A 60948-nucleotide genomic window follows, 5' to 3' on the forward strand; every position below is an offset into this window, starting at 1 on the left:
CAATCGATGCATCACACTTTGTTATTGTTCTTATCTATGATGGATATTATATGCTTTTATTGATACATCTGCCCTTTTAACTCCATCAGGTGCATCACAGTGACTTCAGTGAGAGAGTACTACCCAATTTTCAGGACCACCCTTATACCTCTCTCATTTCGTTTTCTGTTTATCCCATTTACACTTGCATGTTCACTGTGCACTGATTATCCCATTTTGTTATCTGATAAGTTTATCCAAGTGCCAATTTTCAGGACCACAGTTCATCCCAAGTTTGGGGGGGCCATGCCACCCACTTCGGATACTTCAGTCCCGATCATTCTTGCTTAGTTGCACTGGTATACTCTTTCCTTTGTTCTCTTTACACATTGAGGACATTGTGAAATTAAGTTTGGGGGGAATGGTACTCTATAGTGATAGTTTTAAATTCAAACTTTTAGCATGACTCGTGTATTTGAGGGATATTTCTATGATTGGTCCATATCTAGCCATGATTTTGATCTTTTGAGGACTATATTACTTAAAATTTAAAAATTGCTTGACTTGTGAGTCCAATACTCCTAGTATGCCTTATGAATGCCATTCAGGAGTAAACTTTTTGAAAGATTGATATCTTGCTTGCACTTGTGGTCCACATCATCTTGATTTTGTGATTGTTTTGAGATTCATTCTAGTCTTCTACACTAGCAAAGGCGCACACTAGCATTCATTTGTGGGGTACATGCTTTGTTAATTATTGAATTGGTTATATCCCAATTGAGCTAGTAGTGCATTGAAAGCTTTCATTCTTGATAAAAGTGGATAACAACCCATTTTCACTAAGTAACCGGGATTCTAGCCTCATCAAGCACTGAACTTCTCACGCCGAAAGGTGGAGGGCCCAAACTCTAGATTAATAATTGAATTTGCTTACAAAAAAAAAAAAAAAAGAGCAATAAAAAGTGAGGACTTCTCCCAAATGGTGAGAAGTGGGAAATAATTAGATGGTTGTTGTCTTGAATTGTAGCCTAGTTGATTTGAGCTTGTAAGTCCGTAGGGGTGTTTGAATGCCTAATACCCTAAAGCCGTCTGGTTTGGGAGTCATTGACCTAATGCTCGACCTCATAAATCGCTAGAAAGCTTAATAAATCAACACATTGCACTATACTTCCATCTTTGATCCTATTAAAAAAAAAAAAAAAATTGAGTGAAAAGAATAAGCGCACTTAGAACAATAAAGCTTTAATAAAAGGTCCACTTTTTGTCTTGATGATCGGTACTAGATTTGTATGCTAGTTTGAGGGTAAGGATGGGATTTATTCTTTAGTTGGTTTAGATAGTAACACATTGATGCCTGTCCACTCAAAAGAATTCTAGAATTGTTTTGATTTGCATGATCACTTTCTTGATGTGTAGAGGACCATACTTACTTGCTTGATATTGAAATTTTGAGAGATTGCTTAGAAAGGGTTGAAAAATTGCATACTTGAGGTAGTTTTCTCCCAATGCTTGTTTGCAATATTGGCACCTCTTTTGAAAAGAATGAGCTTAATGTTTGTGGGTACCATTTCTGGAAACCCTCACGAGACTTCACTCGTCTACTAGGGGTAACCTAGGGGTTTAAAAGGCTTGTTGTATATGTTAAATGCAATCGTGTTCCCTACGAAAGTGGCGCTATCCATTTATTGCTTTCTAGTTATAGTTGTATAGTTGTTCATTTCATTCATTTACTTTCTAGTTCATTGCTAGGGACTAGCAATATTTAAGTTTGGGGGTGTGATGAGCACTGAAAAGTGCGTATTTAAACCCCTAAAGCTTAGGCATTCTAGTACCTTTATCTGTCTTACTTTTCCGTTTTAGATTGATTTCATATTATTTCCATTTTCAGGCACTTATCCCAAAAATAAGCTAACTCAGCCAAATAAGAGCTTAATTGAAGCAATTCTGGGATTGAACAAAGAAAGGAGCAAAGCGGAGAAAGAAAGAAGCAAAATGAAGCAAAGCAGCAAGTTTGATCGATCCAAGTCCAAGGTTCGATCGATCGAACATTGATCGATCTCAGCACTTCAAGATAGATCCAAGCCTTGACCCAAAGCACTTAAGTCCAAAAGTTTTATCAATCCAACATCATTCTTCGATCGATCGAACACCTTTATTCTTATCCAAATGATTGATCATATCCACGGCTGTACTACCCACCAACCACTTTTGTCCTTTTCCCATAAATATCTCGGATTTGTCTTTTTCTAAAAAGCTCAGCCAGTTGGATCGATCCAGCCTAAGTTCGATCGATCTCACTTACTTTCGATCGATCTCACTTCTTTTCGATCGATCGAACTTCCTCCAGTGCGAAAAAGTTAAAATTCCATCCTATTGAAAGTTGTCCTTTATCCAATCATTAGGGAATATTGTGTGCACGGCCCTAGCTCATTTTGGGTCTCATTTTGACCTACCTATATAAGGATAAGGATTGCTTTTTCAAAGGAGAGCCAACATTATTTTTGATATCATCTCTTGGAGAGGAAGTTTAGAGGAGGAGGAGGTTAGAGACACCATTAGAGATCTTCATCAACAAGGAGCAAACCTCTACCATGGAGTTAGCCCTTGAGGGTTGGAGCATCCTCACCATGAGTGGCTAGACATCCTCTTTGGGCTAGAGTTAGCCCCAAGCATGCTTTCTATATCTTAATCTTGTGTATTATTGAGGGATTAGTGTTGTAATTGATGTTTTAACACTTTGATATATGTAGATCTTGTTTATTCAATGATTTATGTGGTTTAATGCTTCCAATTGGTCATTTCATTCTATCCATATGTCTATGTATGCTAGAATAGATGTTCATGTGCTTATTTCTAGATTTTGTGTTGTTGATAGATGTCTATGTGTATTGATGCCATAAATTTAGAGGTTGTCAAAACATAGTACTTAAAGGAATATTCTTTTGATTCTCTAGATGGTTCATGCTCATATCTTGATGGATTGTGTCTCCTTCTTTGCTAAATTAGTTTAATTTCAATGGCTTAATTATAGTTTAGTGATAGTATAATATTAGATGGGAAGACAATCCATGCAAGTTGTTTGATGCTCCATACTTTTGAATGCAAGTAACATTTGTCTCTAATCTTGTGTTATATTTGGATTGTGAGCCTAATGAAAAGGACCAATGATTTGTTAGATATGTTGTGCTTTTCACATGCTATTTAGACAATATATACTTAATTGCTAGATATATTGTGTTTTTCATATGTTGGTTAGACAATGTATACTTAATTAGTCATCCTTGTTTGTTGAATCAACCAAATACACACATACCACTATTGCAACACCCTAATTGCCCTCATTAATCACTTGTCAATAATATAGAAATGCATTGCTTGGTGGTGATCTCTAAACCCCAAGACTATTTTCTCTCTCTCTTACTTAATCTCCATTGCATTCAATTACTTAGTTTAATTTTGTTGCTCTTTAATCAACCTACCAACCAATTGTTTGATCACTCGACCTACTAACCCTAATAGCGATTCCACAATCAACTCCGACTCCAATCCCTTGGGACAATCCCTACTCGCCCTAGCTATATTTATAGTGAAAGGTAGTAGTGGCTTTTACAAATGTAAAACTTGACCCTCGCCTAAATTGCATATTCTCAAACGTATGGTAGGACGACGGCCATCAGAGATCAACACGACGTCCTGTTATATAGAGAGAGAAAGTGGCGATGGTGGCTGAGGGTGGTGGGTAGTGGTCGAGGGTGGTAGGTGGTGTTGGTGTATTTAGAGGTGTATATGCATAGAGAATGATGAAATGGGGAATTCTAAAAAAGGTAGGGGTAATTTTGTCTTAATTGTATAAATATTTATCAAATATGAAAGTACCATGTATAAATTGTACTAGCATTTATCTTATTTTAAGTTTGTTTTTCATATTTATCAAATTTTAAATTGTGTTCTCAATACTTATCATTTATTAAATTATTCCATCTCTAAAATGGTTCAAAACCAATGACTTGGTATGTTCAGTACCTACTATAGAGGAGTGATAAAGTAGAGTCATTATAGTGAGTACCCATCCACAGTCTCTTTTTTCATTTATTAAAAAAAAAAAAAAAAAAAAAATTATTCTTAGACCGAATTTTCTAACCTATTTGTTAGGTTTAAGAGTTTCTATCCATTTGATGTAATGAATGTGACCCACCTTTAAATTTACTCTGTTAAAAAATAGCTAGCTCAAAACTGCTTGTTTTTTTGGCTTGGTATGTATTTAAACTTAAGGATTTACTTCTTACGTGGTGGTGTCATCCATACGATTGAATAACGGAAAACAGCGAACAAAAGAGCCAAACGTAGAGGAGCTAAGTCTAAAAAACTATTTGGGGCTCATACATTGTAGTGAAGATCCAAACTTTCTTTGAAAAAGCCCAACGATTTAACAGAACATCTCATAGTGCCACAAGTACTCCATATTTGGCTTTGTAAGAAGATGAGTAACATTGGAAAAACAATTTTCTTTTTTAAAAAAAAGACAAACGGTCACACATTACATGTGACACAATTGAAGTTAGAGCAAAGTACAAATTAACTCTAAAGCCGTGACACAATACCAATCATAACTTAATAATGGATAGCTACAACATTGACCACGATGTAAGAACTCCACATGCCAAACGAAAAATGCCAGACCCACCAACGATGGACACCTCATGGTAGATATGCTTTAATGGGTTGTGGCCCATAACAGCGAGACTACTACCATTGAATTCTCCATCTACGAAGACAAAGTTCATAACCATGAGGTAGCCCATTTCAATTTGAGATGTTGAACCATAAAGGCCCTGGCATCGGCCCACGAGCTTGGAAGATATTTCGGGACCGACCGTTAATGGGTCATCCATCACAACAACCAAGCCGAAGAAGTTAGGTGATGTATAGGTTATGTTGGATTGGGCCACCGGCATGAAGGTTTGGCTCTTGCCAAGGTTCTCATGGAAGTAGAAACAAAGCTTGGCCACCTTTTCCTTTACATGGCTGAGCTTTTCGAACCACTCTTCCACTACTTTTGGCCCTTCAACAACGCCGCGAACCACCGGCGTGGCAATAACCATTGAGCAAAGCAGTAGAATCATGGGTAGCTTCTCCATTTCACTCCCCCTCTTTCTCTCACTTACTTTCTTTTTCTCTCTCTATAGACTATATGTTATGTTAGTACAAAGGTAGACTATATAGATGTAGACTATACCATATATAGATGGTTAAAATGCTTGAGTGGTTGGTGTACTTGGAAGTCATGAAAAAAGATGCTGAAAAAACAGACATGAGATAAATAGAATTTATATATATTCCAATTTTGAATTTGAATTGACACGTGATCGCTCCTCATGTAGCATAATGCTATTATGTTGACGCTAAAATCGGCTGGCTAGAGCCGATCTCAAATTGATGGAAAACGGGCGTGCCAGAACCAAATATATGGTTCAAGTGTGATTTGTCAACTTGCAGTCTCTTTTGGAAGGTTGACTTTCAGGCGATTATAGGAGGAAGAGAACAAGTATACTCCTTAATGTGTTCTAATTGCCTTAGTTAAAAGGACTTTATAGTGAATAATTTCTAGTAAATAAAGAGAGAATAGAAAGGGGAGAGAAATAGATATAGAAAGTGATAGGGAGAAGAGATAGAGAGACAGAGATGTAGGGAGAAAAATAAAATGAGATTGAAATAGATAGAGAGAGATAGAGATAGCAAGGATGCTATTTGGGGAAAGTGCTTGAGAAAGCAAACAAATAAATATAATGATTCTGAGGGTGCTGGACCTCTAGTATAGCATGCCTCTTTCTTTATTTATAGGAAAATACGTAAACCAACTTCCTAAATACAAGCACTTTAATTACATCAAAACTCTATCAAACAACTAAGTAATTATTCAAATCAAACTAATCATAACTGAATACTAATTCTTAACTAAATTTAAATACAGGATAAATATATAACTCTTATCTACTGTATTTAAAATTCAAAATAATCTTCCATCCGATCTGTGGTCCCCTTGCATATAGCTTTGCCTTTGTGTAAAACCTGCCACATCATTACTCCTTTGCCTATAACCCATATTTATGTAACTAAATAAATACTCCCTTAATATTTGCTACTTCTAGTCATCCAAACCAACCATATATGTTACATTTCCAATCATTATCCATGTAAAACTCAATCTTCCTTTAACTGCATCAATGCTATCCCAATCACAACGCAAGTCTGTCGCTTATCCCAAATTCATTACTGCCTACCTTTAACCCAATGCTTTTACGGCCCAGAATCCTCTCAGCCCAAAATTCTACTATGTCACTGTTCATCAAGCCCAATTGGAGCCTAAACCCAATTACCAAAATGGGTGTCAACAATACCCCCCAATTTTGGTAGCCGTTTTGGTTCGGCTTCCAAAATTTGATATACACCCATTGCAGAAACCGAGGGTCAATATAACCCAAACTAATTTGACTTAGTGGAGATTTTCTTTTCCTCCTTTAGTTAAAAATAGTTGGTTTATATTTTTTAAGGTACCTTCCATTTATTGGTCTCTCATGAATTTCACCATCTACATCCTTTAGCTTGTAAGCTCCTCCATGCAACACTTGGTGTACCACAAATGATCCTTTCCAAGTAAGTGACCATTTTCCATAAACTTTATCTACCTTTCCAGGTGGAAAAATTGTTTGCCATACCATGTCACGCTCTGCAAATGACTTGAACTTCACCCTTTTGTTGTAAGCCTTCATTACCTTTGCTTTATGGACCATAAGGTGGTCTAAAGCAAGTTTTTGGACTACATCTAAATCTTCCAACTCGGCAAGCATAACTTCATTGTAATCAGCAGCTATAAGATTGTGTTGTAAAGCCACCCTTGCCGATTTCACATTTAACTCCATCAGCAACACAGCATCATAGCCAAATGTTAGCCGATAAGGAGTTGTCCCAATACTTATCCGTTTCGAATTTCTATAAGCCCACAAAGATTCTGAAAGGGTTTCATGCCAACGCCTCGGCTTGTCTTTTATCATTTTCTCAATAATTTCAATAACCACTTTATTTGAAGCCTCTACTTGGCCATTCCCTTGAGCATAATAGGGTATGGAAGTTACCATTTTTACTTGCATATCAATGCCGAGTTGTAATACTTCATTTGCTCGAAACACAAACCCATTATCGGCAATAATTGTTTCTGGTAAGCCAAATCGGTGAAAGATATGTCACTCCAGAAACTGTATCACTGTGTTATGAGTTACCGATACGTATTCCCCAGCTTCTACCCATTTGGTAAAGTAATCGGTAGTTAAAATAATCCAATGATGACCCTTTGATGAAGGAGGATTAATCTTACCGATTAGATCCATGGCCTAACCTCTGAAAGGCCATGGTTTAACTAATAATTACACTTCTATTGCTGGAACCCACTGCATTGGGCCATACTTTTGACAGTCTATTCAACCCTTTGCATAAGTCATACAATCTTTTCTCATTCCTGGCCAATAATATCCATATCGGCGTATCAACCACCTCATTTTTATGCCTGCTTGGTGAGCTCCACATATCCCTTCTTGTACCTCAGCCATAATCTTGAAACCCTCAAACTTACTAATACACTGAAATTACAAACCATCATCAACCGATCTTCTATAAAGATCTCCATCCATAAGCACATAATCGACTACACTTCTTTTTATTCTTCGATCGGCTTCTGGAGTTAGATGTTGCAAGAACAAGATGTAAGGGATTCGCCAATCATCATCATCCAACTCGGCAACATCAGTGGCAAAGACTTCTTCCATAACTTGATTTCTTATTTTAGCTGACGGAAGAGATCAGCGTGTAATTTTCATTACCTTTTCCTTTATACCACTCGGCACCCTAACTCCTGAAGCAGTCTGTACTAAATCATTAGCCATTTTATTCAGGTCCTCAGTATGTATTCCAAAGTCACATTGTGAAATTGGTTGACCAATTGGGTTACCAATGAATGAAATGGTCTCAATTGCCAATTCAAACATCTAAAGTCTTCTAAGATTTGATTAATCACCAAACTTGAATCTCCCACAATGTGGACATCTCTGACTGCCATTTCTAGTAGGATTTCCAAGCCGATAATTAATGATTCATACTCGGCTTGATTATTTGAACACCTGAAATCCAAAAAGAAGGCAAACGAAGTTTGATTCCCTGTTGGGGATATTATGACTATACCAGCTCCCGAGCCTTCACTAGTACTCGACCCATCGAACATTAAAGTCCATGAAGTTATGAATATAGATGCCGAGTCAAGCTCATCAAATACTTGTGACTCAATTTCAGGCGAGGGATGATCGGCAAGAGAATCTGCCAATACTCTTCCCTTAATTGCCTTTTGTGGAACATATGCAAAGTTGAACTCCATTAGTGCCAAAGCCCACTTGCCAATCTGGCCTGTGATTAATGGCCTTGATAGCATATACTTTATAAGATCAGTTTGACAAATAATATAAACTAAAACAGGCAACATATAGACTCTTAATTTCATTGCTGCAAAATACAAAGCCAAACATAATTTCTCAATCAGTGTATTTCTACACTCGACTGGAGTTAAAACTCGGCTGAGATAATATATTGCTTGTTCACTTCCTACTTCATTCTCTTATGCTAACATAGCTCCAATGGATTCTTCAGCAGCCAATAAATATAACTTCATCGGCCATTTCTTCCTTGGTGGCATCATGACAGGAGGATTCAACAAGTATTTCTTAATCTGGTCAAATGCCCTTTGATGTGTATCATCCATTTGAATTCTTCTATCGGCTTTAATTTGAGTAGCGGGGAAAACACATGTAATATCCCAGCTATATTGGCAATAAATCTCCTAAGATAGTTCACTTGCCCAAGTAACCTCTGCAACTGCTTCTTGCTTCTCAGTGCACTGACATCAATAATTGCCTTAGTTTTATTCCTATCGATCTCTATACCCCTTTAATGAACCAAGAAACCCAAAAAGTTTCCTGCCGATACTCCAAAGGCACACTTTATTGGGTTCATTTTTAGCTTATGAGCCCTCATCCTCTCAAAGGATGCTTTGAGATGAACCAAGTGCTCCTTTTTTGTTGCTGATTTTACCACTACATCATCAATATACACCTCCATAAACTTGCCAAGCATATCATGAAAAATAGAATTCATGGCCCGCTGATATGTGACACCAGCATTTTTCAACCCAAAAGGCATTACCACCCATTCAAAAGTTCCAATCGATCCGGGACACCTAAAAGCTGTCTTTGGAATATCCTCCTCGGCTATATAAATTTGATTATAGCCTGAGTGTCCATCCATAAAAGACATAATTTGGTGCTTTGTAGCCGCATCAATCAGTTGATCGGCTATCGGCATTGGATACTCATCTTTTGGAGTTGCCAGGTTTATGTTTCGGAAATCAACACATATACATAATTTTCCATTCTTCTTGATAATAGGGACTACATTTGATAATGGTTCAACATACCTTATAGTTCGAATGAAGCCAGCATCCAACAATCGTTCGATTTCCCCTTTGACTTTATCTATAACCTCTTGAGACATTCAACGAGGTGGCTGTTTATATGGCTTGTAACAATCTTTAATGGGCAGCCGATGTTCTACCAGATCTCTAGATAAACCCGGCATTTCCTCATATTTCCAAGCAAAACAATCACTGTATTGCTTCAACATGCCAATAACCTCGGCTTGTAATTCTGGTTCTAACAGTGCACTGATATAAGTTGGTCTAGGCTCTGCATCAGTGCCTAAATTCACCTCCTTTAATGGATCCTGAGTTTCTGCTTTAAGATCATCGAGCTTAGCTGGTGCCAATTCCAAGTCTTCCAACTGAATTGCATCCAACTTTTCATTATTGAACCGATTGACCTCAGTAAGATTAACCGATGGTCCTGGCTCTATTATTGCTTCTTTTTCTAGCCGTTTTTTGGCTATGTATGCTTGTAGCCTAATGCAAGCGGCCCTAAAGACCTGCTGCCGAGCAGCTTCCCTTTCAAATTTTGCTTCCATCAACAACTTCTTCAATTATAGCAAGCCGAGGAAATTCTCCTGCTGTAACTCGCCGATTTCACTATCGGCAAGACTTTTTCTCATGTTGCCGAGGTTAGTCTTCCATCGGCTCCTATTCCCATAAATCGAATAGGAACACATTCTTCGTCATACAAAACAACATCTGCCGAGTACACTTTTGCCACAAATGGCTTATCATCAGCATTCACTATTTTCACCTTATCTCCATCCCAAAAATCAACATCTGGTGTAACAATGATAAGATGCACATATTTGGATGAATCCAGTCATGGCCTAATAACAAATTATAGGAAGCCATGGATTCAATAATAAAGAATGCCGCAAAAGATGTCCTACCCCCACTTCTACTTCTAAGGGAAGGATCCCTTTAGTGTTAGTAGAGCCTCCGTTGAAACCATAAATTGCTACATCAGTAGGAATAACATCTTCCATACTCTTGCCGAGTTTCTTCAATGTGTTTGTTGGAATAACATTCAGAACTGAGCCATTGTCTACCAAGACTCGATTAATAGGTTGACCTTCTACCCATACCTTAACATATAAAGGCCTGAGCTGTTGAGTCATTGCTAACAAAGGTTTCTCAAAAACCACTTTCTCTGCCAATTCTGAAGAAAGAATTGATAAATTCCGAATTGGCTGAATTTCCTTCTCATTCTTCTCAGTATTTGCATTTGATACTGATGGAGCCTGGAACATTGCTGGTAATACAAATGCCATGTTACGTGAAATCTCATCTGGGAAACTGCCAAATTGAATTTTGAACTCATTGTTGCGTTTGGGCCACGTTGGCTGATGCTCCTCATTTGGTTCATCTTTATCTGGAATGCCGATTTCCTTGGCCAACACTACTTTGCTTCTTTCCTCAGCTTCCCTTTTTTCCTCAGCCCTTCTCCTTTGTTCCCTACTTTTCTGAGATCGAGTTAGGCCCCATTCTGATATTGTTGAACTTTAGGGAATTTCGGATGATTATCTTGAGTCCATCTATCTTCAGTTGAGTCTGTCCTTGGTTTCACAGTTCACACTCTATATGAATCGACTCCTTTCTGTACCCAAATTTCTAACTGAACCAGCGACTGCCTCTTAAAACTGGGATGCCAATTTTGGGGATGAAATCAGCTAGATATATATACTTGCCGAGTTTGCTTTCCCGCCTTCAAATGACTGCTGCTAGGACCACCTTGCCGAGGCTCTTCCCCAGGCTTCAATTAGAAAATAAGCCTCTCAAAAATTCCTTTCTTCTTTGGTTGAACCTCCATTGGCACATCTTCCTTTGGTTTTTGCCCTTTGCAATTTTGGCAACAGCCATGGTCAATCAAGGCTAATTGAGCCTCCCTTAATTGCTTCTACAATTCTGCCATCTTTTTAGGTATCGCAGTTGATGAAAGGAACTCACCACATATCTTTTCAGCCTCCTGCCGATTCTCTCACTTGGCTAAGCTTATCACATTTGTAGATGTGATTATTGGAAATGGATTAGTATCCACCTTCATGGTCTCTGAAGTTTTCTCTTGGAATTTTAAAGTACCTTCATCAATAGCTTTCTGTAATACACCTTGTAGAACAGTACAATCATTAGTAGCATGGTTCCAAGAGTTATGATACTTACAATACTCTTTTCTTTTCAAGTCACTTGCCGATGGAATCTTATGCCCTTTAGGCAAAGATATCATTTTATCGGCCATCAAGTGATCCAAGATTTGAACTATTTTCGACAAGTCAAAATAATAACTTTTCCCGGTATCATCAGGACCTTTCCTTGCTACCGATGTTGATGTTGATGATGCATTGCCCCCCGTGGTCGGTTTAGGTTTAACTAATGCCTCACAAACATATGGCTTTTTAATATTGACTTCTACAACATCAACTCCTAATTTATCTCCAACTTCTACCGAGAATACCTCATAATTAGGGTCCTTGTACCAAGTACCCTTAGAAGAATTCTTCCTCTCTTTCTCTTCTATTAGAATCTCCTCATACCGAGAAGCCCTGTCTCCTAAGTCGAAGAGATCTTGAAACTCAACCCCATCAAACCTCTTGCGATGTTCAATGTCTAGTCCATTCAATGCCAACTTGATGTATTCTGGTTCTGGCAAACTTACTCGCATTTGAGTTTAGCCTTTCTGAACCTGGCAACAAAAGTCTCAACCGATTTGCTCGGTACGTAAGATAATCGAGATATGTCTACTAGCGTAGCTTCTGTCTCTGTTCGGTAGAATTGGGTATCGAATGCCTCCTCCATCTCATCCCAAGTCTGAATAAAATTGGCCAGTAAGTTGCTTTACCATTCAAACGCCGCCCCGGCAAGAAAGTTAGAGAATAACCTCATCCTTAACCAAGGGTTAGGACCTGTTTCTCCATATTGTGTGGTGAACCTTGCAATATGTTGCACCGTAGAGAAATTCTCTTCGCCACTATACATAGAAAAATTGGGATACCAATAATTTCTAAGCAACTCATGAGCATCGACATGATCAGGATAAGGCTTTCTGTATACCAGTCGAGCACGTCTATGACCTTGTGCTACTTCAACCTGTATTAAAGCCAAAATCTGAGCCCTATCAATCCCTGCATTTCTTCCTGGAGGGTCATTTGGGTACCGCGGAATGAATGGATTAACCCACTCCCTTTGATGATCGACATTTACTTGCCCTCCAGTAGCCGCTGGAGGTATCAATGGATTAGCCCTACCTTGGTTTAGGTTGCCTACTACTTCTTGCTGATCTCTCGCTGGTGGAATCGGCTGCACATGTGGACGCTGCACATTCTGATTATACTGATCATTCATTGGTGGCCGGTAGACCGGCACAGTATTCACTGCTGGCGGATCTGATAAGATTGGTAGATTCCCCATTGGCATGCCGAGTGTATGATTCGGCATTGCCGATAGTAATACCAAGTCCTGCACTTGGCGGTATGATGCTTGTTTGAGGCCCTTGGGAAATATGAATCAATGATGCCGTCATACGCTGAAATATAGACTTATTAATATGAGATGCTTCGGCTTGATCATGTCAATTTTGATTAGCCAATATACTGGTTTCAAGCCTCTGATTTATCTTCTCCATTTGAGCGTACATCATCTGATTTAATTCCCCAGTCATTGACCTCATCTCATATATCTGAGAAACCAAAATTTGATTTGATTCCCCCACCTGCGACCTTACTTCATCGATCTGTGCTTGCTGGGCATCAATTTTTTGCATAATCGATTCCAGTACCCGACCCAAAGGAAGATTGGATGGAATAGATGAGTCAGCATCATCACCAATGCCGAGTTGTTGGTTTTCTTCATCAATATTGTCACCTGTAGTCACTCCTTTCAAATTTCTTAGCTTTGGAGGCATATTTACTATAATTACTCACCTGATGGGTCCCACCGGGCGTGCTAAGAATGTTGACGCTAAAATTGGCTGGCTAGAGATGATCTCAAATTCATGGAAAATGGGCGTGCCATAAATAAATATATGGTTCAAGTGTGATTTGTCAACTTGTAGTCTCTTTTGGAAGGTTAACTTTCAGGCGATTATAGGAGGAAAAGAACAAGTATACTCCTTAATGAGTTCTAATTGCCTTAGTTAAAAGGACTTCACAGTGAATAATTTATAGTAAATAAAGAGAGAATAGAAAGGGGAGAGAAATATATATATAAAGTGATAGGGAAAAGAGATAAAGAGACGGAGATATAGGGAGAGAAATAAAACGAGACTGAAATAGATAGAGAGAGATAGAGATAGCAAGGATGCTATTTGGGGAAAGTGCTTGAGAAAGCAAACAAATAAATATAATGATTCTAAGGGTGCTGGACCTCTAGTACAGCATGCCTCTTTGTTTATTTATAGGAAAATATGTAAACCGACTTCCTAAATACAAGCACCCTAATTACATCAAAACTCTATCAAACAACTAAATAATTATTCAAATCAAACTAATCATAACTGAATACTAATTCTTAACTAAATTCAAATACAGGATAAATATATAACTCTTATCTACTATATTTAAAATTCAAAATAATCTTCCATCCGATCTGTGGTCCCCTTGCATATAGCTTTGCCTTTGTGTAAAATCTACCACATCATTACTCCTTTGCGTGTTACCCATATTTATGTAACTAAATAAATACTCCCTTAATATTTGCTACTTCCCGTCATCCAAACCAACCATATCTGTTGCATTTCCAATCATTATCCGTGCAAAACTCAATCTTCCTTTAACTGCATCAATGCTATCCCAATCACAACCCAAGTCCGTTGCTTATCCCAAATTCATTACTGCCTATCTTCAACCCAATGCTTTTACGGCCCAGAATCCTCTCGGCCCACACTTCTACTATGTCACTGTTCATCAAGTCCAATTGGAGCCTAAACCCAATTACCAAAATGGGTGTCAACATATTGTCTACGCCCGTATTGGGGGACAGACATTTGTCTTCGTTTGACGGATTAAATTATATGTTGATACTGCCGTTTTATGGTTTTTTATGGTTTGAGCTCAGTGAAACAGCATGTGCACTTGTATTGAACTTATGTTGTATTACTATGCCCTCTCTGCAGGCTGCAGCTGAGTTTAACAAAGTTATGATTGTCGCATGCACATCATGCTTGGTAGCCAGTTTTTTTCTCTGAGCATGAGAAAGTTGGCACCATCCACTTCATTACTCATTATCTAGCCATTTTGAAAAGAACTTCACTAAAAAAGTGGCAACTGAATAATAACACAGAGAAGGAGGTGATGATACACATGATGAAAAATGCATCCATAATAAGAAACAATTAATTAACCTTTGCTAAGAAAAAAAAAATAAAAAATGAATTAATTATTTTTCAATTTCGCCCTAGGAGAAAGAATAATACTTAATTATCCACTCAGCGGTGAGAGGGCTGAAATCCATATCGGCTTAGTGTTGTTGTTGTGGTCTAAATAAGAAATGCAGATACGTTTATAATTTCAAAATTAGCAAAGTAATAAATAACTAAAACTTAGAGTAATTGAATTTATTCCAAAAAAAAGTTATTTTCCTCATTTATTTATGATTGGACCACATCAACCGTCACTTATTATTTTTCATCAAGCCTTTTTCGTTCTCAGGATTAATCCACAGGACTCGTGCAAAGCGATCCTCCATACAGATCTGGTAAGGCTAAGACTATGTCTATGCCGTGGTCCCAAAAAATTGCTACCACTTAAAAGAAATTGAGAACTAAAATTTCATTAGACTACATACTAAATCTTTTCTAGGCAAACCCTTGCGTTTTATTTTCTCTTTCATTCCATTACCCTATCAAGGAAAGATCTTCTACACCTGCTAAGGCAAAAGAAGGATCAATTTTTATAAAAAAAAAAATGAATAAAAATAAAAATAGGATCAGCCCTTTTATAGGGACCGTAAATTACAAATCAACGTGAAACCCATCATTGGTTTATCTTATCATACACTTAATTTTAATTACATCCGCGTAATAAAAAAAAAATGATACTCGTCAAGAATTATTTATTTATTTATTTATTTTGAGAAAGGAAACTGGAAAGTAAGAATCTTAAAACTTAAAAGAGTACTGATGTTGAAGGGAGGCACAAATAAAAACCAAATCTCATTGAAACTAAATAAGGCCCCTCCAAAGCTATTTGGGGCTGATACATTGTCGGGAAAACCCACATTTCTTTAGAAAAAAACCCAACATATTAAACAACATACCACAAATTCCCACAAGTACTCCATATTTGGCTTTGCAAAAATGTGAGTAACATAAAAAATAAAAAAAAATTAAAAATAAAAAAAACTCAATTGACATTTAGAGCAAAGTACAAACTCTAGACCCATGACATAATAATGGATGGCTACAACATTGACCTCGGCAGTAGCATTACCGGCGGTAACATTTTTTTTTTTTTTGATCTCACCGGCAGTAACATTGAAGTAGTAAATTTTCAATGTAACAACTCCGCGGGCCAATCGGAAAATGCCGGAGCCACCAACGATGGACATCTCACGGTAGTGATGCGATGTCGGGTTGTGGCCCATAACAGCGAGAGTGCTACCGTTGTATTTTCCATGTGTGAAGACAAAGTTCACGGCCATGACGAGGCCCACTTCTACATGAGATGCTGAACCCTAAAGCCCCTGGGTTCAGCCCACGAGCTCGGAAGATAGTTCAGGCCCAACCGTTAACGGGTCAGCCATCATATTAACCAAGCCGAAGAAGGTGGGTGATGTAAATGATGTAAATGTTCTATTGGCTTGGGCCACCATCTCAGTGGTTGGGCTCTTCCCATTTGACAAGTCGTGGAAGTAGAAACGAAGCTTGGTCACTTTTTCCATTGCATGGCTGAGCGTCGAACCACTTTTCTATTGCTTTCGGCCCCTCTCCAACGCCGCGAACCACCGGTGTGGCTATGGGTATTGTGCAAAACAATAGAATCAAGACTAGCTTCTCCATCTCTCTCGTTCACTTTCTTTTTTTCTCTCTCTATATGTTGCAAGGGTGGACTAGAGACACCTATATATATATATATATAGGAAGGCTATACAATAAATAAATGGTTAAAATACTTGAATGGTTGGTACTTGGCAAAAAGTCATGAGAAAGATAAAATGATGATGATATTGATATCAAGACCTTAAACTCATGCACACTTTTTTTTCCCCCCCACAGTTGCTTAATCCAAATGATCCCTAATCAGGCTATTGGGTCTCAGCTTGAGACTTCTGGCAATGGGTTGAATTTGGTCCATTTGATTCCTAAATAATGGATTGGGGGTTGCTTCAGTCACACCCAGGTGGGTTGAAATTTTCAAACCCAAATAGAACCAAATTAAAGTTAGAGAAATAATAAATATCATAACGTGTAATATAATTAATAGGTGAATGGTTTAATGGTATCACATTTTTATTTCTTAAAGAAAGGTTAGAGGTTCAAATCTCAATGGAGGTATATGTGTGTGAATACCAACTAACAAAAAAAAAATATAACGATTGACACAAATAATAATTTTATTGATAAAATATATGTTGGAAGTGGCCTAACTAGTTACACACACAACACTATACTATTTTAAAGAGAACAAAAATGGAGGAAAAATACTTTTTATTTCACTTGATTGAAAATGAGTAATATACATGGGTTTATATAGGCTTCAAAACATATATGTAAATGAAAATTAACACCCCATTAACATAACATTTAGTAGGCAAAACTCCCACTAACATGACCATTACTAGTTGTAACTCTCATGCCCCCCACTAACTCCAATAAAAAATCAAATAAATATAAAATTAAATGTCAAATAAAAAAGCACCCATGACCTTTAAAGACATTTTAAAAATATAATCAAGTTTAATTTCTAACACCCCTCCTTAAACTTGATTTTTTTCAACTCTAAGCAAACTCCTTAACTTGTGAAAATCTACAAACTTGAGGGGCTTGGTGAAAATATCCGCAACTTGATCTTGTGACTTGATGAACTTAAGCTCCACCTGCTTCTTGGTTATGCATTCTCTAATGAAATGAAATCTTGTATCAATATGCTTGCTTCGTTCATGAAACACCAGATTCTTGGCCAAAGTAATTGCTGATTTGTTGTCCACAAAAATCTCCGTTGACTCTTCTTGTAGCATATGTAATTTCTTCAACAAATTCATCAACCAAATTGCTTGACAAACACATGAAGTGGCCGCAATATATTCCGCTTAACAAGTTGAGAGGGTGACAATGTGTTGCTTCTTTGAACACCATGTAAAAGCAATATTTCTCATGAAAAAATAATAGCCCAAAGTACTTTTTCTATCATCCAAATCTCCGGCCCAATCGCTATCACAATAACTGTAGTGACCCGAGTTTTATTCAACCCGGTGCATCAGTAATGAACTGAAGATTGACCCATTAACAGATCCATATGCGGAAGCAAGAAATAAAACAATGGTCTCCCAAGGCATAATACACCTCTAAGACCCTAAGATAACCTTCCATGAGGTCACGGAATCTAAAGGAATAAAGTGTGTAGGCAAGAGATAGGAAAAATAACAATTAAGCCCGGACAAAATAGTCATTTCTGAAAATATAGATTCGAGTACAACCGAGCACACCGCTGGAAAGAGAATGAAAAAATAATTAATATGGATTCAAGAATCGCATGATTCGGAATCCAAACGAAGAAGAAACGATAAGATGAAGAAAAATGAGCAAAACCCGTCAATCAATGGCAAAATGGTCGATTTGTAACTAAGAAGAGAAATTTGACTCCAAGAAAGTCAAACAAGGTCCATATAACCTAAAATAATCATTTCACAACATTCTAAGAGGTTCTAAGAACTTTGGACACGAATTCCACAAAACGCCCTTTCCCGTTACGAACCAAATCCTAACACTACTTCACTAAAATTTGAATAAATCCCACTATGATTTGAATCTGAGAATGGCATTGATACCATTGGAAAGCTGACTCAAATCCATGAATTTAGGCTTAAGAATCACCTCATTTGGATTAGAAATGAAGGAGATATGACCGTTTAAAGTCGGAACATCAGTGCTGAAACAAAACTGAAGACGCTGGTGAATGAAAGCAATTTCGGTCGACCGAACTAGGCAAAAACTTTCATGAAAACATAATTTTGAAGGGAGGTTACTTCGGTTAACCGAAATTAGCGATCAGTCTACCAAAATAAGCCCAAACAGTACATTTGGCTACTAGAATGAGTTTTAAACTGTGCAATTGAAATCCAAAAGGCTTCAGTCGACCGAAATACCATTTCTGTCGGCCGAAATGACTCGAGAGAATGCATAAAACACCTGTTATACACCAAAGGCTGAAAAGAGTACTTAAGTCTCATTTGAATCCCCCATGGCATGATCAATTTACATTATATGCTATTATGTGATGATGTGAACATACACGCAAGTGTAATATGGCATTTTAAACATGTTACAATGGCTTACGGCCTCATTATATTTCATTTACAAAATTTGACACGCCAAATCTCTAAAGTTGAAAAAGTTACATTTTTAAACAAAATGTGGTGCCAAATAAGTATAAGTGCAAATATAAACATGCTTGGCCCTTGGCCTCATGTCATACATATCAAATATATTACAAAAGGTGTACTTATGTACCCAATACATATTTAAAACAAAGATACAAGTTTTGTCATAAGAAGTTACAAATCACCCAAGGCAAATGATGAGCATCACGGACCAAGCCTTCGTACCTGAAATAAATCTCTAATAACTTCGGGGCGAGTAACGTAAAGCTACTCGTAGGAGATGAGCATGCATAGACCTAGCATTTTACGAATTTATCACCTTAAGGTGAAACATGTCAAAGGGGCTCATGCCACCTAACGTCTATGTCAGAGTGAGACTCAGGAAGCATCCTAAAATACTCATGCAATTTAAAGTGAACAACGGCATACAAGTATACATGCTCAAGTATACTAAACAATGTTAAAACATATTATACGGCATACAAGTATACATGCTCAAGTATACTAAACAATGTTAAGACATATTATACGGCATACAAGCATACATTTTCAAGTATACTGAACCATATTAAGATAGTCATGCAATGTCTAAGCATATTTACACAAGTATACATTTTATATGGAAATCTTGTAAATCAAGTATACAACATAAGTATTCAATATCTACAGAGTACTCAAAAGTCAAGTATACGAACACAAGTATATTAAGCTAAAAGAGATACGCCTAAAATAAGTATACATAACACAAGCATACTAAATAAAATTTAAACTCACAGAGCAAGTATACAAGTTCAAGTATACTAAATAGGATTCAAATATCTAAAGCAAGCATCAATTCTCAAGCTATAAGTAATCCATGATTAGCAACTTGAAATTAAATGTGAAATCAAATAATGAAAAGACTAGGACATGTGGTCGCTAGACTAAGCAAGTATTTTTAGGTAATTACGACCTGCAAGGTACCAACTAGTGCGCACTTATGACTTAGAGGACACTTGTCCACATACTAGAGCCAAACCCTAGCTATCACATAAATTATGTCCTCACAAGTTTTCCAAAATCAATAAGTTCAAAACTTATACAAAATCAAATGCAAGTTACCACATTCCATGCGCAAGTAAGGTTGAGTCCACACAAACCATGTCCTAGAATCCAAGTCTAAATAGCATATGACATGTCATGTCCTCAATATGCCATTTATACACAAAGTAAGAATATTTTACAACAATTGAACCACATTACCCTCCTAAGCCACAAGTACTAAATAAGCTTCAATTTAGCAACAAGTTTTGAAGGTAAACAATTGTAATATTCTAACAAGTTATATACCTATACAAGATATATTTAAACAAGATATTCAAGACAATGATATCACATATCATGCTAAGTCCAATTCCTTGATTTAAACATAGAAATAATTTCAAAGACATAGTTAAATCCATGAAACAAGTAGATAGAATTTAATTAACTAAAAATAATTAAATTCTCTACATTTCAAATCAATCCCAAATAATCTCAAATTAATATATGTTAAAGGACATAACATAGTCTTCACATATATCACATCACATATCGAATCAAGGGATTTAAAATACTTGAAATAAAATTAATTAAACTCATTAATTAATTTTTCTCTAGATTTCCAAATAACTCTAAATGTCCTCAATTTTACATAGGTTGAAAAACATACCAATGCCTACTTTACTATCACATTACAAGTTGATTTCATGCTTGATACAACTATGTGAATTAATCTTTCACAAAAGATAAATATTAAATAAAAGTTGCAATTCTCATCCAAATGCCCCCAATTTTTTTTTTTCCTGAATGAAGGATTTTATAAAAATATAAACAATATGATACATGAAGAAATGAGGGCATACCCTCATCAAAAAATAGTGGAAAAATTGTACTCCCTACAAGGGAAAAACATAACAAACTTCGAAAAGAAAAATAAATAAAGTTAAAGAATGGCCTAAAGGCATACCCCCATGACATCTAAAACCTCAAACAAAATACTCTTTGCTAGCTCTTTGGACTCGTTGAATTTATTATTATGTAACCTGTCATTCCTTTCCTCCAAATGAAATAAAGTGTAGCAGTGAACAAAATTCTTGCCATCTTATTTTTTCCCTTTCCTTGGAATTTTTGTTTAAACATCAAAGCAAGCTCATTGACTTCATAGCATCTTTGCAATTTCCAGTTACAAACATATGATAGAGTAAACCACACTTTCCATGTGAACTCACAGCTGCAAAACAGGTGATCAAGAGTTTCTTCACAGCACAAACACAAATAACATCTTGAAGCTAGAGAGAAACCTTTCTTCTTCATATAGGACTAAGTGAGTACAGCATTCTGCATTACCAGAACTGAGTTAATTGACCATCTCGGTCTTCCTCCATTCCAGCACAACTTATACCAACTAACCACCTGAAATTTAGTTCTACAGGCCTCCCAAGCCGATTTAAAACTGAAATTATCTTTCCATTTCAAAGTATCTTCCCCACCATGTATTTTCTAATTGCATAACTTCCTGATTTGTATTCAGCATTCTCTCATCATCCCATTGGTTATTAACAATGAACTCACTTAAGCAACTCATCTTATTGCTGTTGAGATATCTCAAAAGCCTGTGACTAAATGAATCACCCAAGAACTGACCTTCATACCAAGGGTCTATAAATACCTCAATGTTCTGCCCATTCCTGATTTTATACTTGCAATTCCCTTTCATAATACCTCGTATTACAATTATGCTCTTCCAGATAGAAGAACTTGTAACCTTAGGAACCATATTCCAAAAGGAGGCCTGTTTCAAGTAACATCTCTCAAACCAAGCCACCCAAATTCTGTCCTTTGACAGTAAGAAATCGCAGGCCAAATTACATTTAGAAGCTAAATCAATATCCACAATTCTTCTCAGCCCAAGCCCCTCTTTTTCTTTAGGCGCAGCAAGTTTCTTCCAACATAGCCTATGCATCTTCTTTTTATCTTCCACATACCCCCAAATAAAATTCCTCATTCTTCTTTCAGTAAGATTAACAACCATAGATGGAAGAGTATATACAGAAGTCCAATAATAAACCATAGGAATGAGACAGCTCTGCTAAGTTATACTCTCCCAGCCACAGATATATGCATACCATTCCATCTAGAAGTGATAGCAATGACTTTATCAATCAGACTAAGACAGTCCCTTCTTCTCAATATCCTATCAGAAATAGGAAGCCCCAATTAAGTAAAAGGAAAGCTTCCAACTTTGCATCCCAGAGCTCTAACCATTGTTGTTCTTCTTTTAACTGAACTGGTGAAGTACAATTCGGATTTGTCTTTGTTAACAGCTAAACCTGACATTTTTTCAAACAAATTCAGAACTCTTTTAAGAGTAAGAGCTATTGCCATATTAACTCTGACAAGCACAAGAAGATCATCAGCAAAAAACTAATGAGTGATAGGAAGACCAACTCTAGTTACAACTTTAGAAGGGAAAATGGTATCATTCTTAACCTCAACATCAATCATTCCTGAAAAATACTTTGTAACAAGTGTGAAAAGGAAAGGAAATAAAGGGAAACCTTGTCTTAATCCTCTCTCTGGCCTGAAGAAACCACAAGGAGATCCATTTACCATAATGGAGAACCAAACAGAAGATAAACAGACTTGGATCTAGTTAACCCAAATGTTTCCAAAACCAAACAGCTTCATAATATTAATTAAAAAAAGACCATTGTACTGTATCATACGCTTTCCTCAAATCAATTTTCCAAGCTAAAGTAGGCTTTGCTCTCTTTGTACCAAATCCTCTTAGGAGTTCATGAGCAATAATTATATTATCTTGAATTTTTCTACCTTGTATAAAAGTAGTTTGCTCTTTCTCCACAAGATTTCCTAACACCTTGGCAAGTCTATTGGCTAAGATCTTTGCAATGACTTTATAAAAGACATTACAAAGTGATATTGGCCTGTAATCACCAACCTTTAAAGCATCTTTCTTCTTTTGAATCAGAGTAATGAATGTATTGTTTGTCCCTCTGCCTAACTCTAGATTTGAGAAAAACTTCAAAATTGCATTAGTAAAATCTTCTCCAATGATGCTCCAAAATTGTTGATAAAATCTAGTAGTGAAGCCATCTGGACCCGGGGCTCTATCAAGCCCCATAGAGAAAACTGTGTTTCTAATTTCCTCTCTAATAACAACATCTTCCAACATAGCATTCTCTTCAATGCTTAATGTATTTCTGATGAATTTTGCCTCTGGAATAATAGTAATAGGATGCTCATTAGCATAAGCCTTTTGAAAATGATCAACAAACCTAGATCTGATTGTAGCTGGATCAGTGATAAAACCCTTTTCCTCTTAAATAGCTGTAACGTTGTTACCTGTCCTGTGTTGTTTTATCTTCTGGAAAAAAAATTTGGAGCATCTATCTTGGTCCTTCACCCACTTGAGTCTTGATTTTTAAGCAAGAGTAATTGATTCATTAGAGATGGCAGCTTTTAAGGACATTCTACCTTCATCTTCTTGCTGAATAAGCCATTCATTTATTGGATTATCCTTCAACTGCTGCTGCAAATCAATAAGTTTCTTTCTATAAGAAATTACTTTTTCATAAACAGAGCCAAACTTATCCTTATTCCAATTTCTAACTGCTTGTTTTGTAAGTTTCAGCTTGTATAATAACCTTTTGATAGGATCTCCACTTGTCTTCATCTTCCACACATCAGCAATCAAGTCTTTAACAGCAAGTTGAGTATTCCAGACAGAAAGGAATCTAAAAGGTTTGGGACCATCAGCAATCTGTAAAGGGAAGTCCATCTGCAAACCCCAATGATCTGAAGTTAATGGAGGAGTTAACACAATATGGGAGTTTGGAAAAACCTGCTCCTAATCCACATTCATCAAACACCTATCCAATTTAGCATATATTCTCCTATTGGAAAATCTCTTATTACACCAGGTATATAAACCATTAGAAGTTGGCAGATCTGACAAGCATAAATTATCAATTGTCTTATTAAAATCAGAAAAAACTTTAGGTGGAAGTCTTCTGCCTCCTTCCTTTTCATCATTCATTCTTATCACATTCCAATCACCCATCAACAACCATGGTCCAGTGATTAAAGGAACACTCTCCTCAAGATCCCTCCACAGACTTTCCCTCTCAGAAGCTGTGTTTTTGGCATACACAAAAGTTACAAAGAATTTTGTATTTGAACCTCTAACTTCAACCTGCAGCAAAATCATCTGATCTCTAACCACCAGAACTGAAACCCCAATTCTCAATGGATCCCATCCACACCAAATTCTACCACTTACATCTGCAGAATAATTATTCGCCCAAGTCCAGTTATTTCTAATTCTATCTGATAATCTATGGAACTTATTACTTTTAACTCTAGTTTCCACCAATCCACACAAAATAATCGAGGAGCTACTCAACTAGGTCTTAACTTCTTTCTGCATAACATACCTGTTGAGCCCTCTGACATTCCACATTCCTATCCTTGTTTGGAGGGTTTTACCACACTTGAATCTATTTCTACCTCCTTCTTCTTAGCCTTCTTCTTCTGTTTCTTTGAGGAGTTACTTCCCTCTGTTGAGACATGTCCTCCCCCCACATCATCTTGTTTCTTAGTAACCTTTGCGGATTCATCCTTGTTTTGGATCATTGGGTCATCTTCAAAAACAGTTATAATTTCCTTAGACGCAACAGCCTACTCTTCGTTCTTTTCAGGCTCCTTTTCACTCATCTGATTAATAACTACAATTTGCTCCCCAATCTCATCTATATTAGTAATTTCATCAAGTACCTTAAATGGATTAGGAGAAGAAACTTGGATTGTTGAAACTGGTGTCACTGTCTTTGCTTTCCCTTTTGATTTTCTTTGTATTGTAAAACCCTCTATATCTTCCTGTTCGTTAGGAATTATAGCATCATCCTCCCTTATTTCTAAAGCCCTCAACGTAACACCACTGCTTTGTTTTGGCTCTACTTCTTTTTCTTTATCTGATCTTTTCATAAACCACTTCTCCTTAGGTTTCGTCTAGTTCTTCTTGTTCAGCGGGCACATATTATTAGTGTATTCCATCTTCTTGCATAATCCATAAGTTTGTGGCTTCTATTCATATTCCACTGTCACTCGGCAAGGTAAACCATGCAGCTTTGTTTTGATAACTTTTGGAAATTCCCCATCCACCTCCATCTTTGCCAAAACTCGAACATACAAACCTCTTTCTCTACAAAGGGCAATATCATCCATATATAAAGGCTGTGCAATGTTTGAAATAACCTTTGAGATCGAAGTCCCACTGCATGCATGGATAGGTAGATCATATACCTTCATCCATATTGGGACTATAGCAAGAATATCACGTTCTAATAGGATGCTCTTATGCCATTTTTTAACAATAATAGCTCTCCCTTGAAATGTATGAAATCATGATATTACAGTCAATAGATCTTCCTCTGATGGAAAATGTACCTAGAAAAATCCATCCTTCATAGATACCACCACTGCATCCTTATGCCACCATTTTTGAACCAATGATTTGAAATACGGGAAGTATGGTTTACTCCCCAATACATAACATACCACAGAGTTTTTCCAGAATTTTAATTCTTCAGCTATGTCTTCATCTTTGATAACCACACATTCCTTATTCTTGCTTTCACTATAATAAGTTAATGGTGTAAAACCAGTAGACGTAGAATTGAGGAGTAGTGAACTCCATAGAGGGCGCTGTAAAGTGGAAGTAATAGTAAGTGAGACACTACCTACGGTAGAAAAGGGTTGCCCCTCCTCCATCGTGGAGACCATCTTCCCCGGAAACCCTAGGAAACCCTAGTATTGCCAATATTGCCCTATCTAGAGAGAAAAGTGCAAAAAGTTAACTTATACAAATGCTCCCAATTTAATATATGTTGATATACATACCAAGGCCTAATTTACTAGCATGCCACAACTTAATTCTAAGGTACACACCTTTATGAGAATTAAATCCTAAACATAGAAAATAATTAAATTAAATTCTAAACTTAAATAAAGGCATGCTTACTAGTTGTATATGCTTATATAACAATCAATACAACATTAACATAAACCTAAGACACCCCCTACCTCCATTTGAGATGAAATCTCAAATTCCTACCGAAGGAAAAATGCTCCGAATCCGACGATACTCCTAGGTTATGTCGGGGACAACGAGAGGAATATTAAACACCAAGGAGGTACCATGAAAATCCAAACTTGAACTTGAAATTTGAAATTAAAAATGGTCAGAAATGGGTTCTAATAAGGGAGAAAGATACGCGTCGTCAAGACGAACATAAAACACTAAAGTACTATGGCATTTACCACGAGGGAAGAGGCCGGAAAAAGAAGAAGGGTGGCAACCCCTTGGCTGCCATGGCTACCGGCCAAGAGGGGAGAGAAAGAGAAAAATCTGACTTTTTGTCTTGACACCTCCTATTTATAGAAAAACCCTAAAAGTGCCCCCGAAAGAGCCTTGTTGGGTCCAGAAAAGTGGAATTTGAGTAAATTCGCTCAAACGGCAAGACTTTATGAACGAAAAAGAACTAAAATGAGTAAAGATGAACAACGGAAGAAATGGCATCACAAATCAAGTCCTGTGCAGGAAGATATGCCCCAAACAAATTCGGCGGCAACAAGGGTTAGAAACCCTGAAACTATAGAAAAACAACAAGAAGGAAATTCTAAGAGTACGAGACTTGACAAAAAGTGAAAATGAGTCCTGTATGAGGATTCAGGCTCAAAATAAGGTATTTTGTAATAACTTTCATTAATTGCACAATGGCCCCTCAAAAAATTAAAAACTGCACGACTGGCCAGAATGAAAATATCTTCCAAAAATATTTTCTTAAAAACCCCTGAAATAAAATATCTTCAACAGATATTTATCAAAATGCCCCAAGAAAAGAAAAAGTTTATGAAGAACTATGCATTCATGCCCCTATGGATACCGGGAGCAACCAATGTACTTTTTTGCAAAAGTAAAGATATGTATTTTATAGAAACCACTTAGAATGAAGATACATGAAGTCAAAAACCAACTCTGAACGCAAAGAGTGAGGTTATGCCAACAAAGTGACAAACGGGAAAAAGACAAAATTGGGAAAAAGACGAAAAGTGAATAGAGTCAAAAAACGAAAAATGTGGAAATGACTCGGTCCTCAAAGGAAGTTGTCAATCCAAAGGAAAAAGTCTCAGAAACCATTTCTGAGCACTCGAGATGACACTAAGTGACGAGAAACAGAACTCAGAAAAGAAATTTCAACGAAAAAAATTCATCCGTAAAATTCGGAGAAAAAAGGAAAGGAAGGAAATGACCGTGTCATTACAATAACCCACAAGTGTAACAACCCGGTCATTTGCCTTCCTTTCCTTTTTCCTGAAATTTTAGGAATGAATTTTTTTCGTTTAATTTTCTTTTCTGAGCTCTGTTTCGTGTCGCTTAGTGTCATCTCGAGTGCTCAGAATTGGTTTCTGAGACTCTTTCATGTGAATTGACAACTTCCTTTGAGGACCGAGTCATTTTCGCATTTTTCGTTTTTGGACACTATACGTTATTTCGTCCTTTTTCCTATTCTGTCTTTTCCCCATTTGTCACATTGTTGGCACAACCTCACTTCTCATGCTCGGAGTTGGTTTTTGACTTCACGTGCCTTCATCTTGAGTTGTTTCCTCGAAATACGCATCTTTACTTTTGCAAGAAAGTACTCTAGTTGCTCCAGGTGTCCATAGGGGCACGAATGCAAAGTTCTTTCAAATTATTTTCTTTTCTTGGGGTGTTTTTCATAAATATCTTTGAATATATTTTATTTCAGGGGTTTTTAAGAAAATATTTTACGAAGATATTTTTATTTTAGGCCATAAGTGCAGTTTTCACTTTTTGGAGGGGCCATTGTGCAATTAATGAAATTTATTGCAAAATATCTTGTTTTGAGCCTGAATCCTCGTACAGGATTCATTTTCATATTTCCTCGAGTTGTGTACTCTTGGAATTTCCTCCTGGTCGATATTTTCCAGTTTCAGGGTTTTTGGCCCCGATTTGCGCCAAACTTGTTTTGGGCATTACTTTCTGATCGGGACTCAGTTTGTGACGTTGTTTCTTCCGTTGTTCATATTTTATCATTTTGAATCTTTTTTATTCACAAAGTTTTGCCATTTGAGTTCGTCTGCTCAAATTTAACTTTTTTGGACCCGGCAGGGCCCGTACGGGGCACTTTTTGAGATTTCTATAAAAGGGGGGTGAGATATTTCATTTTTCATCTTCGCCCCTCTTCATGCACGACCTAGAGCTCCCATGGCAGCCCAAGGGGTGCTGCTATCTTCTCTCTCCTTTTTTGGTTCACTTTTCCTTGATGGAAAATCTTCGGCCTTAACGTTTGTTGTTTCCCTCGCCGTGCTCTACCTTTCCCCCTTATTAGAATTCAGTTTTGACCATTTCTTGAGTTTGGTTTTAAGGTCAAGTTATGATTTTGATGGGGCTTTGATGGGGGTTATGTTCACGGCGTTGTCCCCAACAAAACCTAGGTAGTTTCGTCAGATTCGGAGCCGTTCCATTTTGATGGCTTTTGAGATTTTCATCTCAAATTGAGGTAGGGGATGTTCTAGGTTTAAATTCTTGTTATATAGCATGCTTGTGATGCTTATACTACTTGTTTGCATGATTAAATATAAAATCTAGAGATTTTATTATTTATTTTTCTTGTACGGGATCAAATTTTCCTGGTTACTCATGACTTGGTTTAAATATGTAGCATGATTTTATATTGCCCCTTGATATACTCGTTGTCGTGTATTAAAAATGGAACATTTGAATAAGTATTAAAGATTTTATTTAATATTTATCTTAGGTGAAAGATTAATTCACATAGCGTTAACTAACTTGAAATCAATATGTGTTAGCATATTAAATTAAGCCTTAGCATGCTCTTCAACATAGTTGAATTTGAAAGTAATTGGAGGTGTTTTGAAAATTGGTAATTATTAATTAATTTGATTAATTAATTTGCCCTAAGTGCACTATTCACTCTATTTAAATTCCGACTTGATATTCTTGATTCACATGCCATATAGCTTCACATATATTTGATTTAGAATATTCGGTTAGGTTTTGAAACCTTTGTTTTTAATTAAATTCCATGTTTAACATTTAATCCTCAAGGTGATATACAACTTGGAATTGTATTGTGGCATGCTAGAAAATTAATCTTAGGTTTAGTTATTCACATATATTAAATTGGGTTTAATTGTATGAGAATTGCAACTTTTAATTTATATTTAACTTTAGTGAAAGTTTAATTCGCATGGTCGTAAATTGCATGAAATAAGCTTGTAATGTGATATTACATTAATCCTTGTCATGTTCTCTAAGATATGTTAAATTGAGAGCATTTGGTTAAGTTTGAAAATCTAGAGATTTTAATTAAAAGAATTAATTAAAATCTATTTTGTGGTCCCATTAGCTTAATTAAGATTTTAACTTGATATTTGTATTGGCCATGATTTGTTTACTAGTATATATTAATTGTGAACCATTTGAAGTTGCTTTAGAATCTTGGTAATTAAATTAGCATGATTTAATTAGAGTTCTACAATATTGTTCCAATAACCTAATTGAGTTTTAGAATGGATATAGGTGATAACCTTGCCATGCCCTTTAACATGTATTAAATTGAGGTTAATTGAAATTGAATCGAAAATCTACATAATTTAATTGTGTTTATCTATTTAAATTATATCAATTTGCTCCATGATCTAGTTGTGCTTTAAAAGTGGTTTCTATATTCAAATCATGGACTTAGACTTGTTGTATATTCATTTGGTTATGTTTTGAACATTGGATAACATAGTTGCTACGTTTGTACTCGTGAGAATATGTTTTTCTTATTGAATATATTGTAGCCTTGTGTAATGATTTGCACACTTCGTATTTAACATCATTCATGCATAGCGTGTAACGAATCGCACACTGAAGATTCGACATTTATCACATCATATTAGTTGTAGACTTGGAGCATATATTGTATAGGTTTCCAAATTTGGTTGTACTTGGTAGATAATTGATTATCTTGCATATTCCTGTTGATATATGCGTTGTTGCACAACTTGTTGATTTTGGAAACTTGGGGATATCGTTGTTTGACTATGGCTAGGACGTGGTTCTAGTACGGGGGATAGTCCCTCTATATGGTCTAGTGCACACGTAGGGAGGTTACACCCATAGGTTAGTAACCCTAAAGTAACTATGTTGTCGGTCTGATCTGGCGTGACGTCCGAGTATCCACTTTGTTTGATTCGCATTTCATTTTCAAGTTGATAACTAGATGATGTTGTATCATGTTGTTTCTTATATGTCGTTCCATTTTAAGTTATAGGATGTTAACTTTGCGAAATTGTGCTTTATGCTTTGTATTGGAAGTTCCAATGTTGGTTAAATTGCATTGATAATGAAAATCGTGTTTTGACGTTCTAATAAAGCTTAGGATTGATCTTATTGATTCATTTATAACATAGACGTTAGGTGGCATGAACCACTACTGTTATTTTGTGCTTTAGATTCTAAGTTGATGGCTTTGAGAACTTAAACCTTGTTGCATTGTATAACATGCTCTATTGTTGTTGAATTGCATGGATAATGTGATTCTTGTTAACTTGTATTCAAATATGCTTTTGTTATGTTGTATGGATTACTCTAGACCTAGTTCAATTGTATTGAAAATGCAATTCATGTTAATCTATGCTCAAGCATTCTTCTTGTCGTGTTCTTTGGATTATCCGAACCATGATTCGTTTCATACACGTATGTATATCATGATTCTTGTTGCTTAGACTCTAAGGTAGCTTAGGATGCTCCCCGAGTCTCACTTGGACATAGACGTTAGGTGGCATGAGCCCCTTTAACATGTTTTACCCTAAGGTGATAAATTTGTAAAATGTTAGGTCGATGCATGCTCATCTCCTACGAGTAGCTTTATGTTAATCACCCCTACGATACTGGGGCATATTTCAGGTATGAAAACTTGGTTCGTGAAGCCTAGCATTCCTTGGATGTCGTGTTGCTTTTAAGTTTCCATTTCACGCAAATGTTAGCATGAAATGTCATTTTGTAGACTTATATGTTAAAATATGTATATTTGATTCCATGTATGTAATGTGTACTTAAGTACACTCCTTTCAATGTATTTGATATTTATGAGATGAGGCCGGAGGCCAATGATCATTATATTGTGTTCTATGTACTTTTTAACTTCATGAAATATTTTAGAAATCTTGAAAAATCGGAAGTCATTGCTTCACTATAGTTGCATCGGGTGTGGGAATTCCATTCTCATTCTTTCATTGGGTCTTTTTAATCTTGTATGAAGTGTGGCCAAGGGCCAAACGGTCATTTGACCCCGTTTTGTATTTTTGGATTCCGAGTTTTCATTCCATGTTTCATTTTGGCCTTTTTAACCGTTGGGGGGTCGAATTTTGTATCGGTGCTATATTTAAGTCGTGGACCATTGTAGCACTTCCAAATAGGTAAGTTACGTTTGCGTGCATGGTCGTTTCCGAACAAAACCTTATCGTTTGTGTTTTGAGCCTCTTCTGAATTCATTTCGCATTTTTTTTGCATATTCTGATGTAAGGGCATTATGGACCTTTCACGGTGGTTTTATTTTCTTCTTTCAACATGGTTGAATAGAAAACATGAATTTAGGGGGGGGGGGGGGGGGGTTTATTTTCTGTGTTTTTCCAGAAAATGTCATCTTGGCATCGGAAATCGCATCCGAAGTTCAGCTCTCAGTTTTTAAATTTAGCAGCATTTTGGACCCTCTGGACCAGTTTTCTTGGGAGGGCATTTTGGGCATTTCACAGTGAGTTTTTTTTTTATTTTCCTCGTGAGTCACGTAGAAAACTCGATTTTCAGGGGTGTTTTTTCTTTGTGCTTTTGCAAAAAAATTCATCTAGGCCTCCAAATTCAGCCTCTGATATGGATTTTTCTGGAAAATAACCCCATACCAGCTTTTGGGCTGCTGCTGCCAGCCATGGTGCACTCAACGCGCGCGCGGCGTGAATGGGCGTGCGCATGGGGCTGTCATGGCCACTCGTCGGGCCGCCATGACGTCAATTTTTCTTTTGGGCTTTTCTCCTTCGTCCAGACTCCGATTCAAGTGAATGTTTTTTTGAACTTGACTAATTTTTCGCTATCTTTCCAACGGTATGCTCGGTTGCACCCGGTTCTTCTTGGATAATTACTAGTTTACCCTTTTTGCCTTAAGTACTCGTTTTTCTTCGTCATGCCGTTTCTCCTTCGTCCGGACTCCGAATCATGCGATTCTTGAGTCCATCTTAATTAGTTTTTCGTTGTCCTTCCAGCGGTGTGCTCAGTGGCACCCGAATCTATAGTTTTTAGAAATGACCATTTTGCCCTTGGGGGCCTGTTCGGTCTTTTTTTTATCATTCGTTTCCACGTTAGTTCTTATTGAGTTGCACGACCTCATAGAAGGTCACTTTGACTTCTTAGAGTCTTGTTTTCTATTTTCACTTCTGCATTCGGATCCGTTATCGGGTCAACCTTCGGTTCATCACAGGACACGCTGGCCTAAAAACTAGGGTCGTCACAGGTGGTATCAGAGCGTCCGGGTTCGAATACCTTGGACGACGGGTTTTGGGTGCATATCATGCACATGTTTTTTACCTTTGATTTGTCATTTGTATCTTGATAACATGTCTTGTATGATAACATGTTCACATGTTCAGGTGTTTTGAGACATCTATCATTGGTTGAGCATGCTTTTGTGTATATATGCTTCCTGATAACATGTTCTGTGTCACTATCATGTTCTGGTGTGATAACATGTCTGTGTGCTTCTTGATAACATGTTTGATTTGATAACATGCCTATTTGCTTATGTGACAACTTGTTTACTACTTGTGTGAGTAGATAGTTATGCTATGTTGCATGCTACTTATTTACTTTATGTCAGGTTTTTGCATTATCTCTTAGGATCTGTCGTATCCCTTGGATACGTTCTTATTTCACGAGTTTCTTCCTTGGATAGGAGAAAGTCGTTCTGTAAGGACCCATGTAGGGAACCTTCTTGTCTGTTCTGTTGGTTGATGCGAGTGAGGCTCATGTGAGCGTAGACGACTGCAATTCATTTCCTTTTCCTTGTCTGGTGGAGTGAGACGTGGGCCAGGGAGGCACCGTTTTATTTCCTTTTCCATCGTGGCTTTTAGATCTAAGGCCTTAAGCATAATGGTGCCAGTGTCATTGCTGTCAGAGTTTTGGGATTAACTACCCCAACCCTCGCAGATGCCTAGTACCAGCGGTGCTTCTAGTAATGATCATTTTCGACATTGATGTCATTGGTATCGAAAAGTTCCCTTCTGCGGCATGTTACGGACTAGTGCCTTATACCGTCATGCTACCGTGTTGACGAGTAAGTGTGGGCGGGTTCTGGTTGTTGTTCGTACTGCCGTATCACTCTCTCCTTTCATCGTGATTCAACATTCCTTTGTCTTAGGATTCTCTTGGTGGTTGACGTTGAGTTAACGTCCCGGTTCGTATGAGGTGTTGTCTCAGTTCATGGTTTCGCATTCCTTCAGTTGATCTTTAGACTTCAGGATTTGTCCTTCAGTGCATTGTGAGCTGTCCTTTGATTTGACCATTTGTTTGGTCATTATTCTGTTCTCTCTGGTATGTTCCTAATTTCGGGGACGAAATTCCTTTAAGGAGGGTAGGTTGTAACGACTCGGTCATTTGCCTTCCTTTCCTTTTTCCTGAAATTTTAGGAATGAATTTTTTTCGTTTAATTTTCTTTTCTAAGCTCTGTTTCGTGTTGCTTAGTGTCATCTCGAGTGCTCAGAATTGGTTTCTGAGCCTCTTTCATGTGAATTGACAACTTCCTTTGAGGACCGAGTCATTTTCGCATTTTTCGTTTTTGGACACTATGCGTTATTTCGTCCTTTTCCCTATTCTGTCTTTTCCCCATTTATCACATTGTTGGCACAACCTCATTTCTCATGCTCGAAGTTGGTTTTTGACTTCGCGTGCCTTCATCTTGAGTGGTTTTCTCGAAATACGTATCTTTACTTTTGCAAGAAAGTACTCTGGTTGCTCCCGGTGTCCAAAGGGGCATGAATGCAAAGTTCTTTGAAATTATTTTCTTTTCTTGGGGTGTTTTTCGTAAATATCTTTTGAAGATATTTTATTTTAGGGGTTTTTAAGAAAATATTTTAGGAAGATATTTTCATTCTGGGCCATAAGTGCGGTTTTCACTTTTTGGAGGGGCCATTGTGCAATTAATGAAATTTATTGCAAAATATCTTGTTTTGAGTCTGGATCCTCGTACAGGATTCATTTTCACATTTCGTCGAGTTGTGTACTCTTGGAATTTCCTCCTGGTCGATGCTTTCCAGTTTCAGGGTTTCTGGCCCCAATTTGCGCCAAACTTGTTTTGGGCATAACTTTCTGCTCGGGACTCAGTTTTCAACACTGTTTCTTCCGTTGTTCATATTTTATCATTTTGAATCTTTTTTGTTCACAAAGTTTTGCCATTTCAGCGCGTCTGCTCAAATTTTACTTTTTCGGACCCGGCGGGGCCCGTTCGGGGCACTTTTTGAGATTTCTATTAAAGGGGGCTGAGATATTTCATTTTTCATTTTCTCCTCTCTTCATGCACTACTTGGAGCTCCCATGGCAGCCCAAGGGGTGCTGCCATCTTCTCTCTCCTCTTTTGGTTCACTTTTCCTTGATGGAAAGTCTTCGGCCTTAACGTTTGTTGTTCCCCTCGCCGTGCTCTACCTTTCCCCATTATTAGAATTCAGTTTTGACCATTTCTTGAGTTTGGTTTTGAGGTCAAGTTATGATTTTGATGGGGTTTTGATGGGGGTTATGTTCACGGCGTTGTCCCCAACAAAACCTAGTAGTTTCGTCGGATTCGGAGCCATTCCATTTTGATGGCTTTTGAGATTTTCATCTCAAATTGAGATAGGGGATGTTCTAGGTTTAAATTCTTGTTATATAGCACGCTTGTGATGCTTATACTACTTGTTTGCATGATTAAATATAAAATCTAGAGATTTTATTATTCATTTTTCTTGTACGGGATCTAATTTTCCCGGTTGCTTATAACTTGGTTTTAACACGTAGCATGATTTTATATTCCCCCTTGATATGCTCGTTGTCGTGTATTAAAATTGGAACATTTGAATAAGTATTAAAGATTTTATTTAATATTTATCTTAGGTGAAAGATTAATTCACATGGCCTTAACTAACTTGAAATCAATATGTGTTAGCATATTAAATTACGCCTTAGCATGCCCTTCAACATAGTTGAATTTGAAAGTAATTGGAGGTCTTTTGAAAATTAGTAAATATTAATTAATTTGATTAATTAATTAGCCCCGAGTGCACTATTCACTCTATTTAAATTCCGACTTGATATTCTTGATTTACATGCCATATAGCTTCACATATATTTTATTTAGAATATTCGGTTAGGTTTTGAAATCTTTTATTTAATTAAATTCCATGTTTAAGATTTAATCCTCATGGTGATGTACAACTTGGAATTGTATTGTGGCATGCTAGAAAATTAATCTTAGGTTTAGTTATTCACGTATATTAAATTGGGATTAATTGCATGAGAATTACAACTTTTAATTTATATTTAACTTTAGTGAAAGTTTAATTCGCATGGTCGTAAATTGCATGAAATAAGCTTGTAATGTGATATTACATTAGTCCTTGTCATGTTCTCAAAGATATGTTAAATTGAGAGCATTTGGTTAAGTTTGAAAATCTAGAGATTTTAATAAAATAAATAAATTAAAATCTATTTTGTGGTCCCATTAGCTTAATTAAGATTTTAACTTGATATTTGTATTGGCCATGATTTGTTTACTAGTATATATTAATTGTGGACCATTTGAAGTTGCTTTAGAATCTTGGTAATTAAATTAGCATCATTTAATTAGAGTTCTACTTTATTGTTCCAATAACCTAATTGAGTTTTAGAATGGATATAGGTGATGACCTTGCCATGCCCTTTAACATCTATTAAATTGAGGTTAATCGAAATTGAATCGAAAATCTAGAGAATTAAACTGTGTTTATCTATTTAAATTCTATCAATTTGCTCCATGATCTAGTTGTGTTTTAGAAGTGGTTTCTATATTCAAATCATGGACTTAGGCTTGTTGTATATTTATTTGGATATGTTTTGAACATTGGATAACATAGTTGCTATGTTTGTACTCGTGAGAATATGTTTTTCTTATTGAATATATTGTTGCCTTGTGTAATGATTTGCATACTTCGTATTTAACATCATTCATGCATAGTGTGTAACGAATCACACACTGAAGATTCAACATTCATCACATCATATTACTTGTAGACTTAGAGCATGTATTGTATAGGTTTCCAAATTTGGTTGTGCTTGGTAGATAGTTGATTATCTTGCATATTCCTGTTGATATATGCGTTGTTGCACAACTTGTCGATTTTGTAAACTTGGGGATGTCGTTGTTTGACTATGGCTAGGACGTGGTTCTAGTACGGGGGATAGTCCCTCTATATGGTCTAGTGGGCACGTAAGGAGGTTACCCATGGGCTAGTAACCCTAAAGTAACTATGTTGTCGGTCTGATCCGGCGTGACGTCCGAGTATCTACTTTGTTTGATTCGCATTTCATTTTCAAGTTGATAACTAGATGATGTTGTAACATGTTGTTTCTTATTTGTCATTCCATTTTAAGTTACAGGATGTTAACTTTGTGAAATTGTGCTTTATGCTTTGTATTGGAAGTTCCAATGTTGGTTAAATTGCATCGATATTGAAAATCGTGTTTTGACGTTCTAATAAAGCTTAGGATTGATCCTATTGATTCATTTATAACATAGACGTTAGGTGGCATGAACCACTACTGTTATTTTGTGCTTTAGATTCTAAGTTGATGGCTTTGAGAACTTAAACCTTATTGCATTGTATAACATGCTCTATTGTTGTTGAATTGCATGGATAATGTGAATCTTGTTAACTTGTATTCAAATATGCTTTTGTCATGTTGTATGGATTACTCTAGACCTAGTTCAATTGTATTGAAAATGCAATTCATGTTAATCTATGCTCAAGCATTCTTCTTGTCGTGTTCTTTGGATTATCCGAACCATGATTCGTTTCATACACGTATGTATATCATGATTCTTGTTGCTTAGACTCTAAGGTAGCTTAGGATGCTCCCCGAGTCTCACTTGGACATAGACGTTAGGTGGCATGAGCCCATTTAACATGTTTAAACTTAAGGTGATAAATTTGTAAAATGTTAGGTCGATGCAAGCTCATCTCCTACGAGTAGCTTTATGTTACTCACCCCTACGATACTGGGGCATATTTCAGGTACGAAGACTTGGTTCGTGAAGCCTAGCATTCCTTGGATGTCGTGTTGCTTTCAAGTTTCCATTTCACGCAAATGTTAGCATGAAATTTCATTTTGTGGACTTATATGTCAAAATATGTATATTTGATTCCATGTATGTAATGTGTACTTAAGTACACTCCTTTCAATGTATTTGATATTTATGAGATGAGGCCGGAGGCCAATGACCATCATATTGTGTTCTATGTACTTTTTAACGTCCTGAAATATTGTGAAAATCTTGAAAAATTACAAGTCATTGCTTCACCATAGTTGCATCGGGTGTGGGAATTCCATTCTCATTCTTTCATAGGGTCTTATTAATCTTGTATGAAGTGTGGCAAAGGGCCAAACGGTCATTTGACCCCGTTTTGTATTTTTGGATTCCGAGTTTTCATTCCAAGTTTCATTTTGGCCTTTTTGCCCGTTGGGGGGTCGGATTTTGTATCGGTGCTATATTTAAGTCGTGGACCATTGTAGCACTTCCAAATAGGTAAGTTACGTTTGCGTGCATGGTCGTTTCCGGGCAAAACCTTATCGTTTGTGTTTTGAGCCTCTTCTGAATTCATTTCGCATTCTTTTTGCATATTCTGATCTAGGGGCATTATGGACCTTTTCACGATGGTTTTATTTTCTTCTTTCAACATGGTTGAATAGAAAACATTATTTTAGGGGGGGGTTTATTTTCTGTGTTTTTCCAGAAAATGTCATCTTGGCATCAGAAATCGCATCCGAAGTTCAGCTCTCAGTTTTTAAATTTAGCAGCTTTTTGGACTCTCTGGACCAGTTTTCTTGGGAGGGAATTTTGGGCATTTTACAGTGAGTTTTTTTCGATTTTCCTCGTGAGCCACGTAGAAAACTCGATTTTGAGTGGTGTTTTTTCTTTGTGTTTTTGTAAAAAAATTAATCTAGGCCTCCAAATTCAGCCTCTGATCTGGATTTTTCTGGAAAATAACCCCATAGCAGCTTTTGGGCTGCTGCTGCCAGCCATGGTGCACTCAGCCCGCGCGCGGCGTGCATGGGCGCGTGCATGGGTGTGCGCAAGGGGCTGTCATGGCCCCTCGTCAGGCCACCACGACGTCAATTCTTCTTTTGGGCTTTTCTCCTTCGTCCGGACTTCGATTCAAGTGAATATTTTTTTGAACTTGACTAATTCTTCGCTGTCTTTCCAACGGTGTGCTCGGTTGCACCCAGTTCTTCCTGGATAATTACCAGTTTACCCTTTTTGCCTTAAGTACTTGTTTTTCTTCATCATGCCGTTTCTCCTTCGTCCGGACTCCGAATCATGCGATTCTTGAGTCCATCTTGATTAGTTTTTCATTGTCCTTCCAGCGGTGTGCTCGGTGGCACCCGAATCTATAGTTTTTAGAAATGACCATTTTGCCCTTGGGGGCCTGTTCGGTCTTTTTTTTGATCGTTCGTTCCCGCATTAGTTCTTATTGAGTTCCACGACCTCATGGAAGGTCACTTTGACTTCTTAGAGTCTTGTTTTCTATTTTCGCTTCTGCATTCGGATCCGTTATCGGGTCAACCTTCAGTTCATCACAGGACACACTGGCCTAAAAATTAGGGTCGTCACAGGTGGTATCAGAGCGTTCGGGTTCGAATACCTTGGACGACGGGTTTTGGGTGCATATCATGCTCATATTGTTTTGCTTTGATTTGTCATTTGTATCTTGATAACATGTCTTGTCTGATAACATGTTCACATGTTCAAGTGTTTTAAGACATCTATCATTGGTTGAGCATGCTTTTGTGTATATATGCTTCCTGATAACATGTTCTGTGTCACTATCATGTTCTGGTGTGATAACATATTTGCGTGCTTCTTGATAACATGTTTGATTTGATAACATGCCTATTTGCTTATGTGACAACTTGTTTACTACTTGTGTGAGTAGATAGTTATGCTATGTTGCATGCTACTTGTTTACTTTATGTCAGGTTTTTGCATTGTCTCTTAGGATCTGTCGTATCCCTTGGATGCGTTCTAGTTTCACGAGTTTTTTCCTTGGATAGGAGAAAGTCGTTCTGTGAGGACTCATGTAGGGAACCTTCTTGTCTGTTCTGTTGGTTGATGCGAGTGAGGTTCATGTGAGCGTAGACGACTGCAATTCATTTCCTTTTCCTTGTCTGGTGGAATGAGACGTGGGCCAGGGAGGCACCATTTTATTTTTTTTTCCATCGTGGCTTTTAGATCTAAGGCCTTAAGCATAATGGTGCCAGTGTCATTGTTGTCAGAGTTTTGGGATTAGCTACCCCAACTTTCGTAGATGCCTGGTTCTCGCGGTGCTTCTGGTAATGATCATTTTCGACATTGATGTCATTGGTATCGAAAAGTTCCCTTCTAGGGCATGTTACGGACTAGTGCCTTATACCGTCATGCTACCTTACTGTTGAGTAAGTGTGGGCGGGTTCTGGTTACTGTTCGTACTACCTTGTCACTCTCTCCTTTCATCGTGATTCAACGTTCCTTTGTCTTGGGATTCTCTCGGTGGTTGACGTTGAGTTAACGTGCCGATTCGTATGAGGTGTTGTCTCAGTTCATGGTTTCGCGTTCCTTCTGTTGATCTTTAGACTTCAGGATTTGTCCTTCAGTGCATTGTGAGCTGTCCTTTGATTTGACCTTTTGTTTGGTCATTATTCTGTTCTCTCTGGTATGTTCCTAATTTCGGGGACGAAATTCCTTTAAGGAGGGTAGGTTGTAACGACCCGGTCATTTGCCTTCCTTTCCTTTTTCCTGAAATTTTAGGAATAAATTTTTTTCGTTTAATTTTCTTTTCTGAGCTCTGTTTCGTGTTGCTTAGTGTCATCTCGAGTGCTCAGAATTGGTTTCTGAGACTCTTTCATGTGAATTGACAACTTCCTTTGAGGACCGAGTCATTTTCGCATTTTTCGTTTTTGGACACTATGCGTTATTTCGTCCTTTTCCCTATTCTGTCTTTTCCCCATTTGTCACATTGTTGACACAACCTCACTTCTCATGCTCAGAGTTGGTTTTTGACTTCACGTGCCTTCATCTTGAGTGGTTTCCTCGAAATACGTATCTTTACTTTTGCAAGAAAGTACTCTGGTTGCTCCCGGTGTCCATAGGGGCATGGATGCAAAGTTCTTTGAAATTATTTTCTTTTCTTGGGGTGTTTTTCGTAAATATATTTTGAAGATATCTTATTTCAGGGGTTTTTAAGAAAATATTTTAGGAAGATATTTTCATTCTGGGCCATAAGTGCAGTTTTCACTTTTTGGAGGGGCCATTGTGCAATTAATGAAATTTATTGCAAAATGTCTTGTTTTGAGCCTGAATCCTCATATAGGATTCATTTTCACATTTCGTTGAGTTGTGTACTCTTGGAATTTCCTCTTGGTCGATATTTTCCAGATTTAGGGTTTCTGACCCCAGTTTGCGCCAAACTTATTTTTGGCGTAACTTTTTGCTCGAGACGCAATTTTTGACGCTGTTTCCTCCGTTGTTCATATTTTATCATTTTAAATCTTTTTCGTTCACAAAGTTTTGCCATTTGAGAGCGTCTGCTCGAATTTTACTTTTTCGGACCCGACGGGGCCCGTTCGGGGCACTTTTTGAGATTTCTATAAAAGGTGGGTGAGATATTTCATTTTTCATCTTCTCCCCTCTTCATGCACGACCTGGAGCTCCCATGGCAGCCCAAGGGGTGCTGCCATCTTCTCTCTCCTCTTTTGGTTCACTTTTCCTTGATGGAAAGTCTTCGGCCTTAACGTTTGTTGTTTCCCTCGCCGTGCTCTACCTTTCCCCCATATTAGAATTCAGTTTTGACCATTTCTTGAGTTTGGTTTTGAGATCAAGTTATGATTTTGATTGGGGCTTTGATGGGGGTTATGTTCACGGCGTTGTCCCCAATAAAACCTTGTAATTTCGTCGGATTCGGAGCCGTTCCATTTTGATGGCTTTTGAGATTTTCATCTCAAATTGAGGTAGGGGATGTTCTAGGTTTAAATTCTTGTAATATAGCATGCTTGTGATGCTTATACTACTTGTTTGTATGATTAAATATAAAATCTAGAGATTTTATTATTTATTTTTCTTGTACGGGATCTAATTTTCCCGGTTGCTCATGACTTGGTTTAAACATGTAGCATGATTTTATATTGCCCCTTGATATGCTCGTTGTCGTGTTTTAAAATTGGAACATTTGAATAAGTACTAAAGATTTTATTTAATATTTATCTTAGGTAAAAGATTAATGCACATGGCTTTAACTAACTTGAAATCAATATGTGTTAGCATATTAAATTAGGCCTTAGCATGCTCTTCAATATAGTTGAATTTGAAAGTAATTGAGGTGTTTTGAAAATTAATAATTATTAATTAATTTGATAAATTAATTTGCCCCGAGTGCACTATTCACTCTATTTAAATTTTGACTTGATATTCCTGATTTACATACCATATAGTTTCACATATATTTCATTTAGAATATTCGGTTAGGTTTTGAAACATTTTATTTAATTAAATTCCATGTTTAAGATTTAATCCTCATGGTGATATACAACATGGAATTATTTTGTGGCATGCTAGAAAATTAAACTTAGGTTTAGTTATTTACATATATTAAATTGGGATTAATTACATGAGAATTGCAACTTTTAATTTATATTTAACTTTAGTGAAAGTTTAATTCGCATGGTCGTAAATTGCATGAAATAAGCTTGTAATGTGATATTACATTAGTCATTGTCATGTTCTCTAAGATATGTTAAATTGAGAGCATTTGGTTAAGTTTGAAAATCTAGAGATTTAATTAAAAGAATTAATTAAAATCTATTTTGTGGTCCCATTAGCTTAATTAAGATTTTAACTTGATATTTGTATTGTCCATGATTTGTTTACTAGTATATATTAATTGTGGACCATTTGAAGTTGCTTTAGAATCTTGGTAATTAAATTAGCATCATTTAATTAGAGTTCTACTTTATTGTTCCAATAACCTAATTGAGTTTTAGAATGGATATAGGTGATGACCTTGCCATGCCCTTTAACATGTATGAAATTGAGGTTAATTGAAATTCAGTAAAAAATCTAGAAAAGTTAATTGTGTTTATCTATTTAAATTCTATCAATTGGCTCTATGATCTAGTTGTGTTTTAGAAGTGGTTTCTATATTCAAATCAGGGACTTAGACTTGTTGTATATTCATTTGGTTATGTTTTGAACATTGGATAACATAGTTGCTACGTTTATACTCGTGAAAATATGTTTTTCTTATTGAATATATTGTTGCCTTGTGTAATGATTTGCACACTTCGTATTTAACATCATTCATACATAGCGTGTAACGAATCGCACACTGAAGATTCGACATTCATCACATCATATTAGTTATGGACTTAGAGCATGTATTGTATAGGTTTCCAAATTTGGTTGTGCTTGGTAGATAGTTGATTATCTTGCATATTCTTGTTGATATATGCGTTGTTGCACAACTTGTTGATTTTGGAAACTTAGGGATGTCGTTGTTTGACTATGACTAGGACGTGGTTCTAGTACGGGAGATAGTCCCTCTATATGGTCTAGTGCGCACGTAGGGAGGTTACCCATGGGTTAGTAACCCTAAAGTAACTATGTTGTCGGTCTGATCCGGCATGACGTCCGAGTATCCACTTTATTTGATTTCGTATTTCATTTTCAAGTTGATAACTAGATGATGTTGTAACATGTTGTTTCTTATTTGTCATTCCATTTTAAGTTACAGGATGTTAACTTTGCGAAATTGTGCTTTATGCTTTGTATTGGAAGTTCCAATATTGGTTAAATTGCATCGATATTGAAAATCGTGTTTTGACGTTCTAATAAAGCTTAGGATTGATCCTATTGATTCATTTATAACATAGACGTTAGGTGGCGTGAACCACTACTGTTATTTTGTGCTTTAGATTCTAAGTTGATGGCTTTGAGAACTTAAACCTTGTTTCATTGTATAACATGCTCTATTGTTATTGAATTGCATGGATAATGTGATTCTTGTTAACTTGTATTCAAATATGCTTTTGTCATGTTGTATGGATTACTCTAGACCTAGTTCAATTATATTGAAAATGCAATTTATGTTAATCTATGCTCAATCATTCTTCTTGTCGTGTTCTTTGGATTATCCCAACCATGATTCGTTTCATACACATATGTATATCATGATTCTTGTTACTTAGACTCTAAGGTAGCTTAGGATGCCCCCCGAGTCTCACCTGGACATAGACATTAGGTGGCATGAGCCCCTTTAACATGTTTCACCTTTAGGTGATAAATTTGTAAAATGCTAGGTCGATGCAGGCTCATCTCCTACGAGTAGCTTTATGTTACTCACCCCTATGATACTGGGGCATATTTCAGGTACGAAGACTTAGTTCGTGAAGCCCAGCATTCCTTGGATGTGGTGTAGCTTTCAAGTTTCCATTTCACGCAAATGTTAGCATGAAATGTCATTTTGTAGACTTATATGTCAAAATATGTATATTTGATTCCCTGTATATAATGTGTACTTAAGTACACTCCTTTCAATGTATTTGATATTTATGAGATAAGGCCGGCGGCCAATGACCATCATATTGTGTTCTATGTACTTTTTAATTTCATGAAATATTGTGAAAATCTTGAAAAATCGCAAGTCATTGCTTCACCATAGTTGCATCGGGTGTGGGAATTCCATTCTCATTCTTTCATAGGGTCTTATTAATCTTGTATGAAGTGTGGCCAAGGGTCAAACGGTCATTTGACCCCATTTTGTATTTTTGGATTCCGAGTTTTCATTCCAAGTTTCATTTTGGCCTTTTTGCCCGTTGGGGGGTCGGATTTTGTATCGGTTGTATATTTAAGTCGTGGACCATTTTAGCACGTCCAAATAGGTAAGTTACGTTTGCGTGCATGGTCGTTTTCGGGCAAAACCTTATTGTTTGTGTTTTGAGCCTCTTGTGAATTCATTTCGCATTTTTTTTTGCATATTCTGATCTAGTGGCATTATGGACCTTTCACGGTGGTTTTATTTTCTTCTTTCAACATGGTTGAATAGAAAACATGATTTTAGGGGGGGGGTTATTTTCTGTGTTTTTCCAGAAAATGTCATCTTGGCATCGGAAATCGCATCCGAAGTTTAGCTCTTAGTTTTTAAATTTAGCAGCTTTTTGGACCCTCTGGACCAGTTTTCTTGGGAGGGCATTTTGGGCATTTTACATTGAGTTTTTTTCGATTTTCCTCGTGATTCATGTAGAAAACTCGATTTTGAGGGGGGTTTCTTCTTTGTGTTTTTTCAAAAAAAATCATCTAGGCCTCCAAATTCAGCCTCTAATCTGGATTTTTCTGGAAAATAACCCCATAGCAGCTTTTGGGCTGCTGCTGCCAGCCATGGTGCACTCAGCGCACGCGCGGCGTGCATGGGCGCGCGCATGGGGCTGTTATGGCCCCTCGTCGGGCCGCCACGACGTCAATTCTTCTTTTAGGCTTTTCTCCTTCGTCCGGACTCCAATTCAAGTGAATTTTTTTTTTAAACTTGACTAATTTTTCACTGTCTTTCCAACGGTGTGCTCGGTTGCACCTAGTTCTTCCTAGATAATTACCAGTTTACCCTTTTTGCCTTAAGTGCTTATTTTTCTTCATCATGCCGTTTCTCCTTCGTCCGGACTCCGAATCATGCGATTCTTGAGTCCATCTTGATTAGTTTTTCGTTGTCCTTCCAGCGGTGTACTCGGTGGCACCCGAATCTATAGTTTTCATAAATGACCATTTTGCCCTTGGGGGCCTGTTCAGTCTTTTTTCTGATCATTCGTTCCCGCATTAGTTCTTATTGACTTCCACGACCTGATGGAAGGTCAATTTGACTTCTTAGAGTCTTGTTTTCTATTTTCGCTTCTGCATTCGGATCCGTTATCGGGTCCACCTTCGGTTCATCACAGGACACGCTGGCCTAAAAACCAGGGTCGTCACAACAAGTTTGAAATCATTAGAATAGAATAACCCAAAATTAGGGGTACCTTTGATGTAACGAAGAATCCTTTTAGTCGCCTTGAAATGAGTTATGGTGGGTCTTTCCATAAACCTACTAACAAGCCCAACTGCAAATAATATGTCCGGCCTTGTGCATGTTAAGTATCTCAAGCTTCCAACAAGACTTTTGAAAAATGTTGGATCCACCGTCTCTCTATCTTCATCTCTTGAAAATTTAATTCCAACTTCCATGGGCATGTTCACCAATTTACAATCTTCCATCTTGAATTTCTTGAGAATTTCCTTAGCATAGCCTTCTTAGTGAATGAAAATTCCATCCTTCATTTGCTTGACCTCGATGCCAAGATAATAAGCCATGATGCCAATGTCTGTCATCTCAAACTCTCGAGCCATAACCTTCTTGAAATTTTTAAACATTTTTGGATTGCTAACTGTGAAGATTAAATCATCCATATACAAGCAAACAAAAAATATATCTCCATTCTCACTTACTTTGGAGTAAAGAGCATATTCATATGGGCACTTTGAAAAATTATTGTCTTGAAAATATTTGTCAATTCGTTTATTCCACGCCCTTGGTGCTTGCTTCAAGTCATATAAAGCCTTCTTCAATTTCAAGACTTTGTTTTCTTGCCCCTTTACAACATAGCCCATAGGTTGTTGAACATACACCTCTTCTTCAAGAAACCCATTCAAGAAAGCCGATTTCACATCCATTTGGTGGATTCTCCAATTGTTTTGGGCTACCAAAGAAATTAACAATCTAATTGTTTCCAATCGAGCTGCGGGTGCAAATACCTCATCATAATCAATTCCGGGCTTTTGGTTGTACCCCTTGGCAACCAATCTTACTTTATATTTTTTAACTTTACCATTTGCATTCTTCTTTTGCTTTATACACCCATTTGACACCAATTGTCTTTTACTCTTTTGGAAGTGTAGCAAGCTCCCATGTGTCATTCTTCTCTATGGATTTAATTTCTTCATCCATAACATTTCTCCATTTTTTGTCTTGTGCCACCTCTTCAAATCCTACGGGTTCACAATCCGCAAAGAGATAAAAAAGTGTTAGATCACCTAACCTTTCCGTTACCTCATCTGTTTTGTCATATATGTCACGAAGACTCCTCATGTGAAGTGGTGGTATGTCACTTGAACTTGATGATGATGGAGTTGATTGATCTTGAATTGATGGTAGTGGAGGTGATGTTAGTGGAGAAATGGGCTACTCCATGCCTTCATTTTCTTGCTCCTCATCAGAAATTGGAAATATATTATAATCTTCATTTGGAGTGTTCCAATCCTATGTGGCTCCCTCTTCAAATTCAACATCTCTACTAATGACAAACTTCCCATTACTTGGATTGTACAACTTGTAACCTTTGAAATTTGCATCATAGCCAATGAAAACCATTTTTTCACTTTTGTTGTCTAACTTGGTCCTCCTTTCATCCGGCACGTGCACATGGGTAATGCTTCCAAAAACCCACAAATGAGAGACACTTGGCTTTCTTCCGCTCCATATTTCTTGTGGTGTTTTGTTTTGCACACTTTTAGTAGGACACCGGTTGGATAAGTACACCGCACAATCAACCGCTTTAGCCTAAAATTCTTTAGGCATTTCCTTACTTTTCAACATGCTTTGAACCATATTAATGGTTCTGTTCTTCCTTTTTGCAACTCCATTTTGTTGGGGCGATATCGGAACCGTTAAAGGATGGTGAATTCCATTTTCTTCACAAATTTTTTTGAAATTATTTGATGTGAATTTACCACCTCTATCGGATCGAAGAGCCTTTACATCATAGCCACTTTGTTTTTCAACAAATGCTTTAAATTTCTTAAAAATTCCATACACCTCCGATTTTTATTTAAGAAAATACACCAATGTTTTTCAGTTAAAATCATCAATGAATAATATAAAATAATTATTCTTACCAAATGATGATGGAGAAATTGGACCGCAAACATCCGAATAGATAAGTTGTAGTGGTGCCGTAGCTCTTATGGTAGCTTCTTTAGGAAAACTTTTCCTTGATTGCTTTTCAACAAGACATCCTTCACATAATTGATTTGGATTGCTAATGAAAGGCAATCCTTCACCATCTTCTTTTTGGCTAACAACTTTAATCCTCCAAAATTCAAGTGCCTAAGCCTCAAGTGCCAAAGCCAAGTTAAATCATTAAAACAAGCCTTTAAACATTTAGCCTCGTCGGCTTGAATATTTAGCAAAAACATCCGATTCTTTGTCATTGGAACCTTGGCAATCAAATTACCTAATGGGTCTCTTATCGAAAGACTACAATCCTTCATGGAAATATTGTAGCCTTTTTCTAAGAGTTATGCCAAACTCAAAATATTGTTCTTTATATTAGGCACATAATAAACATTAGAGATAAATTGATGATGCCCATTCCTCAAACGAATCAATATTTTACTTTTCCCTCTTACCGGAATTTGTGATAAGTCTTCAAATGTCACCTTGCTATTTATTGATTCATCAATATCAACGAACTTCTCTTTGCTACCACACATATGGTTGCTAGCACCGGTGTCAAGATACTACACATCTTCTTCACTCTTTTCACCTTTGTATGGCAACAACAAAGTAGGCTCCACTTCTTCATCAACATAATTAGCCTTTTCTTCAACATCGTTAGCAACATTTCTACATTCCGAAGCATAATGACCATACTTTTGACAATTGTAACATTGAATTTGAGACTTATCATACCTCCTTCTATATGACCTTGAGTAATTTCCTCTACCACGACCTCTTATTTGTTATGAGTTATGGATTTTTTCTTCATTGTTGGTTGTGTGTTGACCGCTTCTTTATCCTCTTCCATGGTCTCTTCCTCTTCCTCGGCCACGTGCATTTCCACGTCCTTGACCCCTTTGATTTCCTCCATATTTTTCGTCTCTTTCGTTCAACGAAAACTTTGTTTGTAGCACTTGCTCCAAAGCTTCTTGTTTCTTCACCACCTTTTCTTTATAAGCTTGCAATGAAACCATTAGTTGATCAACAGTCATGGAATCCAAATCCTTTGACTCTTCAATGGCTTCAACAATGTAGTTGAATTTGGAATCTAACGACTGAAGGATCTTTTCAATGATCATTGCATCAGTCATGGTGGTTTCGCCATATCTCCTTAGTTGATTTACAATAGCCAGGACCCTCGAAAAATAATCTGAAATTGATTCAGATTCCTTCATATACAGTGCTTCAAATTCACCCCGTAACGTTTGGAGGCGAACCTTTTTCACTTTATCAACTCCTTGGAAGGAATTTTGAAGAATCTTCCATAGTTGCTTTACATTTTTTGCACTAGAAACGCTTTGTAGCATTCCATCATCCAAATATTGATGGATGGTCATCACCACCTTTTGGTCCTTCTTTCTCATGGTTTGCAAAACATCTTTTTCGGCTTGAGACAAAATTGCCTCATCTTCTTGCTCATTATAACCTTTCAAAACAACTTCCCACACATCTTGTGCTCCCAAAATTGCCTTCATATGGATACACCAATTTTCATAGTTATCTTTGGTAAATCGAGGCATTTGAAATAGAACTGCATTGTTTGCCATTTCTTCTCTCTCTCACAAAATAGCTTTGATACCACTTTGTTGGAAATAGTGGTTTAGTTACACACACAACACTATACTATTTTGAAAAGAATAAAAATGGAAGAAAAACACTTTTTATTTCACTTGATTGAAAATGGGTAAAATACATGGGTTTATATAGGCTTCAAAACATAAATGTAAATGAAAATTAACACCCTACTAACATAACATTTAGTAGGCAAAACTCCCACTAACCCAACTAACATGACCATTATTAATTGTAACTCTCATGCTCTCCACTAACTCCAATAAAAACTTACATAAATATAAAATTAAATACCAAATAAAAAAGCACTCATGACCTTCAAAGACATTTTAAAAATATAATCAAGTTTAATTTCTAACAATATACACACACCTTTGATTGATCAACAATTTTGATAGTACTGTTAAGAGCGAATTCAGAAATTGTCAATGGAATAGACTAATACTAATAATAAATATATATTTTTTGGGCTTGGCCAAAATTGGGTATAATAATTTTTTTTAGTGGGTATACTAATTTTAATTGGGAGTCATAATGCAAATTACATATTCAAAAGAAACATCACACTACTCACGCTTAAGGCCAAAATTGGGTATAACAAAATTGGTCAGTGAGTAGTGTGATGTTTCTTGTGAATATGTAATTTGCATTATGACTCCCAATTAAAATTAAAATGAGGCTAGGTTGTGTAAGTGTATATATATATATTCAAATTGTGTGTGTGAGGATATATATTTTATTGCAGAGAATCGGGATTTGCATGTAATTCAATTAGGGTGCATGTGCCTATAAGCATGAGGAAGTGCGTTTTTTTTTTCTTTCAGAAAAGTGACAGAGAGAATGGTAAGCCGATGGACGTGGTGCGCATGCACGAACCTGGTTGAGGACCAGTAGGGCTTATTTACCTATACTTTTTGTTCAAAATTTGAAAATACTTCTTCTCAATTTGTAAAAAATTTAAAAATACCCCCTCTCAGTTGATAAAATTAAATACCATACTTCACATTCTTTCCCCCCACTAATTTTTTGGATCCAATAGATAATAATTTATATATTTTTCACTCTCTACCGCCCGCCGCATTAACGATTCTCTCTCATAAACTTTGATATTCCCACTCAATTTTTAAAAATACCTACTATATATATTCTTGTGTTTTAGATCTAAAAGAAAGTAAAGTAAATCACGACCCCTCAAAAAAATTCCTGGATCCGTCACTGGTGGAGCGTAGGACCTACAAGAGCAGGACACAATGAACTTTAACGGTAAGAAAACAAAAACGTAATACCATTCATGATATAGATCATGAGATGTATATTGCTTCTCTTAAAGTTATACTATATATATTTTCAATGAAGATTCAACGATGGTAATGTCCAGCATCTTATAACACTATATTTTATTACCAGACACATGTAACCTCCCTGTCACACGTGTACTAGTCAATGATCAGAACTATTATTATTATTATTATTTTTGAAGGTACTCTAAATAACTCAAAATCGTAACATTTTTATATTAAAAATTATCATACAATATAAAAAAAATAGTTATTTCAATATATATATTTTTTTCTAGGATTATTACTGTTTTAATAAACTTGTTGAAAAAAACCAAAATATCCCACCGACCCTACCAAAATTAAATGTAATAAACGGAAAATATATATTATCACTTAAAATTGTTACTTTATCTTTATGTAATATATATATATATACACACTCACATATTCTTTTACGTGGCCCTCACTCAACAGAATTTTTTTGGCTCTGTCACTGAGAAGATGTGCAGAAAAAAGTCGCATAACTCTATGCATGCCTCTGTAGCCAAGGGAGTGTTATCATTCTAAATGTGTCATTGTTCGACATTTCATCATACATATTGATACTGCTTTTGGAGCATATATGTATATATATATATATATATATATATATATATATGGTTCTCATTGTTTTTCTCAGTGGAACTGGAACACCAACCATTTGCACTTGTATTACTGTATACTCGCATACGTCAATCATTATAAGCAATCTATGCAACTTCAAAATTACCCGACGAGGCAAAACTTTGTCTTGCATTGGGTACATATCGTGCTACGTAGCCAATTTTTCTCCTCACCATCTTATTTAAAAAGAAATTTTCACTTCACGCGTCCGGATTCTCTGTTATAATCTTTAGTGCAGTGCTTTATGATTTTCAAAACATTTACATACTTATTTTGGTCAAAATTTAATGTATTAAAAAATAGATGTAATGTGTTCACTATTAAAAAAAACAGACGTAATTAATATGTTAAAATGCAAATTCAATATGTTTGAATGCAAATATGTTACATTGAAAAGTGTACAATACCACTAATACTGTAGATACCCAGTTCACTACTCATTTTTAGCCATTTAGAGAGAACTTATTTATAAAGGAGATATCATGATATATTGGTGTGAATCATTAAAAATGAAAGGAAGGTAATATAGAATGTGAAAAATTAGTTCGTGTTGTTTGGTTGAGTAAATAAGAACCCACGCCAACATGGGGTTTCATGTAAAATTGATTGGGAATATATCTCTCTATATATAGAATTAATAAACACACACTTACACATTTTTTGTTTTAGCTCGAATCTCTACCCTCCTTTTGAAGATGGAAATACTATACCATTGAGCTACATGCTATCCCTTTTTATTTTCCTATAAGAGAAGGAAATGTGATTTCCTTCTGTTTTTTGTTTCAACCAATTTCACATAAAATAAATAGGACACGTTTTCTCTTCACCGAATTGCCTATTGGACTAGATGCTCGAACCCTTTCCCTCCTTGCTCTCCAAGTATTTTTTAAGTTATACCACTAGGCTAGACGCTCGAACCCTCCCTTCTTTCTCTCCAAGTATTTTTTGAGGAAAGGAATTGCCTGACGGTGGAATCAGCATTGTAATTAAGTAAGCCAATAGGCTGCAATATATATGGAATCAGCATTGTAATTAAGTAAGCCAATAGGCTGCAATATATATGGAATCAGCATTGTAATTAAGTAAGCCAATCAGGCTGCAATATATATGGAAGCGTAAGGTAGAAAAAAAATATGACTGAGCAATCGAAAATGGTAATAAGAAAACTAACATTGTTATAAGGGAGGAAAATAAAATGAAGGGTAAAAAAAATCATTGGTCAAAATTAGCATTACACTCAAATTATTAATTAGTTTCTTAAGTAAAGTGGAAATTTTTATAAATATGAACAGTAGTATACAGAACTAACAAAGTTGAATCTGAAGTGTAGCTAGGGAGCATCGTTCAACAGCAACATGACACGAGATCGCTCCTCGTGAAGCACAATGCTATTGTCTACGCCGTTTCGGGTGGCAGACATTTGTCTTCGTTTGACGGATTAAATTATATGTTGATACTGCTGTTTTATGTTTTTGGTGGTTATGTTGTATTACTATGCCCTCTCTGAAGGCTGCAGCTGAGTTTAACAAATTTATGATTGTCGCATGCACATCATGCTTGGTAGCCAGTTTTTTTCTCTGAGCATGAAAAAGTTGGCACCATCCACTTCACTACTCCTAATCTAGCCATTTTGAAAAGAACTTCACTAAAAAAGTGACAACTGAACAATAACACAGAGAAGGAAGTGATGATATACATGATGAAAAATGCATCCAGTATTGTTTGGTTGAGTAAGAAACAATGAATTAACCTTTCCACAAAAAAGAAAAAGAAAAAGAACGAAAGAGTTAATTATTTTTCAATTTCGCCCTAGGAGAAAGAATAATACTTAATTATCCACTCAACAGTGAGTGGGCAGAAATCCATATCGGCTTAGTGTTGTTGTTGTGATCTAAATAATAAATGCAGATACGTTTATAATTTCAAAATTAGCAAAGTAATAAATAACTAAAATTTAGAGTGATTGAATTTATTCCAAAAAAAAGTTATTTTCCTTATTTATTATTGGACCACATCAACTGTCACTTATTATTTTTCACTAAGCCTTTTTCTTTGCCAGGATTAATCCACAGGACTCATGCAAAGCAACCCTCCATACAGATCCGGTAAGGCTCGGACTATGTCTATGGTCGTGGTCCCAAAAAATTACTACCACTAAAAAGAATTCGAACCTGAAAGCTAAAATTTCATGAGACTCCATACCAAATCTTTTCCAGGCAAACCCTTGGGTTTTCTTTTCTCTTTCATTCCATTTCCCTATTAAGGAATGATCTTCTACACCTGCTAAGGCAAAAGAAGGATCAATTTCTTTAAAAAAACTAAATTTAAATAAAAATTGGATCAGCCCTTTTGTAGGGACCGTAAATTACAAATCAACGTGAAACCCATCATTGGTTTATCTTATCATATACTTAATTTTAATTACATCCGCGTAATTAAAGAAAAATGATACTCATCGATCAAGAATTGTTTATTTATTTATTTTTTTTGAGAAAGGAAACTGGAAAGTAAGAATCTTAAAACTTAAAAGAGGACTGATGTTGTAAACTTGAAGGGAGACACAAATAAAAACCAAATCTCATTGAAACTAAATAAGGCCCCTCCAAATCTATTTGGGGCTGATACATTGTCGGGAAAACCCACACTTCTTTAGAAAAAAAACCCAACATATTAAACAACATATCACAAATTCCCACAAGTACTCCATATTTGGCTTTGCAAAAAATGGGAGTAACATCAAAAATATAAAAAATAAAAATAAATAAATAAAACAATCGACATTAGAGCATAGTACAAACTCTAAACCAGTGATATAATATCGATCATAACTTAATAATGGATGGCTACAACATTGACCTCGACAGTAGCGTTACCCGCGGTAACATTGAAGTAATAAGTTTTCAATGTAACAACTCCGCGGGCCAATCGGAAAATGCCGGAGCCACCAACGATGGACACCTCACGGTAGTGATGCGATGTTGGGTTGTGGCCTATCACAGCGAGAGTGCTACCGTTGTATTTTCCATGTGTGAAGACAAAGTTCACGGCCATGACGAGGCCCACTTCTGCATGAGATGCTGAACGGGTCATCCATCATATTAACCAGACCGAAGAAGGTGGGTGATGTAAATGTTCTGTTGGCTTGGGCCACCATCTCAGTGGTTGGGCTCTTCCCGTTTGACAAGTCATGGAAGTAGAAACGAAGCTTGGTCACCTTTTCCTTTGCATGGCTGAGCGTCTCGAACCATTTTTCTACCGCTTTCGGCCCCTCCGCAACACCGTGAACCACCGGTGTGGCTATGGCGATTGTGCAAAACAATAGAATCAAGACTAGCTTCTCCATGTCTTTCTCTCTCTTTCAGTTTCTTTTTCTCTCTCTATATGTTACAAGGGTGGACTAGAGACACCCTTGTAACATATATATAGGAAGGCTATACAATAAATAAATGGTTAAAATGCTTCAGTGGTTGGTACGTACTTGGCAAAAAGTCTGAGAAAGATAAATGATGATGATATTGATATCAAGACCTTAAACACATGCACACAATTTTTTTCCCACAGTTGCTTATCCAAATGATCCCTAATCAGGCTATTGGGTCTCAGCTTGAGACTTCTGGCAATGGGTTTAATTTGGGCCATTTGATTCCTAAATAATGGATTGGGGGTTGTTTCAGTCACACCCAAGTGGGTTGAAATTTTCAAACCCAAATAGCACCTAATTAAAGTTAGAGAAATGATAAATATCATGAAGTTAATAACTTAATATTTATGGACAGTGGTCTAACAATATCATATCTTTATTTTCTTAAGGAAAGTTGGGGGATTTAGTTTCAATGGAGGAGACATGTATGTGTGAGTATCAACTAAAAAAAAAAAAAAGTATCTGGAAAGTAATAATTTTATTGAAAAAAAATATGCACACTTTTGATAGATGAACAATTTTGATAATAGTACTGTGAAGGGCGAATTCATAAATTATCAATGGGTCGACTAATACTAATAATAAATATATTTTTTTTAAACTTGACTAAAATTGGATATAAAAAAAATATGTTTTTTTTTTTTTTTTTGGGTGGGTTTGAGCCCACCAAAGCCCACCCCTCCGCCAGTGAGTAGTGTGATGTTTCTTTTGTGAACCGGTAATTTGCATTATGACTCCTAAATTAAAATTATAGTGAGATTAGGTTGTGTAAGTGTGTGTGTATATATATATATTCAGATTATGTGTGAGAGGATATATATTTTGTTGCAGAGAATCGGGATCTGCATGTAATTCAATTAGAGTGCATGTGCCCATAAGCATGAGGGTTTGTTTTCTTTTAGAAAAGTGACAGAGAATGGTAAGCCGATGGAAGAGAAAAAGTGACACGGTGTGCATGCACCAACCTGGTTAAGGATCAGTAGGGCCAATCTGTATTATTACCTATACTTTTTGTTCAAAATTTAAAATGCCTCATCTCAATTTGTGAAAAATTTAAAAATGCCCCTCTCAATTGATAAAAATACCATAATTCACATTCTTACCCCCACTAAATTTTTGGATCCAAAAGATAATCATCTATATATTTTTCACTCTCTACTGTCCGCCACATTCATGATTCTCTCCAACAAACTTTGATATTTCCACTCAATTTTTTAAAATACCCACTATATATATTCTTGCGTTTTAGATCTAAAAGAAAGTAAAGTAAATCGACTTTCTTGTTTATTTTCGTCCCACATTCATGGTAATTTACAAAGCACAGACACAGTTAAAAGATCAAAGAATTTGAGTCATACAAGCCACAAAAAATTAATTTTTTTTATATATTTATTATTTTATTTAAAAAATTATATTCATTTTTTTTTTTTTTATTCTACAACAACGCCCCCTCAGTGGCCTAGCAGTATGAGGCTCCTACTTTCCAAAGGGAGGTAAGGGGTTCGAACCTCGGTAGAGACATGTGTGTGTGAATACCAACTAGGAAAAAAAATTTTAAAAAATAAAAAAAAATCCTGGATCCGTCACTGGTGGGGCGTAGGACCTACAAGAGCATGCCACAATGAACCTTGACGGTAAGAAAACAAAAACGTAATACCATTCATGATATAGATCATAAAAAAATTTCATGATGTATATCGCTCTTCAATGAAAATTCAACGATGATAATGTCAAGCATCTTATAGCGCTAACACTCTATAATTTATCACTAGACACATGTAGTCTCTCTGTCCCACATGTACCAGTCACTTACCAGAATTATTATTATTATTATTTTTGAAGGTACTCTAAATAATTCGAAATCGTAACATTGGTGAAGTGAGGTGAGAGTTTTATATTAAAAAATATCACACAATATATATATATATATATATATAAAATAGTTATTTCAATTATTATAATTTTTTTTCTAGGATTACTACCGTTATAATAACTTGTTGAAAAAAACCAAAATATCCCACTGAGCCTACCAAAATTAAATGTAATAAACAGAAAAAATATATTATTGATCGGTTTGGGATTCGATCACTAATAAATCAACCCTTTGCAATAGTACAAATCATTGTAAAATAGGGCTATTGGATGGGTAAGTCGAACCACTGGGACTGCTAGTTTATGACAACCAAGGTCTTTGAATTCACTTTTAGTTTGAAAAAAGGTGTATAGAGTTTTGATTAGTTTATCACTTAGTAACTAGAATTGAAATGCACATAAAACTATAGATGCAAGGAATTCAAGAGAAAGAAATCTAGAAAGAGAGGTCTAGGGAAGTAAATCCACTACCTACCCTATTAACATGCTAGTTGATATTAACTTCGGGAAACAATATATATATGTAATCATGGAATGCAACAACACAAAATTGCTACATTACCTTCAAGAAGTTCATGAAATCGATAGGCAAGAATAACCTATCAAAGTTTTACATGCTTTAACTACCTAAACTAGGGTGTAGCCTTAGATATGCTCACTAAGCTAGAGATTATCAAGCCTTCAATTAAATTATAGGAGCACATGAAGTTAAAAATCAAGATTAATCCATTAAAGGGAAATCCTAAGCCATGGACTAACAAGGTTCTCATACAACATGCCATTAAAACTATTCCACAATCTCATTTTCATTGTTACTATGAAAAATCAAGCAATACAACCATGAGAACATACATTCTAAGAGAAGATAGTAAATTCAACATGATCATTTATATCAAATTCAGTTCATTACATCAAGTGTAAGCTCTAGATTATGGAGCAATCACATATATACATCATTTTCCCCAAAATAAACCAAGACTAGAACATGCTTACTAGAGAAAGCTTTATCACCTCCCTAGATAGGGAGTTAGTTACCCTTATGAGTAATGGATGAAGGAGAAATGATCATTATCTCCACCATTTTCATCCTTTGAGCTCAAGCACACACAAACCCCTCACTTTATAATATTTCTCTTTCTAGAAGTTTGCTAAAATGTGTCATCCACCAAACCATAGCCTCCCAACCTTTATCTAGCCAAAATAATCTCATTTTCAATCAGGACCACACAAAAGGGTCAAGGGGACAGCATTGAAAGAAATAATGCAGAGCTGTTTGCTATGTGGCAGGTGCACGCAGGCGCAGGGCGAGCGCCCGCGCCTCCTCTAGTGCACTGGCATATTTGGCGGGTGCCCGCGAGGGCATGGCGGGCACCTACGGTGCTTGATAGCGGGGGCCTACGAGACACAGTAGGGGCCCCGCACTGTGAAATGCTACTGGAGACTTTGGCGGGCTCCCGCAGGGCATGGCGTGCTTTGAATATATATGCTCTTGAACCTCATTTTGCACGGACTGTTGACGATACTCTTCTTCCTTAGACTTTGTGCATCGAACGTCATGAGTCTATGGATTACTTGACTTGGCCAAAATGATGGTTCCTGGCAACGGCGTGCTTTGATCTTCAAAAATTCATCAAAGTGTTATTTTTACCTCTCTTAGGGGAACCAACCTGAGAATAGACAAAAAAAATGCAATTAAGGCTAATATATTCAGTATAGACAGCTAATAGACTTAACTAATGCAAATAAGGGCGCTTAAATATGCAATCGGCGCTTATCACACCCCCAAACTTACATTTTGCTAGTCCCATAGCAAAACCAAAAATGAAACTCTTAACAAAAATGACAACATTTGAAATGTTATCCACATGCATCAATCATGGTGCAAGAAAATATATACAGAGCTCAATTGTAACTTGGAACAGACAGAATATTGGAGATTGGATCATTAAGCAGACTACCTTGCATATATGAAGCCTTGATGAACAAAATGGCTAAACAAATTTTAACTCTCATGCATCAACATCATAGTCTATATAAATACTTCAATTGTCATATCTATAATAGAAATCATCTCAAGCTTCATTGAAAATGAACCAGAATCCCAATATATGGCTTTTACCTTCTTTTTCCAATTTCAAGAACGCAAGTCTTCAAATCGTTGATTTTCCCTTTTAAATAAAGTCCCTAAGGCATGAATTTATTCAGAACCCAACTTTCTCTCTTTTTTATTTATTTATTTTTTTTTTTTTAATTTTATAGATTCAACATATTATGATTGTGCAGTGCCGAAGTCCCTTAAGCTTTCTAACCAACCTATGTAACAAGTGTTAGGCCAGCAACTCCCAAACCAGATGGCTTTAGGGTGCTAAGTGTAAAGACACTCCTAGGGCTTAATAACTCGAATTGGCAAGGCTACAAACTTCAACGAACCATATTTATTTATTTTTGTTTTTGTGAATGGCCGTGCAATACCTAAGTCCCTTAAACTTTCTAACCAACCCATGTAACAAGAGTTAGGCTAGCAACTCCCAAACCGGACGGCTTTAGGGTGCTAAGTGTAAAGACACTCCTAGGGCTTAATAACTTGAGTTAGCAAGGCTACGAACTTAAACTAGTCATTATCCTTATTCATTTTTTTTATTATTATTATTTTTAGGTTCAATGCCAAAGATATCCATTCATTAAGGTCATCAATTCAAATCAACTGAGTCGTGGTCAAGGTAAATCGGGTTACATGCCCCACAATTAAGTTTCCAATGTGCACTTGTGCAGCGTGAAGCATAGAAGAGAATGAAATCCAACGAAAATCTAATTGAATCCTTTATACAAACCAGTTTTAATTCACATGATCATTTCAGATTTTTTTTTTATTTTCAAAAATTATCATTTGCCTCTATACACAGAGTATTCAACATATATTTCAATCTCCAACAAGTTCCAAGATGTAACGACCCTGGATTTTTCAAACCAGTATCTCCTGTGATGAACCAAAAGTCGACCCGGTAACGGGTCTGAAATGCGGAAGCAAAGATAAAACCAGAGTCTTAAGAGATATAAACCATCCCTAGGACACCAAAGTGACTTTCTATGACGTCACGGAACTCAAGGAAATAACCGGAAGTGGAAGCTAGAATAAAAAGGTTAAATGAAACCCTACGACACCAATGACACCCAAGGGAACAAGATCTAGTTCAAACTAGACCATGTACACCATTAAATGGCTAGAATGAGATCAACAAGGTCAAGTGGGAACGAACGAAATAAGGTTAACCTGTCTAGGCAACAAACCAAACAAAATTCACAAGGCATCTCCATTTCGGTCGACCGAAGTAAGCCAAGAAAAGAAGGGAAATGACCCTTCATTTTGGTTGACCGAAATGACAAACCGGTCAACCAGTTTGTGGCTCGAAACTGAAAATGGCTACTGGAATTGAGATTTTACTGTTCAATTACAATTCAAAAGAGCATCGGTCAACCGAAACAAGCCACTGGTCTACCGAAATAGGTCAAAAAAATGAAAAATGAACCAGCTAAGCACAAAACTGAAATAGGTCAACGTGGCTTTAAGGTATATCAAATGAATCTAGATTATTTGACTCATACCGCAAGGTTAATTATCCCATCCTGAACACATACTATAACCACGCATGTCTAGGTTCATTAGATTGGCTAAAGGTAGGTATACTTACCAAATCCTATGACCACATGCCCCAAAAATCCTAGCGTAATGAACGTTATTCCTCTAAAACGGTAGTTAACTGATCACTCACTTGTGCCCCCAACTAAACCGTATTCCCAATCCTGAGCAATTAATAAAAAGGAAACATACAATGCACACATAATAAAATCCACGTAAAACATCGTTCCTCCTTGCAAAGAAAATCTCTTTTAGAAATCAATTTTACCTGATTGGTTCCCAATCTCCTTTTCCAATTTCGGAGGAAATCATCCAACCTCGAAACATAAGCTCAAACCATAGCTCTAAACCAAAATCCATTTGCCTCAGTGAATTCCAAAGGCTTAACCTTCACACTCCGTATATGCAAGATGCAAACCGTCTAATGTAGCTTTATAAAGCAACTTAGAACATCACAACCTATTCCCCATACTTCCTGGAACGTGACATCAAATCATTGCTTTGTTCTGAGAAGAACTCCATCCAATCCAAAGCTCCTGAAGAGTTCTATTTATCTACCTCTTTTAAGGTAACATAATAATTTACTGTATGCAGGTCGATCCACACCAACTCTACCAGGTACCGTTCACTAAACTATTAGCGACCCAGATCATCCTCGCGCAATCCTTGATTTCCAAGATTCAATACCCTCTTTCGTGGGTATGTTGAAATCTCCTCCACCAGAATCCTCTTTAGATTCCTAATCCTAATTTGTCTCCTTCATGAGAATAACTGAAATCATGTTGGTCCCTTTATGCGGTGACCTACGACACACTCCTAAATCCTTCGTTGACTTATACTTCTAAAAGTAGCGCTAACCGAAACTAAACCTTCGATCCCAAGTTCTGCTTCTGATAAAGAACTCGATAACGTACACCTCTACTCCTTCGGGTCTGTATCACTGTCACCTTGGACCCCATCCTCCTTCTTGTGTCAACCATCCCATAACTATAGAATATAATTGACATCAGCTGTTCCT

At 36.6% G+C, this 60948-nt stretch overlaps 3 protein-coding genes and 2 pseudogenes across 3 annotated transcripts; all 5 read right to left on the reverse strand.

Moving 5' to 3' along the window:
- Positions 1 to 4604: 4604 nt before the first annotated feature.
- Positions 4605 to 5117, reverse strand: LOC132301755 (dirigent protein 11-like). Its single transcript, XM_059798983.1, has one exon. The coding sequence runs from the start codon at positions 5115 to 5117 to the stop codon at positions 4605 to 4607; it is 513 nt and encodes a 170-aa protein (XP_059654966.1).
- A 10505-nt stretch (positions 5118 to 15622) lies between these two features.
- LOC132298842 (dirigent protein 22-like) lies at positions 15623 to 16493 on the reverse strand (annotated as a pseudogene).
- A 5019-nt stretch (positions 16494 to 21512) lies between these two features.
- LOC132301756 (uncharacterized) lies at positions 21513 to 22085 on the reverse strand. The gene has a single exon (XM_059798984.1). It carries the CDS (start codon positions 22083 to 22085, stop codon positions 21513 to 21515), a length of 573 nt encoding a protein of 190 aa, XP_059654967.1.
- Positions 22086 to 48279: 26194 nt separating this feature from the next.
- On the reverse strand, positions 48280 to 49032 carry LOC132301757 (uncharacterized). The gene has a single exon (XM_059798985.1). The coding sequence runs from the start codon at positions 49030 to 49032 to the stop codon at positions 48280 to 48282; it is 753 nt and encodes a 250-aa protein (XP_059654968.1).
- Positions 49033 to 53514: 4482 nt separating this feature from the next.
- Positions 53515 to 54366, reverse strand: LOC132298843 (dirigent protein 19-like; annotated as a pseudogene).
- Between the last annotated feature and the right edge of the window lie 6582 nt (positions 54367 to 60948).

This window comes from Cornus florida, unplaced genomic scaffold, assembly GCF_030987335.1.
Source record: "Cornus florida cultivar Cherokee Brave unplaced genomic scaffold, ASM3098733v1 CherokeeBrave_3.0.0_Hap2_Chr03, whole genome shotgun sequence".
NCBI classification, from domain to species: Eukaryota; Viridiplantae; Streptophyta; class Magnoliopsida; order Cornales; family Cornaceae; genus Cornus; species Cornus florida.

Bases quoted from the DNA above. Each gene is read 5' to 3' on its own strand.
- LOC132301755 (XM_059798983.1), bottom strand. From the start codon at position 5,117: ATGGAGAAGCTACCCATGATTCTACTGCTTTGCTCAATGGTTATTGCC.
- LOC132301756 (XM_059798984.1), bottom strand. From the start codon at position 22,085: ATGGTTGTTAATCTTACTGAAAGAAGAATGAGGAATTTTATTTGGGGG.
- LOC132301757 (XM_059798985.1), bottom strand. From the start codon at position 49,032: ATGGCAAACAATGCAGTTCTATTTCAAATGCCTCGATTTACCAAAGAT.